Below are 66,125 nucleotides of genomic sequence, written 5' to 3'. Positions count from 1 at the left end.
AGATTTGAGACCCCAGAGAATAAAGATACCAGAAAGACACCCACAAAATCAAACCAGGACCCCCAGATGTTTGTCAAAACAGTCAAGCCCTGCTAAACCTCTCCCCCACCTTGCTTGTTCTACAACTGCAAATATAGGCCTTAATAGCTACTAAAAACAGCTGAGGCCAAATAAATAACACAGAGCTACTTGCCTAAAAATTAAAAACACTTCAACTCCCAATTGCTGATTAAATTTTTTGACAAAAAGAAATTTAAAGTAGCAGAATGGAAAGACATATTGCAACTTGAGACCTCAGGGAATACATATTATAAGAAAAGAACAAATATCTAGAATCCAGCCCCCAAACTACAGATTGTATCTTCCTATTAAAGCAAGAATTCAAAATTTCTCTAATAAACAAACTCAAAATGGTAGAAAAATTCAGAAAGGCAATTCAAACTGAGACAAGAAAATTTGGAAAACTTAATCAAAGAAATGCAGCAAAAATAAGATGATTGAGCTCAGGAACAAAATCAACAAACAGAAGCTAGAATTTGAAATAAGAACAGATTCAGGATGTGGAGAGCTCAATAAGTTAGATTAAGAATACTAGAAAAAGCTATGAAAACAGAATAGACCAAATGGTGAAATGAATAAGTGAGTTTAAGGATAGTAATATAAAATGATTCAGGTGGAAAAAGAGAAGGAAAACTTTTTTTTTAATGAAGATACACTAGACAACTATATGGCATTATTAGAAAAGGCAACTTAAGAAAAATAGATTACCCAGAAGAAAAAGAGAAGGAAAGAGAGGTTACATCCTAAATCTGAGAAGAAGCTGAATGTACAAGTCTATAAATCTAAAATATACCTGGTTGAGCTAGTACATGGGCTAGAGTCCATGAGTGCATGCAGAAGCCCTGGGTTTGATCCCTGGCACCACATGGTACCCCAAGAACCACCAAGAGTGACCACCAAATACTGAAAGTATGGCAAAATTTTTTTTAAAAAAGGAGGAAAAAAACAAACATGGATTGTCTAAATTTAAAGAGATCTACATCAAAACACACAGGAGAGAGAGAGAGAGAGAGAGAGAGAGAGAGAGAGAGAGAGAGAGAGAGAGAGAAAAGTGTCTGCCATAGAGGCAGGCAGGGACAGGGGGAAACTGGGGACACTGCTGATAAGAAATGTACACTAGTTGGGGCGCTGGAGTGATAGCACAGTGGGTAGGGCGTTTGCCTTGCACACGGCCGAGCCGGGTTCGACCCCCAGCATCCCATATGGTCCCCTGAGCACTGCCAGGAGTAATTCCTGAGTGCAGAACCAGGAGTAACCCCTGTGCATTGCCAGGTGTGACCCAAAAAGCAAAAAAAAAAAAAAATGTACACTAGTGAAGGGCCGGATGTTGGAAAATATTGTATGATGGAAATCCAAGCATGAACAACTTTGGTAAGTGTGTGTTTCACAGTGATTTCAATAAAAAAAGAACAATAATAATAACACACAGTAGTAAAACTATCAAAAGTTTTATAGTAAAAAAAGAAAGCATGATGGCTGGGGGCGGGGGGTGGGAAGTAGGTAACACTTAAATGTACTCCAATCTCACTCTCATTAGATTTCACAGCAGAAAGTGTTCAGGCCAAGAGAGAATATGCAAAATAATGAAAGAGATACACTTCCAGGAAAGAATAACATATCTGATACGAAACAGTAAAGAATAATGAAATAAAGGTCTTCATAGATACACAAAATTTGACAAAGTTGACACTAGAACTTCCTACAATGAATGCTGAAAGGAATTCTATCTACATGAAAAAATAGAAAGTCTGCCCAAAATATTTTTTAAATGAACAATGAAATAAATAGAATAAGAAAACAAAGACAAAATATTAACAGGCCCTCATATACCAATAATCATGCTAAATGTAAATGGGCTGAATTTACCGATTAAAAACCACAGAGTGGTGATGATATTAATTAAAAAGTAAAATCCTACTTATGCTGTTTATAAGAAACTCCCTTATGGAGCTGAAATGACAGTATAATGGGAAGGATGCTTGCCTTGCACTCGGCATACCTATTTGATTTCATAAATCATCTCTGTAGCCATATCAGAAGTGAGCCCTGAACTCAGAGCCAGGAATAAGCAAGCCCTAAGCATAGTAGGTATGACTCAAAAACAAAGACATCTACACACACACATGTGGGTACATATATGTGTGCATATGTATGTTTGTGTGTATATGATATATACATATGTATCAGGGAGATAGCTCAAAGAACTGAAATGCATGATGTATAGCATGCAAAGGCCCTAGGTTTCATTCCCTGCACCTCATAATCTCCAAGCATGACCCAGCCCAAGTAAATATCAACAGGATTACCTGCCAGATCAACTAAACACTACAGGGATATCCAAAATTTTTAAGTAAATATAAAATATACAAGTGGTACCTGTACATTTACTATGACTCTTGATATAATACAATAAGAAAAATGTAGCTTCATCAATATTCTTGTCTCTTTCCCAAAATGAAAGCATAAAACCCTAACCTAACATATCCTCTAGAAAATGTAACAAACCATTTGCAGAAAATAGAAAGCAGAGGTACGTGTTAACTAACACAATCAAGGGAAAGAATCAGGCAGAAGGCAGATTCAGAATGTGGGAAATCATAAAGCACAAAGGACTTGGTTTCTTCGACAAATGAAAGAGGCAGAAATCAGGTGAAAGGAGGAGGAGCACCACTGAAAATTAAGAATGACTTCAGGGGGACAGAGGAGAAAGCTCAAGTGGTAGAGAGCATCCTAGCACTGGTAAGGCCCCGAGATTGATCTTCTGGCATCACATAAGCCCCTGGAGCACCACCCATAGGAAAGCTGGGGGTTCCCAAGTACTGACAAGGGTAGCTTCCATTTAAAAAGGAATATGGACTTTAGAAACGAATTCAATGCAATGAGAAGATTTGTTTAGATCCCCTATTCAAAGATAATCAATTATAAAAAGACATTTTTGCTTTTGTTTTGGGGTCACACCGGAGGTGCTCAGGGTTTACACCTGGCTCTGCACTCAAGGATTATTACTGGCAGGCTCCGAGAACAGTAAGGGTGCTGGGTATTGAACCCAGATTGGCCATGAGCAAGGCAAGTGCCCAGCTCGCTATACTATTGCTCTGGCACAAGAAGACATTTTTAAGACAATGATAAATATTTCCATGTGAATGGAGTACTAGATGATATTAGGGAAAACTTGTCAATTCTGAAAATTACTAGCAGGAGAACTGATACAATGCTTGGGATTGAAAATACTTACACAATATCAAAGGAAATAAAATTGAGAGAACATTAGAAGGCTCCTTTTACCATTCTCTCTACCTTTGGGAATTTTAGAAATCTTCTGCAGTAAAATAATCTTTGGCTTGACTTTATTTTTGTCTTGTTTCCAAAGTTGTAAGACAAACTTGCTAACTTTATTGAACTTTATTGTATACTCATATCCCTCGTTCTCAATTTTTCTAAAGGCCTGATTAAATTTAGAAAGATCCTGCTAAAAGAAAGAAAGAACAAGTTTTTTTTTTCCACATAAAACAGAGGAAAGGTAAATCAGCAACTCAACCAGGTGTTTAGGAGCTGGAAGCAGAGCGAGAGGGTTTGTGTGAAATCTTGGGATCATCCACAACTGGCATGACAAAGACAACACTCCAAAATTCCTCACCCGGAGTGCAAACCTGCTGGCTGGCTTCCCACTCCTCCCTGCCAGCTGGCTACAAAGGTCCAAGAGCCTGTGCCCCCAGCTCCCAGGAACAGAGGGCAGGAAAAAAGAGGCAGCTATACTTGCAGATGGAGTCAACCATCTCTGAGCCAGCTGTCTTCCTCTCCTAGGGCACCACGCCGAGAGGCCCGGAGGGCTGAGGCCAGTTGCTTCAAGCCAGTCAGCCTGGGGTCACTCACTGCCAGGGCATCGGAGGCCTGGGATCCTGTCAGTCTCCAGCCAGCAGTGAACAGTCCCCGTGGACTGGACAGATTTGTTTCTTTTTGAAAAGAAAATATAAACTGGGAAAATTTGAATGTGGACTGGGTGTTAGAGATGAAGGAATAATTAATTTTCCTTGATGTGATTACGATCCAATGGTTCAATAGGAGAAAGTTTGGGATACACATAAAACTATGAAAGGAAGCATGTCGTTATCACCATAATGCATACTTCAGTGATCAAATATTTCAGCAAGAAAAAAATGGTAAAATAATATTAAATAATAATAGAAGTCCTAGACTTTTTTTAGAAGTCCTAGACTTCTTAAAGTAGAATCTACAAAGGCTTTGTAGCACACATGAAAATATCCATAATCCTGACACAACTACTTTTGTGTTTTGCATATTTCTTTTCAGTCTTTGAACAAACACCCCAAACATTCTTTTTGGAAGTGGGATTATTTGGGGCACACCCACTGCTGCTGGACACTACTGCTCAGTGGTCATTCCTGGCATCAGAGTTTACTGTGCTCATGATCTCAGTCCTTTGAGCTATCTCTCTGGCTCCGTTCCATATTTAAAGACTCAGTTGCTATCTCCTCTTCAAAAAGGCTTCCCAGGACAGAAAGACAGAACTGCAGTAGGGCACTTGCCTTGCACATTGTTGATCCGGATTCGATTCCCAGTACCCAATATGTGGTCTCCCCCCCTACCCCGTCCCCTCCAGGAGTGAGCCTTGAGCACAGAATCACAGAGCCAATAGTAAGCCCTGAGCACCACTGAGTGTGTCCTCCACAAAAATAATAATAATAATAATAATAATAATAATAATAATAAATGGCTTGTCTATCTAATTTTTCCCTATTCTCTCTTGCGGAGGTGCCTATCCTCAGTAATTATTTTTGTCATTAAGCAAATCATGTTACCACTTTTTCTTTTTTGAGGGGTAGAGTACTTCCCAGGAGATGCTTAGGAGACTCTCCCTATGATTCTCAGGCAACTGTAAATGTAGTTCAGTGTCTGAGGATACAGTGCTGCTGGGACCCTGTGGTGCTGGGGTTTACCCAGGCCATCCCTGTAGCGCTTGGAAGCCTCCAGGGCTATGCCCATTGGTGCTTAGGCCCTCCAGGGTTGTACCCTATGCTGCTCCAGCAGCCAGATGGTGTCAGGGGTCGAACCCAGGAGGTCCTTGAGCAGAGTATGTCTTACCACTCTACCATCTCTCAGGCCCAAGTAGTTTCTTTTCCTCTATCTCTTGCACCAGACTATAACCTTAATTGTAATCATCCTGTGTCTGCAGCCTGTATGGTTTCTGGCAGACAACAGTTCCTCAAAGTTCCAGCTTAGCATTCAAAAGAACGAGATATACAAATAATGTTTTATTCATTTCCAAATATTTGTTGAATACCTATATCTAAGCCAATCTGCCAGGGATATTTTTTAACAGAAGATTACATAATCCAGGCCCAACATATGCATTTGCCAAAGAACAACTGATGAGGACCATTGATCTCTGGTTTTGGAAGTTTAGAGAAAGAAAAGGTCACTCACTCTGTGCTGGGAAATTGAGAAAGGCTACAGAGAAAAGATTTTACATGCAAATTGAAAGATGAATAAGGTTCAGAAAGCAAGAGGTCATATAACAATAGTCTAAGACCAATTTTTGATCAAATTTCTAGACTATAGACCATGACAAACAATAAAATGAAAAACTAAGAAATTGATCTTCTTCCTCTTGATTCTATATATAATTGCTTGATTATATATATAAAATATCTATTATATATAATTGCTATGTGCCAGATTCAAATTTTATTCTAGGGAATAAGTTTTATTCTAAGTGAGGAACACCGTGCCTTAGCTGTCTCCCAGCAGAAAAAATCATGAAAATGCTTTGAAGTAAATTTCAAATTTCAAATCTATAGATTGTTAGATTGTGAGATACACTATTAATGAGAAAATGCCAGTAACATGTGCAGCCCCACATATTAAATTCAGCAACTATCCTAAGGTCATAGAGGTCTTCCTGCAAAATACATGTCATTCTGTTTACATCAAACACAGAAAACTCATTTACAAGTGAATGTCATTTTCATCTTTGTTCCATGTCCAAGTGCATCTCATTTGCATTCGTTTGTTTCCCTACTGGAGTGCTTGCCACTATCCTACAGCTGGTGTGGGTTGTGCTCTGTACCTGCTACTTACCATAAGTCTACACTTGAGTTACATCCAGTTACATGTCTTAATCATAATACCAAACATTGGTCTTACATAGGGTACTTTAAACAATAAATACATCATAGGTAAATCAAAACTTGATGGTAGTGTTATAGCAAAGAACTTTAAAAATTCAAACACATGTGCACACAAACACATTTTTCAAGTCAGCCTACTTTAAGGTTTGCTTGATCCTTTTGAAGTATGGTGCAATAACCAAGATCTCCCACGTAGCCTTTGCCAGATTCCAAGAAAACACAAGGATGGATGGAGGGCAGACCATTGTTCCCCTACTGAAGAATATAATCAAATGCTATTGGTGGCTCTACATTTTCCAACTGGAGAGGAGAAAGTTGAACTGTCAGCGAATCATTAATCTTTCAGAAACTAACTTAAAATTAAACTTTCAGAAATCTGGTTCAAATACTTTCTTAGCAAGTTCAATGTATTCATTGATCATCTCCCCACTACAATTAAAGCAACAATGTCTTCTGAAAAATACCTGCATCCCACATTTGAACCCGGGGAGACAGTGCAGAGTGTTTGCCTTGCACAGAGCTGACCCAGGTTTAATCCCTGACATCCCATAATATCCCCCGAGCACTGCCAGAAGTGATTCCTGAGTAGAGAGTCAGAAGTAAGTCTGATCATCACTGGGTGTGGAAAATATCACTTAGCACACTGAAGCATTTATTGAGGCATTCCTCATAGGAATAACCAAAATTTCTACATAAATATCTACAGAATACTAAGCAGCAAAAGGGGAAAAAATGAAAAATATCTTCTTTGAATAGTTATGGAAAAAAACAACAAAGTATATTTTTAAAATATCAATATGCATAAAAATAATTAAGATTTTGGGGCCGGAGTGATAGCACATCGGGTAGGGCGTTTGCCTTGCACGCGGCCGACCCGGGTTCGATCCCCGGCATCCCATATGGTCCCCCAAGCACCGCCAGGAGTAATTCCTGAGTGCAAAGCCAGGAGTAACCCCTGAGCATCGCTGGGTGTGACCCAAAAAGCAAAAAATAATAATAATAATTAAGATTTTAAATTGGAAGGAAATAAGAATATTTCCATTATTATGGCTAATATTTACAAAAGGAAATTCAAAAAATAACCAAAATAAAGTATTATATGCTATAAAACTCAAAATATTTGGCAGAAGGTGAAGGAGGTCACTTTAAGAGAAATAAAACAAAATTGGGTACAGGTTCTGAAAGCGTTGGTGAGCTTGACAATTAACCTATCTCGGATAATTACCACTAGGAGACAGAAATACATAGAAACAAGGTAAGATCAAGAATCCTGGACACAGGGGCCAGAGCAATAGTACAGAGGGAGGGTAGGGCATTTGCCTTGCACTCGGCCAACCCGGGTTTGATTCCCAGCATCCCATATGGTCCCCCGAGCACTTCCAGGAGTAATTCCTGAGTGCATGAGCCAGGAATAACCCCGGTGCATTCCTGGGTGTGACCCAAAAAGCCAAAAAAAAGCAAAATGAGGAGATTCGAGAGATAGTATAGTAGGTAAGGTGTTTGCCTGGCACCTGCCCAATCTAGGTTCAATCTCTGGCATCCCATACCCCAGGAGTCACTCCTAAGTGCAGAGCCAGTAGCAACTCCAAACATCGCCGGGTATGACCCCAAAATTTGAAAATAAATAAAAAGCAAAATTAACTTTTTCTAAATATCTGCATCCAAGCTCCAATCATTCAAGGTTATACATCATTCTTTCTTCGTTATATTCTAATCTTGTTTTTCTAGTTAGGTTCCATTCTGCTGCCTTATATCTACTTGCATTTTTTTTCTTAGCCTAGTTCCTTCCTAATAACAATATACTCAACATTTGAATTTGATTTTAACTCTGATTCAAGCTGATTTCAGGCCTGGGAATACACTGATCTTTCAACTCACCTCATTTTTTGCCCTGTAAAACATTCTGTAGAGGGGCCAAAGAGCTAGTAATCATATAAGGAGTATGCCTATCATGAGGCTCACCCAAGTTCAATCCCTGGGCCCCAGATATCCACCAAGCTCTGGCAGGAGTAATCCCTGAGTGCAGCACCAAGAGTAGGCTCTGAGCAACACTGGGTATGGCCTAAAAACAAAATAAAATAAATACATATTCAAAATAAAACATTCAGTATCTCTGGTTATAAAGAATTTAAGTAAATTTATGCACATTTTTACAACATGAAAGTGTTTTATTTTATTGTTTCAGTGCCAGGGATTGAACCTAAATCTTAAGCATGCAAAAGCATGTCTGTCCTTTACCACTGACCTAACTACCCACACCCAAGGGCAGTGTAAAGAGGATACAGAGCATGAGAATCTGTGGAACTGAAACTCCAGAACTGAATTCTGGAGATAAGCTCTCTCTCTCTCTCTCTCTCTTTCTCTCTCTCTCTCTCTCTCTCTTTCTCTCTCTCTCCCCCCTCTCTCCCCTCTCTCCTCTCTCCTCTCTCTCCCTCTCTCCTCTCTCCTCTCTCTCCCTCTCTCTCTCCCCTCACTCCCCTCTCTCCTCTCTCTCTCTCTCTCACTCGCTCTCTCTCTCTCAAAACAGGTTGTTAAATATAAAGGAGATAATAAAGATGTAATAAAAAGATGCCAAGAAAATCTCAAGCGATAGTTATTTTTCTGACTTTATGAGTAAAGTGGTAAATATCACAAGGTCCTAAAGCGCCAATCCAAGACAATAAAACTCAAATTGATTTTGAAACAAACACAAGGAACAGTATATGCAAAGACTCATGTAAATGGCAAAGTCAGCACCCGGAGACCACATTTTCACATGTTAGCTTTAAATAATTCAGAAGGTCTATCTTAACAAACCTCCTAACCTGTTCTTTTCTGCCTTCTTGGTTGCTAAGGCATTTCTCTCTCTGGCTTTCTAAAACACACAAATAAGCTTAGAAACGAGACATCCTACATTGAGACTCACTTCTCATCAGACTGATTTTTATCATACCTAAAATTGTTCTGTTGCTCACAGATGTGTTCTTCTATCATCCAAGGCACTCAAGCAAATGTAAACCTGACCTATCATTTGCACAAATAAACTGGTCAGTGTCAAATACAGATCTTATTTTTCTGCCAGTTGTCCCATACTTTTGAAAATTAAAAACTTATCTTTGACCTTCATTATGCTGTTAGTATATAAAGTCATCTGCTATTGTATCTCTCTGCACTGTACCTTCTGTCACCTAAGACATTTCCTCCTAAGGCTTTCCACACAAATTACTGGAATATATTTAGATACAATTTGACATAGAAGGACAGATTTTAAATAATTCTTTGGCTACACATCCAAACTGCAGTTCACTGTCATCCCGTTGCTCATTGATTTGTTCGAGCGGGCAGCAGTAACGTATCTCATTGAGAGACTTAGTGTTCCTGTTTTTGGCATATCCAATACGCACGGGTAGCTTGCCAGGCTCTGCGGTGCGGGCCCTGTATTCTCAGTAGCTTTCGGGCTCTCCGGGAGGGGCAGAGGAATCGAACACGGGTTGGCCGCGTGAAAGGCGAAAGCCCAACCGCTGTGCTATCGCTCCAGCCCAACTGCAGTTCAATAACACTAAAAGCAGAAAATTCAAACTATAGCAACTAAACTTAAAAATACGCCAGTCAAGGAAGCAGGATGGGGGTTTAGAAGTGGGAGAGAACCTGGGGACACTGGTGGAGGGAAATGGACACTGATGATGACTCTGGTACTGGAATATAGCATGCCTGAAACTTAATGATGAGTAACTTTGTAAACCACGGTGTCTTACTTAAAAGTTTAAAAATAAATTAAATCATATTTTTAAAAAAGAAAAATAATTGTCTACTGAAAGTAACTTCCAGGAATATTGCTGTACTCTCAAGTTAAAAAATAGGAAAGGGATTTCTGCAACCATTTCCCACAATATCAAATTAAATAAAAATATGTATGGGTAGAAAAATACTTAGGATATGTTGATATTTTTTGTTGTCTTTTTCTGTTTGATTTTTTTGATATCTGTTATTTTTAACAAGGTTTCCTTGTTCTACGTAAAAAAGTTCTCTTCTCTCTCTCTCTCTCTCTCTCTCTCTCTCTCTCTCTCTCTCTCTCTCTCTCTCTCTCTCTCAAGTTACAAGTGGTACTGGGCTCCTGGGCTTGAGCTTGCAAAGCGGAGATTTAACCTATCTGATTCAAGTCTTTATATTCTTTAATGAATGTGTGCTTTAGTTTTACTTATTCTTAAATAACTGGAACATACTGTCTACTTGAAATAAAATCAGTGTCATCGAGGGTTTTATCCACAAACATACAGTGCACCCAGTCCTCGTCCTTCTTTGATGGGCCCTTGGATAGTTTGCTTGCGAAAGGCCTGAACAAGTTGTCTGTCTTACAATGGTTACACCTAATTTGAATTAAACAACGGTCGCAGATGACAGAAGCGCTTTCATCTTTTGTAGGAAGGTCACCCACCTCTGAGCGCGCGCCACGCTCCTTCTGGAACTAAACACGTCGACCCCCGCCGTCTGTTGAGTCCTCCCCTTCTAAACTCACACCTGGGTGGCCAAGGGTCACGCAAGCGCTCCCGGTGGCGCCAGCGCCGCCGTCCGCATCCCTTTGGGGAAGCAACAGATGGCGAGGGCGCGCGGAGCTGGTGCCGCTGCTCCCCGCCCCAGCCGGGCAGTGGCCCAGAAACAAGGACGAAGACGGCGCCAAGGGGCCCCCTGAGGTTCCCTCTTGGTCTCTCTCCCTCCCTGGCCTATAATAGCTCGCGGCGAGATTCCCACACCTCTGCCCCCTGCCAGAACCCAGAAAGTTCTGCTTCCAGGAAAAGGCGCGCGAGCGCCACGCATTCTGCCCCACGCCGCCGCACTCACCCGAACCGGGACGCGCACAGACCTTCAGACCACCAAGCGCTGGACCAGCCCACCGCCAATAGCAATTCTGAATCCAGAAGATGAGCCAATGGGAGCGCTCGGGCTGAAGAAGCACAACCAATCACCTCTCCCGCTCTCTCTCCGCTCCGAAACCCTTTTTTTCCTCCCCGCAACCGCTCTACCTTAACTGCCCGGGGAACTACTGTAGTTCTAACCTGGATTCCCGCCTCCGTTCGCCTCTTTCCTCTGCCTCGGATGGAGGTCAACTCTCCCTAGAGCATGCATTGAGGAATTCCGTTTCTTCTTGTGTGCAACACTCTACTCATCTGTGCGGGGGAAACACCGTGCACGCACCGTCTGCTTAAATTAGTCACTCACCACCCTGCCCAGGCATTTCAAAACCTGGTAAAGAGAAGTCTTTTTCTTCCAGTTCACCTAGTCGTTATAAGACGTTTGAATCGGAATCTGAGTTTAAAAATACAGAGAGGGGCTGGAGAGATAGCACAGCGGGTAGGGCGTTTGCCTTGCACGCGGCCGACCCGGGTTCAAATCCCAGCATCCCATATGGTCCCCTGAGCATGGCCAGGGGTAATTCCTGAGTGCATCGCCAGGTGTGACCCAAAAAGCAAAAATAAATAAATAAATAAATAAAATAAAAAATAAATAAAAATACAGAGATGGCATAATATAGAAAGGGTCAAAAGTTTTCTCAGCAAAATAAATAATAATAATAATAAACAAAAAATAAAAATGTGTGAAAGACTTTGATACCCTGAAGTCGGGAAGAATAGGACCTTAAAAACGTAATGACGCGGTGACTGGAGCGATAGCACAGCGTTTGCCTTTCAGGAGGCCCACCCGGGTTCGGGTTCGATTCCCAGCATCCCATATGCTCCCCCGAGCACCGCCAGGAGTAATTCTTGAGTGCAGGGCGTGTGCCTTGCACGTAGCTGACCCAAGTTCAATTCTTCTTATCCCATATGGTCCCCCAGCACCGCCAGGATTAACGCGCCTAAGTCAAGAGGAGTGTGACACAAAAAAATAGAAACACCTTTAAAAAGATGAGCTAATGCTTATATTTTATGCTATTTTATGCATACTAACTGGGCATCAAAAATTATTCTAAACCGTTTACCTGCAGTAAGTAATTCAATCTTCACAACTACCATATTGCTTATTTCACAACAGAGAATCTGATGCCAGATGTCATGCTAGTGGACCAGGAGTGGTGGAAGCAAGCCTAGAACCCACGTAAATTCGACTTATTTAGATTAGCAAAACATTAAAACATCCAAATTAACTAGGCCCAAATCTATGGCTTCCCTTTCTAAGAGACATTAATCCTACTTTTTAAATCTTTTTGGTACAAAATGTTACATTAAAATCTCAGAAATACATTGAATATTGTGTAACCCATGATGGTTAGTTGTCATCAGGAAGGGGAGGTTTAAATAGTAACAGGATAGAAAAGTAGAGAAAAGAAAAGAGATTTTAAAAGTAGTCTGAGAAGCACTGATTCTACAAAATCATTTAAAATAATAAATCAGTGATGTGGCTCAGTGGTATAGTGTATTGTGAGACTCTGGTTTTAATCCTAGTACCACAAAGAAATAAAATAAATAAAGTAGTGTAACTGATTGACTAGCTGAGTTGACTTTACCATTAAAATTAAAAGATTGCAACAATTATGTATAATAGAATATGCATCCATGGACATAACACCTGAGGCATCTAAGAAAAAATACAACTGATGTGTGATTGAGTCTTTTAAATCTGTGTTCAATTTTCCTTTTCTACATTGGAATTTATTTTAATAATAATAAATATAAATTTCAAAAGAAAAAACAGAAGACTAAAAGAATTTTTCTGCTAATTTGCTTTAATTTCAATCAATTCTAAAGTGCATATGCTTGAGCTAAATTATTCTTAATTTATTTTTATAGGCTATTTTTCAGACAAAACAATCAGACTTATATAACAGTGTAAAATACTTGCTTGTATGTGTGAGGACCTGGGTTGGATCCCAGACACTATGTGGGGGGAGGGGTAATGGGAAAGGGCGCTGGTGGAGAAGTGGATATCCAGTACTGAGCAAGAAAATAAGCCATGAGTTTTATAGCTGATAAAGTTTTTTTTCCCTATGTTTCAAAATGGCAGTCTTTCTCGTTATTCTTAAGGACTTACATAATATGATTTCAGAGATATTTTTCCAACATTTCCCTATGCACTGGAATTGGTTTCAAGGAATAAATGTATTGAAAAGCAAAATTGGGCCCTAGGGGCTGAAGTGATAGCACAGCAGGTAGGGTGTTTGCCTTGCAGGAGGCAGACCACGGTTCCATTCCCAGCATCTCATATGGTCCCCTGAGCACTGCCAGGGGTAATTCCTGAGTGCAGAGCCAGGAGTGACCCCTGTGCATCACGGGGTGTGACCCAAAAAGACAAAAAAATGGGGGCCCTAGAGCACTAGCCTTGCAAGTGGCTGAACCTGGGTTCAGATCGCTCACTCCCACATGGTCCCTCAAGCACTGCCAGAAGTAATTTCTGTGCGCAGAGCCAGTTGTAAACCCTGAGTATCACCGGGTGTGTGTGGCCCCAAAAACCACAGAGAGAGAGAGGGAGAAGGAGGGAGGGGGAGAGAGAGAGAGAGAGAGAGAGAGAGAGAGAGAGAGAGAGAGGAGGGAGGGAGGGAGGGAGGGAGGGAGGGAGGGAGGGAGGGAGGGAGGGAGGGAGAGAGAGAGAGAGAGGGAGGGAGGGAGGGAGGGAGGGAGGGAGGGAGGGAGGGAGAGAGAGAGAGCAAACCCTGTTACTAAGCAAGCAGGGAAAGTTCCTGAGCTTCTGGTCCCTGGAGCCTGAAAGAACTGAGAGGGCTATTCATAAATTCATAACCCAGTAGAACCAAATCATAGTCACCCATTGTGAAAAAGAAAATGCTGTGAATAGCATAAGAATCTAGATAAGGTTATTAATAATCTGTAGTAGTATCATGGTCACCATATGCATATGTTACTTCACATGTTTCTTTCTGTTTGGGGCTATCTACTAAAAATTTAAATGTTTTCAGGTTAGCTAACACCAAAAGCCTGTTTTCCAACAGAAATTTTCTCACAAAAAAATATGTATTTCTTTCTGCCGGCCATCCTCCACAGAAAGCAGATCCCCTCCCCGACTCATACCTCCAGCTATGACCAGTGAAAATGTCCCAACCAGTCACCAAAAGATTTAGGCCCTGTTTCCAAGTGGGAGTCAGAAGGTGGAGAATACTGCAGAACTCAGGATTCAAACAGAGGATTTTTTGTTGGTGAAAGACTTTTGCAGAGGGGCTCTTAGAGTACCTCTCCTTTCCCTTGGGGCTGCTGATCCTCCATAACCCACCTGATTGAAGCAAAATTCTTGCCCAGAGAGTACATGGCAGAAGGGAACCTTGTGAAAGAGGAGAAGGGGCTTTCTATTTTTTAGCCCACCAAACTTTCTATCTTCTTTTTTAAAGTAGGATCCATATCTATAGCAGGACCATAGAAGCATGAAATTTTTGGAAGAAGAACATGGAAAAAAGAAACCTATATAGAGCAAAGAAATCAGCATCTCCAGTGAAACAGCATTCCTTAATATTTTTGAATATTAGTGCACAAATCATAAAAAGTACCGAGCAAGTTTCACTTTCCAAATTGTGTCAAAAATGGTATATAACAACGAATGATCTGTTTCATTGTTTTTTTGAGGAATGTGTGCCTACGTTTTTATTGAAGGTCATTAGCTTCTTTTTTTTTTTTTTTTTTTTTTTTTTTGCTTTTTGGGTCACACCCGGCGATGCACAGGGGTCACTCCTGGCTCATGCACTCAGAAATTACTCCTGGTGGTGCTCGGGGGACCATTTGGGATGCTGGGATTGAATCCCGGTAGGCTGCGTGCAAGGCAAACATCCTACCCGCTGTGCTATTGCTCCAGCCCCCAAGTCATTAGCTTCTTTCTAAAATCATGAAAACACTGCCTGACTGGGGGCTGGAGTGATAGCACAGCGGGTAGGGCGTTTGCCTTGCATGCGGCCAACTCGGGTTCGATTCCCAGCATCCCATATGGTCCCCCGAGCACCACCAGGAGTAATTTCTGAGTGCGTGAGCCAGGAGTGACCCCTGTGCATCGCCGGGTGTGACCTAAAAACCAAAAAAAAAAAAATTCAAGCAGAAAACACTGCCTGATTAACAATGATTTCAGAAAATACAAGCTACCTGTGGCGTATTTGATATGCCAAAAACAGTAACAAGTCTCACAATGGAGACCTTACTGGTGCCCACTCAAGTAAATCCATGAACAAAGGGGACAACAGTGCTACAGTGCTTGGTGCCTGTGAAAAACACATTGAAAATGATGTTATTCCCTTTTACAACACTGTTTGATATTTCTTTTAGAAATAACCAAAGTATCCAAGATCTCTGCGATTTATATCATTATGGAATCTCCTTGAAAAATTATTTTCAATTTAAACTATTTCTTCAAAGTAATAGTTTGAGGGCTGGAGAGAGAGGCAAGGTGCTTCCTTGCACGTGGCCAACCCAGGGTTCAATTCCCAGCTCCATATCTGGGCCCCTGAGCACTATGAGGAGGGATTCCTGAGCATAGGGGTAAGCCCTAAGCACAGCAGGGTGTGCTACCCCAGCCACCTCAGAAGGATTTGCTTTGAAATTGCTAAATGAACAAACCATCCTTTGCATCTTTATTTTTATTAATAAGATTGCACAAATTGGAACCAAGACCAAAATACTTATACACTGTACATCATTCATTATAAAACAACAAACATCACATTTGTACTCTACCAAATAGGACATTTTCTTTAAAATTATATAGTGCGTGCTCTTAGATTCATGCTTTAGATATTTTATATTTGTCATTATTCTCTTATAAATAATTGCAACCAGACCAATTTGTACACCTGCTACCATGATATATTCAGTGCGGCAAAACGCAGTCTTTGAAGACAGATTAAATGGAAACAAGGTTATGGGTGTCACATCTACCGAATTGTGACTACGGTTTTGCCTATGCAGTGAAATGCTAATGTAAAAAATACACACAAAGCATTGCTTCAAAAGGCACAATTTCCTCCACAGAAAAGAACAATTTTAAAAATACGTGGCAGTTGTGATCGATGCCCTCAAAAGGGCTCTGCGACGTTCACTTTAATGTGTGCTGTTTGGGGAAGAGGTAAAACGGGCTAATGTGCGCAGTATAGAAGCTTTTGGTGCGGGTAGAGACCCGCCTCTGGGCCGGATTTCTTTAAGACACCCCCCCCTCACCTGCTATTGAGTTCCAGCTAGAGACCTGGGAACTCGTGTTCCCAGTCTAGAGCCTGATGGAAATTCAAAAGGGGGGGGGAAGAGAAAAAATAAAACGGTCTGATCTCCTCTCACCACCAGGAGCAAATCTTTCCCCAGACCCCCCACTTCTCAGTCCTCGCTCCCTTCCCGGGAAGACTCTTTTACGAGTCTCTCTCGCTGCTGGCCCCGGCCTCAGGGTCGCTTGGGTCGTCCGTGAAGCAGACGTCCACGTCGCTGTCGTTGTCGCTTTTGGGCTCCCCGGGTTCCGGGGGGTAATCGGGCTCGGCTCCCGGGCCGTCAACGGGTTTGGCCAGCAGGTTCTGGCCGGGGTGGCGGGACTTGACGTGGCGCTCCAGGTCCCGGCGGCGCACCAGCACCTTGCCGCAGAACTCGCAGCGGTAGGGCGTGTTGCCCTCGGCGTGCAGCCGGATGTGCTTGTTGAGGTTGCTGGGGTCGCCGAAAGGCCGCAGGCACACTTTGCACTTGAGCGGCTTGTAGCCCGTGTGCGTCCGCATGTGGATCTTGAGCCCGTACTTGCGCGAATACAGCTTGCCGCAGTAGAGGCACAGGTGACCCGTCTTGGGCTTGCCCGCGCTCCCGGCCCCGCTGCCACCACCGCCAGCGCCAGCGCCACCCGCCGCCACGACGGCCGGTGGCAGCGTGCCCGCGTCCAGGCGGCCGCGGCCTTTGCCCGCTGCCATCTCGGAAAGCTGCTGTGTGTGCATCGCGATCTCACGGTCGATGCTGGCCAGGGAGCCCAGCTCGGCGGGGCCCAGAGCGGCCGCCCCTGCCGGTGCACTGAAGTAGGAGAGGGACTCGGGGTACTTGAGCAGCCCGCCGAAGTGCAGTTTGAGCGGGTAATAGGCGGCGGCGGCGGCCGGCGAGCCGTAGAGGAGCTCCCCGTTGTAGACGGTGAAGGCCGGCATGACGGCGGGCAGGTGGCTGCACTCACCGCCCGGGTAGGTTTTCAAGCCGCCCACGTCGAGGGCGGGCAACGCGCAGCGCTCCAGCGGCAGCCCCGGGACCGGTGGCAACGGAGCGTAGCGCGCCCCCGAGAGCGCGGCGGCGGCAGCGGCGGCGGCGGCCGCGGCGGGCGGGGCGCGCTCCACGTGCTTGAAGGCGGACGCCTCCTCCGGGAGGCCCGGGAGCAGAGGGAAGCCGCGCAGGGGGCCTGAGCAGGGCAGGCCCGGCGGGGGCGGGGGCGGCGGGTCCCCCGCGAGCAGGCACTTGCTGTGATGGTGGTGGTGGTGGTGGTGGTGATGCGCCGGGTGGTGGTGGTGGTGGTGGTGACCCGCGCCTCCAGCCGCCGTGTTGTCCTCGCTCCCGGGACGCCCCCCGCCCAGCAGCCTGCCTATGGCCAGGGCGGTCCCGGGCTTCCCGCCACCCTCCTCCCGGTAGGAGTCGCCGGGCGCCACCGCCGCCGCCCTGGCCAAGCCGGCGGGTTTGAAGGCCGAGCGCACGCCGGGGTAGAAGGCCAGGCCGCCGCCTCCCGCTGGGGCGCCGCCCACGATGCCCAGAAAGTGGCTGTGGCCCCGGGCCGTCCCGCTCACGTCTAGGACGCGTTCCGGCTGCTCCTTGCCCTTCTTGGACGGCCCCCACTTCCCCGGGGGCGACGCGGGGGCCGAGGGCGCGGAGGACGCCTCGCGCTTGATGCTCTCCCGCGTCCCGCAGGCCGCCTGGGCCGGTAGTGCCTGTGGGTGCGGCCGCAGAGTGGCCGCTGGCGCGGCCGGAGCGAAGTCGGGCGTGGAGGGTTTCGGGGAGAAGCGAAGGCCGTCGGCCGCCGGGCCCGCGCCGGGCCGAGCCGCGTGCTGGTTGTGGAGGAAGGCTCGGCCCCCGCCGCTGCTGAGCACGCAGTGGAAACGAAGGTGCGCCTTAAGGCTGTTGGGATAGCGAAAGGTCCGCCAACAGTACCAGCAAATGTACCGCTCCTCCCCTGGGCAAGAAAGAGGGGGAAAGCGGTCCTGTGAGAGAAAGTGCGAGAAAGCAAGCGCCAGCACACCAAAGGTGAAACCCAGGTTTTGACTATGGATGTGGAGAGAAAGGAATAAATTGAGGTTGCCTCCCCCCCTCCTCGACCCTGCACCGCCCTACCCCCAACTGACACACTGGCCCCGGACCCTCAGAAGTTCTTGGCTCTTGGCAACCATCTCCATTCTCTGGGACTACTCAGAGACCAGTAGGGGAACTACCTGGGCCTCTCCAAAAAAACTTCCCCGAGGCAATGAGCAAAGACAGCTCTCAGGCACACTGGCCCGGGAGGAGAGCAAATAGCAGCTGTTGCTTTAAATCAAGTGCTGAGACTGTGCTGTGCCTGGGCCCATCTGTTGGCGTTTGCAGAATAGGTGACGTATGTCAAGGAGTTTGGGGAAACTGAACAAAGGCCAATCTAATGGTAGTGAGCGCCTCATTACTAGGAGAGACAATATCCTGTATGTATGGGCCATATGTAATCATTTCTTTTCATAGGACAGTGTCTTTTCTGTCCACTCCCCACCCCTCCTACCCCCTCCCAGTCTTAAACACTTTGCCTGAGGTTTTCCTGGAGCGTGACCAACTGAAAGACCACATAGGGACTATGATTTGCTATTCTTCATAAGTACTTGTATCTTTAATTCCTCTTTAACCCCATTTAATTTGATGGGAGAAAAGAAAAATAAAGTACTTTGTCTTGACATCTAAAAACTGCAGGATGATGTTGAATTATGTCAATTGTTGATGATTCAGTAATTCTTGCATAACTGCACTAACCCAAGCATAGTAAAGCCCTTGGAAAAGATATATGTATATTGTTTATTTTATAACAGGAATATATATGTACTCATACATGTAAAATGTATAAGTGTATTATGTATATATATGATATAGATATGATGGTACTCAACTTTTAGTCATTACGCCATTCTGTACTAGGAACTATATATATATGGTGGGTTTTTTTCATCCTTTTTGTGTGTGACTTAATGTCATTATCACAGTTTTAAATTTTGCCAGTTTGTAAATATGATTGAGAGATACATGTATGAAATAGATTATGATCAGCTGGTGAGAGTTAATTTTCATTCAAAAGGATCATATTACATGTGTCCAGAGAAAAATAAATATTCTTGCAGGTAAGGTTTTTTGTTTTTGTTTTTTGAGGTTGTGGTTGATAACACTAAAAGGAAGGATATCTTTTAGAAAGAAGTTAGTTGAGTCATCGGGAAATATCCAAAGTCAATGACAATCTCATTAAAGTTAATGGAAAAATCTTGCATACAAACTGCTCAAACTTTTACAGAATTGCTACAGAAAAAAATAATGAAGATTTTTCTAATTTTCTCTCTTCATATACTTCTGGCTTTGCATAAGGCAAAGCATTTACTCTCTCTTCCAAATAAGCAAGAAGGGAGATGAGTTTGGAAGTTGTTGTTTTTTTTTTTTTCAGATGAAACCAAGAGAAAGTAGAAAGAACAAGGGAAGAGGATTTGCCTGTGGGGTTCACTATCCTGCTTATGAAAGACTGTGATTAAATCATATCAGTATCTTTAAATCTAGTTTGAACATCTAGGTAAGTTAAATCCCGATTTAAAGAGCTGGAACCTCTTTGTGCAGATGCTGACTTGGTATCTTAAATCGCCTAACTCTCCTAAATTCAGGACTTCTCTGTCATCACCCTTTTTAGAGAGGAATTATCTTATCAGAGGCTTCACCAGAATGACTTAGAGCAATCCTATAAACTTTTTTCCTAAAACAAAAGGCATGTTTTCATATTCTTACTATGAGATTGAAACACAATCTGAAACAGCAGCCATCTTTCATTAAGTCTTTTTCTTTTTGGAATTTTCAGCAAATATATATCTCTAATCCAGTGTATTCTTCACGCCCTCCCCTGCCAGTTTATCCTAACCTAATCTAATATTATGTCTCTAGACTGTAAAATTCAATTTATATCAAAGTATCAAATACACTTCATAAGTTACTTTTCCCTGACTCCTTTATATGATCCTAAAATTGAAGGTATTTCAAGCATCTCAGAGCTGGGGAAATCAAGTTTAAAACTATCTATACTTCCCCCCCCAAAAAAAAGAAACTCATGCTTACTTGGCGTTGGTTAATCATATGATGTTTATAAAGCTCTGTAGGCTGAAATGAAAACAGGAAGGTCACCACTAGTAATCCCTGACGTTCTTTTTTAGTGGCAGATAGGAGAGTTCTCACTATGGGTTTTTTTTTGTTTTTTCACTGGAAGTGGTTAATATAATGTGTTATGAGCCTAAATTAATTTTTATGCAAATAGATATACAAATCTGCCCTCCAAAACACAATCGAATTTACAGAAAACAGCGATACTCTGAATGCAAGTGTTGAAGGAATTAAGTGTTCTGAATAAACTTTACTTATCTTATGCATAAAGTGTTTTTCATTCCCACACTTATGTTAATTTCTGTAACCCTATTTCTAAAGAGAGGAGATTGAGTAAACTAGTCAGGAGGGGAGCACATTAAAATATTTTATAGCATTCATTATGTTGACTTTAAATAACATTGCCTTTAAGAGAAATTACAAACAAAAGCAATTGGCAATGAAAAGTTAGTCACAGAAGCTAAGTGCACTAAGAAGGAGACTCAGAATTCTAACTATTTTAGCACCCTTCATCCCTCTTTCCAACGGAAATGTTCTTCAGTGTGCTAAGGAAAGTTTGAAATGTTTTTTCTTTAGTTACTGCCCCTTCATTTACATAAATCCGCTCTTGGCTTTAGAAGGAATCAAATAAATCTGAGAAGAACTGGGATACATCCCAGACTCAATTTAAGTAGAGAAGGGGAAATGAATAAATACTATTTAAATAGAAGGACCTCAGTACCTGCCAACTAACCAGCTGTAAGTACCGTAATCCTTCTAAAATACTGTTAAAATATTTCCTATCCTTCAAGGCAGTGGAGAAGATGCCCATTGAGTTATGTTTTCTGATGTGATCACTCTGATATATTAGGACTTTATTACTAATTTGTAACTAAGAACATAAGTGGGTGTGCTGTGACCATATGAAGTTCAGAGTATTTTTGTCCTTTGCCTGTGCTAGCCAGATTATTATTCTTAGTCTTGTTATTTGGTGTTAATTTTAAAGAGATAGTATAGATGTCACTACTCTGCCTACACAGTCAAGGATATTAATTCAGTTTCATACAGTGTAAAAGAATGGCCCTTTGAGCCTAAATGCTATACTCTTCCCCACCCTCACTGGCCCACAAGACTCCCAGAGGCTGTACCTTTCTCATCGTGTGTCGGTGTTGCAATTGTGGGGATGTCAAACCACTGAGCTAAGGAATTGGAATACCACACAGTCAGCTCCTCCCCTGGCTGAACATCTCGAAGAGCTCGGTAGAAAATCTGGAATGTAAAGGAATAATACAAGGGCTGGAACCATAGTACAGTGGTAGGGCATTTGTCTTGCATGCTGCTGAACCAGGGTTCGATCCCTGGCATCCCATATGGTCCCCTGAACACTACCAGGAGTAATTTCTCAGGGCAGAGCCAGGAGTAACCCCTGAGCAGTGCCGGCTGTGACTCTTCCCCCAAAATATACCAAAAAAAAAAAGGAACAAGGGTGTTTGAGCATTGTATAACTGAGACTTTAACCTGAACGCTTTGTAACTTTCCACATGGTGACTTAATAAAAGAATTTAAAAAAAAAAGAAGGAACAAGACAGTGGTCACTTCCTGGGCAATCCGTTAAAAGGCCACTGAGAACAAAGGTGCGAGTCCTCTCTCTGATGCTGTGTGGCCCTGGAAAAACTACCAAGCCACTGTGAGTCTCACAGTTGTGCTCTTCAGAGAAAATTATAATATCTACCTTAGAAGGTTACTGGAACATGTCAATGAGAGCTCTTATCTAAAACTCTTATTGGTTGGAGTTACCTCAGTGGCACTGAGATAGATTTGAAGAGAGTCAACAGTACCTGTCCTCCGGGTAAGTCTGCAATAGCTTCCAGAGTCTGTTCCTGGGGGTTCCTGGCTGCCCGGATTAACCCTATCCACTCCAGAGGAGAGCCCCCAGACTCGTCGACCAGCTCCCCTCTCACCATGCGCACCTGCAACACAAGCAATGGTTATTCTCCCAGGTGTCTCAGTGAGTGATCCAGAAGTAAAGTTTTTCCTCCACCTCCAGCGCAACCCTGGAAACCGGTGGTATTGCTATATCCAAGCCACTGTGGCCTGTTACATGTTTTGTTGGGGTCAAGGGAGGGAGTAAGGAACAGTCCCCTCTTTACCCCCTCTTTCTCCCCACCTTGACACAGAAAGGGTGAGAGCATCCTTCTGCCCCAGCACGTGGGTACATCTGGTACCACTGTGTCCGGGACACCTTCACCCCTGGCTCTTGCATTCTGACACCAGGGTAGAGACATTCAGAAGCCAGGGAGAAACCCTCTTTCCCCACCTTCCTAGTGCTTCCCCTTTCATGCTGCATGGCGCCTAGGTGTGGAGATGCTGAAGAGCCTGGCAGTGGAAATGTTTGAACAAAGCGGCTGCAAACTGGGCAGCTATTTAAAAAGCAATTAACGAGCATTTACAAGGAAGGCGTGGTGAGCAGCAAACTCGGTATTAAACCGCAATGGAGTGATTGCGTGAGGAGCCAGCCCGGAGTCCTTCTGGATAGGCACCAATTGCTTTCTTAGAAAAATGCAATCAGGGACAAGCAAAGAGCTAAAGGACCTCTTGCTTCTCTCCAACACCAACGGACTCGTCCTGCCTTCTTTTCTTGGTCTGTGGAGCCAAGGGCAGGGCGTGGAGGGGTTTTAAACTACTTTTGATCAGAGGGGGTCGTGAGGTTGTTGGGGTGGGGGGAACAGATGAAACGGGCTGGATGTGACACCTCCAGGCTGGGATCTTGGATACTCAGAACCCAGCTGGCTGCTTGCTCTGGGACTCGGTGCTCATTGCTCCCTCAACCGGCTTCAGATCCAGCACCCGGCTCACCCTCTCAACATTCAGCCCAAGCGCACCCCATGCAGACATCCGCGAAAAGAACATAGGCAATTCTAAGAATCGTTTCCCAAGGATTGTTTGTGCCACGAGAAATGAGATCATTGTAGGATTAACTAAGCCTTAAATTGGCGTACGCAGGTGAGGGAAGGTGAGAAAAGTCCCCCGAAAAAGGTGCGAATGTCTAAGAAGTCGGGGTCCAGGAGTGGGGACGCCTCTGCAGAGAAGACACAGGAGCGCCTGAAAAAACGCGGGTTCGAGTGGTCGGAGCATGTAAGGAACCCGGCAACCTCACCCCCGACTCTCTCCCGGTTACGTCCACTCCCCTTTGGCCGGCACTACTCTCAGTTAATGCCACCTACGGAGAGTAATCGGAGTCCCTTTCCACCGGGCAAATTGGCAGGTAACGAGGCAATTATCCCTTTCCTTCGCTTGCCCACTCCACCCTCTTCCTGGGGCTGGGCAACTGGAGACAAACGGCAGGGGGCGGCGGTCCGAATGGCTGATACCTTTTTCTTGGGCCCGGGTTCCCTGCGGTCTGACAGGTACTTGCCCAGCTTGAAGGTTCCAGGCACCGGCCCGAGGCGCAGGCCGGCGGGGATGCAGCAATCGGCACTCACGCTGGTGGCGGGGGCGCGGGCGGTTCCGTGCATTTCTGCCGCCGCCGCCCAGGCGGGCGCCAGGGCCTGGGCAAGGCGCGAATGACAGAACCCGGCGGCCCTCGGAGCCTGGGAGCCGCGCCCCGACGTGCGGCCCTCCGCAGGCGGAGTGACGCGGGCGGGCATGCACCGCGCCTTTTCAATCGGGGCGGGCGCCTTTTGGCACCGCGAGCGCGAGGGCGCGGAGTTTGGTGAGAGAGTTGCGCGGCGGAGCAGCTGCAGAGTCCCACCCGAGAGGGTCACATGGAGTGGTTCCCTCAGCCCCCTGCATAATCGAGGCTTCTGAATGGCTGGCGCACAATGGTCCAGGCGACCTTCCCATTCCTAAAAATCCAATTTGTCAAGGGCGAAGAAAAGGCGCTGGTGAATCAAAGGTCCGGCGGGACCATTAATCCTCAGCATGGGGTATTGTCCTCGAGACAGTTACGATATTTTAAGTGACAAATCCACTGTATAATTTCTCCATAAATTTTACTTCCTTTTATTGTTCACCGACAAACCAGTTTTGGGAAATAAGTGACTACTTTAAGTCTACTTGGCTGATTCCTTTGAGCCTTGGGCTACTTCAAAGATTCTTAATTCTCTCCCCTTGGCTTTATTGTAAAAGAGATTAAACAAAGAGATGGGGACTGTTTGGAGGACTTGTTAACTTCTATTGATTTCTGGCGTGTGCCATACAGAAATTAGGCAGGTACTTGATGGGAAAACACCAGAAAATACCTACACTTTTTAAATAACGACCATATTACCATTTCAGAGGATTGGGTTCAGGCCAGTCTATTTAGAACTGCTTTATCCTTCCCTTCCTCTGTCCAGTTTTGCCCTGAAATAGAAAGTGTCCGGACAGTTTGGGGGAGGCCAGGTCACCTTGGGTTTCAGTGCACCGGGCCAGCATTTTCTTGGCGAATTGGAAGAAGCATCAGTTGGTGCCTTTGCCTGCAGCTAAGGGTTGAAGAGAAATTCTGTCTCCTGGGTTTTCAGGCTCATCTCTACCACTGCAAGCCCAACAGCTCAGGCCTGAATTTGGGTGAAAACAAGGAATAAAAAGTTTATGGAGACCCAATTTCTTCAAAACCAACAAACTGGATCTTTCTTCTTTCCTTCCTTTCTTCCTTGCTTTTTTCCTTCCTTCCTTCCTTCCTTCCTTCCTTCCTTCCTTCCTTCCTTCCTTCCTTCCTTCCTTCCTTCCTTCCTCTCTCTTTCTCTCTGTGCTCTTTTAAAGATTTCAGAGAAAGGGAGAGAGGACTGACAACCTGTTTTGCTTTATTTCACGAACTAAGTCAAACAAGGGTACTTTAACTAGTGCTCCATCTTCTTTTAAGGAAGCCTCCTTCCTTATGTGGGGACATCTGCCTTCCTAAGCTAGTGCATAGGAATTAATTGAGTAATCCAGTTTAACAGGTATTTGTCCTACTCTACTGGTGCCTGCCACTGCGATGCTCTCCCAGGCAGTGCTCTCCAAATCAGAAATCTGCATGGTTGGAGTCTCAGGTCTGGTGTGAGACGCAAGAATAGTATGAATGGGCTAAGTTCCCCAGCACCCTCTGCTAGGGATTCACTCTCAGAAGGTGCACAGACCAGGGACGGTTTCTGATCAGTCTCTACAGCAAAACACAAGGTGGCAGCACCTGTAACTTCACGATTTGAAGAGAAGGTCTTCAACGAATTTGTGGCACCCCTTGATGGAGATCTGAGTTTGCCATGTTCTGCAGGTCTAGATAGGGTTCCTTTATTTAGTCCCCACTCTGTCTCTGGGGACTTTCTTCTGGAAGCTAATCCGTAAAATGGGAATAATAACGCATAAACAGATCCTTACTTGCACTCCACAGATCAATGGAGTGAGTTGCAAGCGACTGCAGCCATGACGGGTGAAGTGGGATGCATTTGGAGAGCTCGAAAGCTCGTGTTGGAATGGCAGAGATGGTAACCAGGACGCACTGCTAAGTGCGTCCCTCTCAAATCAGACTTGCAAGGACACAAGACTGGTCACCCCTGAGGGTTCACCCTCAAGACTAGTGTTAACGGGGCTCCTGGAGACGAGTTAGAATCTCAGAGTCGGGCCTGGGCGGCCCCAGCTGCAGGCCCCGCCGACCCAGCAGCCGCCGAGTCCAGGACCACAATCTGCTGGAGCAGGGGCTGACGCTCGTCCTTAACCTCACTTCATTCGTCCCTCTGTGGGCCACGCAGGCTGCCGGCGACCGGGAGAACCCAGGCTTTGATCCCGGGGCCCATGAATGGCAAAAGCCGGGGGAGGGGCGACGGAGAGGAAGCCGCGCCGGAGAGTGGAGGGCAATAAATTTAAGCCATGAACATGTCCCTCTAACCTCTGGCCTGGCGACTCCGGGATGACACCCAGTTTAAATTACCAGCGCTGCGAGCGGGAACGGGCGAGCGCGGGGCCTGGGTTCGGGGCGCCTCCCGGGCCCTCCTTAATGAGTGAAAGAGCGTGAACGACACGCGAACAATTTTATCAATAGGACCATGTAAAGGCCGACTGTGAGGAAAGTTATTTATTAATATAGCCAATTGTGGCTGGTTCCCATCCCCGGGAGAAGAAAGGGACTGCGCCAGAGGCATTCACACCAGCTCGCCCCAGTTTTATTCTGTCCTGTGGCTCAGAGTTGAAGTTCCCCAAGTGAAATAAATTGTCCACAAAGGAGGAAAGGAACACATTTTCTTTTATTTTTCCTCCCCTAAAAAGCAAGGGTGAAACCAATCTAATGTGCCCAGTGGAGCAAGATGGGCCGTGAAAGGCTGGGTGTTAAAAGTAAAAGCGGGCTATGCAGCAAATGGGATGGAAAATTAAATGAAATTAAATAGCTTGAACGGCCGTATTGTCCCTTATTAAAAAGACACATTAATTACATGGTCTCAGCCTTATTCAAAGACAATGTTGAGACTCAATCAAAACATTCCACATGGCTTTTTTTTTTTTTATGAACTTAAAATGGGCGTCCAGAGGCCCGGTTAAAGCGAAATCCCTTCTGCACCGAGGTGCGTGGCGAGACCGTTTAGGGGCGGCCGAGAGGGGAGGCCTTTCTGGTTGCTCTGAGCACCACCGCGCGGGCGCGATTGGGGTCCCAGCGTAACAGGTTGCCGGTCGAGAATGAGGCTTGGAAGCCCGAGAGCAGCAGCCGGAGGGGCAGGCTGCCTGCAGCGAGCCAACTCCCACCTAGCGCGGCGGCCGCGTAGACCCGACCGCTGGAGGGGGCGGCGCCCGCGGGCGCGCGGCTGAGTCGGAGCGCGGGGACCGTGCGCGGGTACTGAGCCAGCGGCTGTCGGATCCGCGCATCGCTGCAGGGTTGCCGCCCCAGATCGGCTCCTTCCCGGGCGCACCTGCCCGTCCTCCGCTCGCGGCCACCGGGGGTGCAACTCCTGGGGCTTCAGATCCCCGAGTCGGGGTCGGGTTGGCTGAGTCTCCGCGGCCCTCGGTCCTGAGTCCCCGGGAGCGGCGGAATCGCGCATCCCCTCTCCAGCCCCGGGCGGCGAGCGGAGTCCGGTGACTCCGGGGCGGAGCGAGGCCGCGGCGGTCGCCGAGGCCTGGAGACTCGATGGGAGTCTGGGCCCGAGGTGGCCGGGGCCGCGCCCCCCGAGGGTGTCCGCTAGGGCCGGGCGGGCGGGTCAGCGCGGACCAGCTGCGCGGCCCCCGAGGCGCGGGTGGGACATTAAGGTCGAGTCTGAATGGGGCGGCGGCGGCGGGCTCTGGGAACGCCACCAGATGACACGCCGGCGACGGGGCCATTTTCTCCTTAATTGAGAGGCCGGTGGGTGCGCGGCGGCCGGGCGGTTCCAAACGTGCGGCCAGGACGCAGCCCCACGCCGCTGGTGGGTTTTGTGATGCCTTTTTTGTTGTTGTTTTTTTAAAGTCCTCCTTTGGAAGCGGCTCAATAAAAGTATTCAGAGTCCCTCTCAAGTTGCCTTTTAACCGGAGTTCCCCAACTTATTTCTTGGTTCTTTCGGTTGACATGGTGCAAAGAAAAGTCAGCGAGCGTGTTGCTGAATTGCAATGTCTGGGGGCACCTCCACATTCAACGCTCCTCTGCCGGCCGCTGCCGAATGAGCCCGCACTCAATTCGATTTTCCTTGCTGTTGGGCACATTTAGGAGCGCCTCTATTTGTGAAGTTCATTTCTAGGCAAATGTATTCAAGAGCTGATGGGAATGAATAGGACCGTGTGTCAGCCGCCCCTAATTGGGATTAAAGCACTTAGGAGCATATGCAGAGAGTGACAGAAATTCTCAGGTTGCATTGTGTTCAGACTTCCACCCGCTTGGACACTCCTCCTCCAAGGGAGATTTATAAAGCTTGCAGGGAGAAACTGAGGAAAGAAAAGCAAAACGGAAAAGAACCGGGTTAATGGCTCACGATGGGACTGCGGTTCAGCAAGTGGTGGTGACAGCTTATGAGAAAAGATGCTGGGGGATAATTGAATGCGGGCGGGGGTGTGGGCCTGAACTCTTTAATCAGAAAGGCGGAGAGTTAAAAGGCAAAATAAAGATGTTCTTGAGATTCCCAGACGGTTTCACCCCCCCTTTTCTTTCCTTCCCCCCTCCCTTTCTCTTGAAGAGCTCGGCTTTCTCTTGATCCCTGCTTCCCAAAGAACCCCAAAGAACATACTCTCTCTTTGAGCCAATAATAAGAACACTTTGGTATTTGAATGGGGGAAGGGGGGAAAAGCAAGTCAAAAGAAACAAAAGTAACTTCTTTTGTATATTAAATAGAACTTCACACTCAGATAAGTCAATGACAATATTTCCTAGTGTGTGTAGTGTGTGAAACAAACACGCACTGTGTGAGAACAGAAGATCACAAATATTTCTCAAGATTGTAAGTAAATAGTGTCTCAAAGCTGCACCCTGACACGGTTGCTGGGTATCTGAGCTAAAGGGAGTGGGGTCTTGTAAAATCTGAAAATACACCTGAAGATGAGGCTAGAATGGTTGTGGAAAGAAAGGGTGGTGACACTCTCTTTAGCACCCCACTCCCAGGAGTAGTGAAGCCAGAAATGACAGCTAAACCATGAACTAAAGAATAGCTTGTTTTTTAATGTCCAAATTACCTGGATTGTTCTGTTTGTTTCTTTATTTAAACATAGGTTCCCTGGAAAGTGGAAGACTCTAGGTATTTAAGTTTCAGGACAAAAAGGTACTGTGTCCTTTCAATAGGCGGATGTGGTTCAATAAGGATGTATTTCCAAGGAGGAGGAGGGGGTATTTTTAAATAGAAACAGAACCAGTTAAGGTACTTGTCTTGCATCTGGTGGATGTTGGTTTGATCCCCCACCAGAGTTCCAGCCCTGCTACAACATATGGTCTCCTGAGTTGAGAGCCAGAAGTAAGCTCTGAGCTCTGCCTCTGAGCACTGGTATGGTCCAAGTTCCCCAACAACTCTCCAGAGTACCCCCCACCCCATAAAATTAATTTGTTTTAAGCAAGGGAGATAGCTCAAAGTTACCACTTTGCACATGAGAGTCCCTTCTCTATCCCAACTGCTTTCTTCCCCAGCATTTGAGGCAGGAAGCAAGCTTCCAACATTGGACCAATCCTCCTGGCCCTTATTTCTGCTGGTCTCATATTGTTTTATATATCCCACAAATGAGTCAAATCATTCTATGTCTATCCCTCTTTTTCTGTTGATTTCACTCAGCATGATCCATTTAAAGCTAATTTTATAACTTCATTTTTCCTAATAGCTGCATAGTATTCCATTGTGTTGATGTACCATAGTTTCTTTAGCCAGTCATCTTTCTTGGCATTCAGGTGTTTTCAGATTCTGGCTATTGTCAATAGAGCACACATATATTAAAAAACTTTTAAGTGCCCAACACAAAACACGGATGATAGGTTAATTATCATCATAATAATATAAATAAATTTCATTATTTATTCTTTGCCAATGACAAGTATAGAACTTAAATAACTTGCTTCGTGAATGTGACTCAGTAGTAAAGCATATGCCTAAGTGGTGTGCATGAGTATGATTTTATCACTGCAGGGCAAAAAAATATTTTTAAGACAGCTACTTGCTGAATATGAATATTATAAGCTAAATAACAGACAAAGAATTCCTCACATTCTTTGAGTTCAAAGTCCAGACCATTTTTGACTTGACTACACTACACTTTGAAGCTTAATTGGCTTCACATATCAGTAATATCTATGAGGACTCAAGTTATAAGAAGTAGTTGAGAAAAGTATAATTGGATTCAAATCTTCCTTCTTATATTGGCCAGGTGAACAAGGGTTAGTAACTTCTATTCAGTTTCTTCACTTGTATCCCAAAGAGCAAAACAAACAAACAAATAGCAAAAAAAAATATCGTGCTTAGATGTTTAGAGATATATGCATCTATAGTAAATTGGTCTTTATTTTTTTGGGGGGGGCCACACCCAGCAGTGCTCAGGGCTTACTCCTGGCTCTGCACAAAGGGATTACTCATGGTAGGCTGGGGGGACACAGGGGGTGCCAGGGATCAAACCGGGGTTGGCTGTGTACTACTATCACTCCCGCACCAGCCAGGGCTTCTTTCAAATCCTAACCTGTGTGCATGTAGTTTTTCACTTTTGAGCCCTGGCGTGCCTTCTTTTATGCATGACATTTAGAATAGTAGCTCGTGTAGATTATTCACACTAGGCCGAATCTAGCAGTAGGAATAAGGGAGTGTGCGCAGAAACAGGAGTCTGCCCCGTGGGATCTAAGTGGGAATCCAGATTATGTGGTTCGGTCTGTATGTTGAGCAGATCTCAAAGCATTTATAATCGCCCACATAGAGAAGTCATTTTTTGTTTTGTTTTTGTTTGGGGGTAAATTGGTATTTAAAACTGCACTAATAAACAATGCACTGGGGTTACTCCTGGCTCTGCTCTCAGGACTTACTCCTGGCAGTGCTCAGGGGACCATATGGGATGCTGGGAATTGAACCCAAAGCCGGGTTGGCCTTGTGCAAGGCAAAGGCCCTACCCGCTGTGCTATGGCTCCAGCTCCTAAGCGGGTTATTCTAGTCCATTGATCTATATGTTTGTTTTTATGTTATGTATTGTCTTGATTTCTGAAGGTTAATAGTTAATTTTGAAACCATGCCTAAATCTTTTTACTTCCTGCTCAAAACTGCTTTGGATATTTGACATCTTTTTTGATTGGTTCCTGAGTACAGAGCCAGGAGTTCACCCTGCATACTACTTGGTGTGCCCCCAAACAAAAACACAAAATCAAAAATTAGTTTTATATAGCACTACCTATTGTATGATGTTTTAGCTATGTATATAATAACACTCAATAATTATATTCTAGCTTAAATAATGTCCTATTAATGTTTTATGACATGTAAATTAAGGGACCATGCTATAAATATATTATAACTCTGGTAAAGAATGTTTTTAATACAAATGCAATAAAAATCTTGATTAAAGAAATTACTAAATTTGTTGAGAAAAATGAAGCATTTTAATGATGATTAAAATAATTAAACTCTGGGGGCTGGAGTGATAGCACAGCGGATAGGGCGTTTGCCTTGCACGTGGCCGACCCGGGTTCGAATCCCAGCATCCCAAATGGTCCCCTGAGCACCGCCAGGGGTAATTCCTGAGTGCATGAGCCAGGAATGACCCCTGTGCATCGCCAGGTGTGACCCAAAAAGCAAAATAAATAAATAAATAAAATAATTAAACTGATGAGAAAATTAGAATTCCTTGAGAGCAATGTATAGGTAAAAATTTCAAACTGATGTTCACTTTGAATATTCAGTGAGGGAAAGTACAAATGAAATTAATAAAATTTGGTTGCCTAGGAAATTTTCATATGGAAATAATATTCTACAATGAAAATAAGTGGAGTGGCTTAATACCTCTTTGAACTATAATTTTTAAAAAATTAATATTTTGTCTTCTTAAAATTGGACTGGAGCGATAACACAGTGCGTAGGGCATTTGCCTTGCACACGGCCGACCTGGGTTCGATTCCTCGGTCCCTCTCAGAGAGTGCAGCAAGTTACCGAGAGTATCCCCTCCTGCACGGCAGAGCCTGGCAAGCTACCCATTCGGTATTCGATATGCCAAAACCTGTAAAAGGAGTCTCACGATGGAGATGTTACTGGTGCCCATTCGAGAAAATCGATGAACAACCGGACGACAGTGCTACAGTGCTTCTTCACTTAAAAAATTTACTTCACAGGGGCTGGAGCAATAGCACAGCGGGTAGGGCGTTTGCCTTGCACGTGGCCGACCCGGGTTCGATTCCCAGCATCCCATATGGTCCCCTGAGTACTGCCAGGAGTGATTCCTGAGTGCAGAGCCAGGTGTGACCCAAAAAGAAAAAAAAAAACTTTACTTCACAGATTTGTTGAAGCAATTATAAGATGTTGATATAAAGTATCCTAGCATGAAGGACACAGAATATACTCAGGAATATTAGTTTTTTAAAATCATACTTATGCTTACCATTTATTAGGTCTTATAATTAGCTCATGAATTGTTAGGTTAAAAAATGTACATGAGCGGGGCTGGAGCAATAGCACAGCAGGTAGGGCGTTTGTCTTGCACTCGGCCAACCTGGGTTTGATTCCCAGCATCCCATATGGTCCCTTGAGTACTGCCAGGAGTGATTCCTGAGTGCAGAGCCAGGAGTAACCCCTGAGCATCGCCGGGTGTGACTCAAAAAGAAACAAAAAAACCTACATGAGGGGCTGGAGCGATAGCACATTGGGTAGGGCTTTTGCCTTGCATGTGGCCAACCCGGATTCCATTCCCAGCATCCCATATGGTCCCCTGAGCACCACTAGGAGTAATTTCTGAGTTCATGAGCCAGGAGTAACCCCTGTGCAATGCCAAGTGTGACCCAAAAAGCAAAAAAAAAAAAAAGTACATGACACATTAATGGAAGAGGACTGCTCACACAAGAGGTCAATTAGGTGTCACATAAAAGAAGTTCATTTATATGTCACAGCAACAAATAATTGATGAGGGAAAGTTTGACTCTATAGACAAATTTTAGCTAATAAATGAAAGAGTTTGAGAATTCATATATTGCTGCTTTACAACTCTTAATGAAATATTGGATTCAGACAACTGCCATTTTTAGTGACTAGCCATCACAAAGATCAAGCCAGATACATCTTAATGTGCTTGAGGAGAGAGATAGAGAAGGGATCACTAAGTCAATGGTGGTTGGAGGGATCACTTGGGATGGACGATGTGTGCTGAAAGTAGATAAAGGACCAAACATGATGGCTTCTAATGTTCTGTATTGCAAACCATAATGCCCATGAATAGAGAGAAAGTTTAGGCGAAATTCTCTGCCATAGAAGCAGGGGGAGGGGCGGGACAGGGAGGAGGGAAGGGATACTGGGGACATTGGTGGTGGAAAACATATACTGGTGGAGAAATGGGTGGTCAATCATTGTATGACTGAAACTCAAACATTAAAGCTTTTTAAGTGTAGCTCACAGTGATTCAATTTAAAATATATATAAATAAAATTAAAAATATACTGCTTATAAAAATAACCTTGCCAAAATAAGCAACAGGCAAATAAAATTAAACTGAATCTTATTTCTCTGGTAATAGGAAATAGGGAATACAGTTTAACTTGATAAAAAGATCCACGCAAATTCCAAGTTGAGTAGGTGGTAGGAATAGACTGTGGAAGACCTTATTGAACAAATGATCTGCTTTATTTTAATAGACTGAAAGAAAGGTTTTGGGAAACCAAAAGATTAAAGAGACATTGGATATGATATGGGCTTTGGTTTGTTTTGGACTGGAGCGATAGCACAGCGGGTAGGGCGTTTGCCTTGCACGCGTCCGACCCAAGTTTGATTTTTCCATCCCTCTCAGAAAGCTCGGCAAGCTACCAAGAGTATCCTACCCTCATGGCAGAGCCTGGAAAGCTACCTGTGGCATATTCGATATGCCAAAAACAGTAAGAACAAATCTCACAATGGAGACGTTACTGGTGCCTGCTCAAGCAAATCGATAAGCAAAGGACGACAGTGCTACAGTGCTACAGTTGGTTTGTTTTAGGGGAAGGATCATACCAGCAGATTTCAGGGTTTAGTTCTGGCTCTGTTTTCAGAGGTCACTTCTGGCTGGACCCAGAATCAAACTGGGGTCAACACATGCAAGGCAAGTACCTAAACTCCTATACTATCTCTCTGGCCTCAATATAGTGGTTTTTTACTATATCCACAGATTCTCTGACAGTTCTCCTCTCCAAAGGTGGAGCCTTGAGATCATATTTAGTGATTTGATTATAAGAAATAAAATATGACAGAAGTAGGAGCTAGAAGAAGAGTACAGCAGGGAGGGCATTTGCTTTACACAAGGCCAATCCAGATTTGTTTTCCAGCTTCCCATATGGTCCTTTGAACACTGCCAGGAGTAACTCCTGAGTGCAAAGCCAGAAGTAACCCTTGAGCACCTCTGGGTGTAACCCAAGGACCAAAAAAAATGAAATAAAATAAAATATGACACAAGTGATAGTGTGTAATTTTGAAGACTAGACCATAAAAGGTATCACATGTTTCTCCTTGTTATTTTTAGGACTAAGTGGTATTTGTGGATATTAAAATTAATGTTGTGAAATGATTTTTATGTTTCTTTTTTAATACTAAATTTTCAGAGTTAAACGGTAAAATATTTAGAGATTAAATACTTCAAGGACTCTAAGGAATTCCAAGTGGAAGTGGGAGGGTAATGAGTTAGGTATAGATAGGACTTTTCAGTCTCAGCACTATTGATATTTTGGACTGGAGCAATAGCACAGCAGGTAGGGTGTTTGCCTTGTACACAGCCAATCTGGGTTCAATTCCTCTGTCCCTCTCAGAGAGCTCGGCAAGCTACTGAGAGTATCCCACCCACACAGCAGAGCCTGGCAAGCTACCCATGGCATACTTGATATGCCAAAAACAGTAAGAACAAATCTCACAATAGAGACATTACTGGTGCCCGCTCAAGCAAATCCATGAACAACGAGATGACAGTGCTACAGTGCTACTTATTTTTTGAAGGTGGTGCAATACCTGGAGGTGCTCAAAAGCCACTCTCGCTGATACTCAGACCATGTGATTCTGGGATTGAACTGGACTTTCACATGCCAAGCATGTGCTCCAACCCTTTGACCCATCTCCCAACCCTGGACTGAATAAGTTGTTACTGCCAGAGGCTATCCTGTATGTTATACAATATTTATCATCATCCTTCAGCTCTACATACTAAATAACTTAAAGGCTGCTCTGTCAGAAAAAACACCCAAGTTAGAAATTAGACCACAAGATATTTCCACTGAAGACACTACAGTCAATGAACTGAACATCAACACCACAAGTTGTTGTTAACCTCTACCTCTGCATTTCAAAATGTTTAATATTTCTGCTGCTACCCTCACAAAAAGAGATTTTTCACATGTTTGCTTTTTCACATCACTTGCAGATCAAAATCTTACATCAAAGCATATGTTTTTTTGGGTTTTTTTGTGTTTTTTCTTTTTTTGCTTTTTGGGTCACACCCAGCGATGCACAAGGGTTACTCCTGGCTCTAAACTCAGGAATTACCCCTGGCGGTGCTCAGGGGGCCATATGGGATGCTGCGATTCGAACCTGGGTTGGCCACGTGCAAGGCAAACGCCCTACCCGCTGTGCTATCAATCCAGCCCCAAAAGTATATGGTTTTAAGTCATGATCTAGACTTTATTACTGTGACATAGTCTTAGAAAGTGAGATTCTGACTTACAGATAGGGAATGGATGGAATCACAAGGGCAGATACGCAGTCATAATGCAGCCTTGTCATAGATAGTTGCTGATGTTTGGGGAATCGTATGCAGACCTGAGGATGAATCAGAGTTGTCAGCATGAGAGGTAAAAGTTTTACTTTCCATATTATTACTTTGGCCCAGTTGAAAGAAGTTATTATTAAAAACTGTCTGTAGCACTGTGGTCCCATTGTTCATCAATTGGCTCAAGCGGGCACCAGTGACATCTCCATTGTGAGACTGTGAGACGTTACTGGTGTTACTGTTTTTGGCATATCAAATACGCCACTGGTAACTTGCCAGGCTCTGCTGTGTGGGCGGGATACTCTCTCGATAGTTTGCTAGACTCTCCGAGAGAGACAAAGGAATCAAAGAAGAGTTATTATTAAAAAAAAAAATTCTCCTTAAATTTGTCATTTAAGAATTATGTGTACTGTTGCTAAGTGAAATGAGTCAGAAAGAGAGAGACAGACATAGAAAGATTGCACTCATCTGTGGAATATAGAATAATAGACTAGGAGTCTAACACCCAAGAATAGTAAAAATAAGTACCAGGAGGTTGACTCCATGGCTTGGAGGCTGGTCTCTCATTCTGGGCAACTCAGAGAAGGGAACACCAAGTAAAATGTGGTCGGAGGTCATGCGGGGGAGGGGTGACGCGAGCCGAATATAGACTAGAGACTGAACACAATGGCCGCTCAACACCTTTATTGCAAACCACAACACCTAATCAGAGAGAGAGAATGAAAGGGAATACCCTGCCATAATGGCAGTTTGGGGTGGGGGGAGATGGGACTGGGGAGGATGGGAGGGACGCTGGGTTTACTGGTGGTGGAGAATGGGCACTGGTGAAGGGATGGGTTCTCGAACTTTGTATGGGGAAAACATGAGCACAAAAATGTATAAATCTATAACTGTACCCTCACGGTGATTCACTAATTAAAAATAAAAAAAAATTAATTAAAAAAAAGAATTATGTGTACTGCATATTGGGGGATAGAGTTGTAGGGTCTCGCACGTACAAAGCAAGTGCTCTGTTGCTGAACTATATCCCTGATCCCCTCAGTATTTTTAAAAATATCATTTTTTGAATTCAATAAAATATTTCTGTGCACTCATTGGTATGTGAGTTGGGATTGAAATTATGAATATTGTCAGTTAACCCAAGTTTATTTGTTTATTTGGAAGAGAGGGGTCACACCTAGCGATGCTTGAGGTACTCCTGACTCTGCACTCAGGAATCACTCCTGGAGATGTTTGGGGGACCATATGAGATGCCAGGGATCAAACCCAAGTTAACCTTGTGCAAGGCAAAGGCTTTACCTGCTATACTATCACTCCAGCCCCATCAAGTTTTACATATGATTTAGCAGATACTTTTTGGAAAGGGGCCACACCTGGTGGTGCTCAGGACTTATTCCTGGCTCTCTGCACAGGGATCTCTTCTTATTGGGCTCTGAGGACCATATGGAGTGCTGAGGATCAAACCCAGGTCAGCCTTGTGCAAGGCAAACACCATCCCCGCTGTTCCATTGCTCCTAGCTTAGTAGCTACCTATTAAAAGATGTTGAAGTATTCACATAGCATTTATTTTCATTTTTTAATTATATGAACCTATTTATTTCCAATATCAAACAGCCGTATGACATATTTTAGAATTTTCAGGAGAAATTAAAAATTTAAAGTGGTGTTGAGTGCAGAAAAAAAACAACAGGTTAGCATCACTAAACATGAAGGACATGCTTCTACTGGTTTCCTAGACCAAACAAAAGGCCATAACCAGATAACACTTGGGACTAGAGCGATAGCACAGCGGGTAGGGCGTTTGTCTTGCATGTGGCCAACCCGGGTTCGAATCACAGCATCCCATATGGGCCCCTGAGCACTGCTAGGAGTAATTCCTGAGTGCAGAGCCAGGAGTAACCCCTGTGCATTGCTGGGTGTGACCCAAAAAGAAAAACAAAAACAAAAATAAACAAATAACTCTTAATTTTTACACTTGTAATGACAAAAGAAAACTTTGCTTAATTTTAGCTACTTTATTTTGTGTTGTGTGAAGGGTTGATTTGAGAGAAATATTTTTTTAAAGGGAAGGAGAGAGACAAATGTAAGTTACCAAGGGATAGGAAAGAGAAGAGAAAAGGAGACACAGAAAGAGAGAAAGAGGAAGTGGTTTGATTATTTGTATAACTGAAAATGTAAGATTACATCTGGGTAGTGTCTGGCTTTTATTTATTTATTTATCTGTTTGTTTGTTTGTTGTAGGCCATACTGAGCAATGCTCAGGGCTTACTCCTGGCTCTGCACTCAGGGATCTTTCCTGTGAGTTTAGGGGACCATATGAAGTGAAAGGAACTGAACTGGGGTTAACAGTGTGCAAGGCAAATGTTCTACCTGCTATACTATCTCTTCAGTTCAGTGCCTGATTAATACTTCATAAAGAAAATCATAATCCGGGGCTGGAGCAATAGCACAGCGAGTAGGGCATTTGCCTTGCACGTGGCCTACCTGGGCTTGATTCACAATGTCCCATAGGGTCCCCTGGGCACTGCCAGGAGTAATTCCTGAGTGCAAAGCCAGGAGTAACCCCTGTGCACTGCCGGGTGTGACCCAAAAAGCAAAAAAAAATCATAATTCAATAAAATGTTTTTTTCTGTAATAACTTAATAGACATTTTAGTGCCTACCCACCACAAAAGGGGTGGTTTAACAACAAAGTAACAATCAGAAACTGCTTACTCCTTCATTATCATATAAGAGCATGAAGGACATATCTTTTTTTAGGTTCTATAACCAAAAATATAATTAAATTGACAAATTGAAGACAATGTTCTGATTCTTGCTTTAATGTTTGGGCTTTTGTTTTCACAAAACAAAAATGGTGTTGAAAAAGATAAACCATTATAGAGTAAACCAGGACAGAACTCAGTTGTTTTTGTACATGAAAATTATCTATGAAGATGATCCCCTTTATCCTGTGCATGATTTTATTGCCTTCATGCCAAGCATGAAGTAATTTTTAAATATTAACTTCTTATTTACAATTATATAATGATGCATTGCAAAAGTTTTATTCAACAGGCTTGACACTTAGTTTTACATTTCATTTATGCACAGCTTAGGGAAATTGTTTGATATTCCTCAAAGAAAGTCTTTTTGTTTTCACAATTCTTTTCTCTCCAGTAGTTCATCTCCTGTGGTAAACTATTACCTGCTTGTTTTCAATGAATCAAACCTCAGTTGCCCATACTCTTGAGTACTGCCGTCTCACAAAGACCCTGGTTTTGGACATGGGATATAAAAAAATTTGACATCAACAGAAGCTTGACAAATAATCGCACATTTCCTGACAAACTATTAACATAAAGAAGGCTGATCTGGTCTTTTTTAAAGGTAAAAGTCGACCTGCTGGAGTGATAGAACGGTGGGTAGGGCATTTGCCTTGCACAGGGCCAACCCAGAGTTTGATTCACAGCATCCCATATGGTCTCCTGAGCAACACCAGGAGTAATTCCTGAGTGCAGAACCAGGAGTAACTCCTGTGTATTGCCGTGTGTGACCCAAAAAAGGGGAAAAAAACAAGTAAAAGTCAAAAGAGAAAGAAAAACTAGATCCAGGAACCACCAAAACATACAGTCACTTGAAGAAACTAACCAAAACTTGCAAAAGATCCATCCAAGTAAGTCCAGCCCAAATGGAGAAAATGCTAATAATGATAATAATAATACATTGTTCCATGCTACTGTTTTAAGATGGCTAGCTATTCAGCAAAAGATAATAGACTTTTTATAAGTGAACACAATTAAGTAAACAGAAGAAACTACATAGATACAAATCATCAGCTGCAGTCATATTGGTGGTATAGTGGTGAGCATACCTGCCTTCCAGATCATAGCTGCTGGAATAGAAAAGGTAACCTATTTAGACAAGAGATGGAATAAATGAGGAAAGAAAACACTATTAAGATGCTTACCCATCATTCATTATTTTCACTTTTTTCTTGCTAACAGAACCCTGACTTTATTTGCATATGAAAATGGTCAATGGCTTTAAGAAATTCTGTCTCTTGAACGAATTATGAAGATGTGATATATCTTTTGGACATCTAACCCCAGGGCAGCAAAGATCATTCAAAAGAACATATGCACACTAGTCATTGCTGCATTTAGTACAATAGCCAAGATATGGAATCAACCTAGGTGTCCAAAGACAGATGAGTGAATTATGAATATTGGTCATATACACAATGAAATACTATGCAGCTGCAAGGAATGATAAAATCATGCCATCTGCTGCAAGCAGGTTGGAGTTGGAAAATATCATATTGAGTGAAATAAGTCAGAAGTACAAACAAAAGACTTTCTCACTTATCTGTGGTATATAAACTAGACTAGGAAACATAATGTAGTAAAATGTTAATGCCTAGATCACCATTGACCCCAGACTATAGGGAGGAGAACAGACAAGGAGAGATGTCAAGAGTGGGAAAAAGAAGATAAGAAAGAGAGAGGTCAGGGGGCCATGGGTATGTATACCAGCAATGTGGGAGAGTAGTATAGCTCTATATCCAAAGCACAAACACAACAACACTGAAAACATGAGATCTAAGCTGCAACCACTAAAGTTTGTAAAGTGTGTGTCAAAGTGGGGGAGGAGGGAGTGAAAGGAGCACAGAAACACTGGTGGAAGGATTGGTGTTGAGATATTGTATGCCTAAGATGCATCTATCAATAACTTTTAAAACATGACTCTTTAATTAAATATTTTTTTAAAAATGCAAGGAGTAACAACAACAAAATTCTGTCTCTCCTAATCCCAAAATTTATTCCTTCATTAGTTAAATCAATTATGGTAGTGCCTTTCATCTTGTTTGTGATAGTTTTGAAGAAAATTCTGGCAAAAGACATGAGGACATGTTTTATGAGATCACATTAGAAAGATTTACTCTGATCGTAAAAGAAGTGTCCAAAAGAAAAAAGTTCCCACTGTTTTTGCCTTTGAAAGTTGTTGGAGGATAAAATTACTAGATCAACAGCAACTAATCATAAAGGAACAAATGTGAGGATGAAAACCAACAAGCCAAGGAAACCATAGACCTTTCATTAAGCCACTCTAAGTCATTGAATTATCCAAACTTAGAACTGCTCTACCTTCATGTAATGAAATAATATCTGAGGTGAAAATTGTGTGAAGAAAAATTAAAGAAAGTAAGTGGCAAGAGTCTGATGGAGAGAGGTACTATTTCACTTAGGATGAATAGAAAAGGTCTTTCTGACAAGATGATGTAGACTGAGAGGAAGTCAGAGGAAAGACCTTGTAAGATATGGAGATGGAAGGGCAATGGAAAGGCCCTGAGGTATAACTGAGTCTAGCAAACTTAATATATAGCAATAGAAATATATATAATGTATAACATGGAAAAGTTAATATAATAGTATATAATAAGCTATTCTTGGGATAGAGTATGTAAGAGGAACAGAGCTAAGAGACAAAGTGATTTGAAATACTCATCTAAAATAAGATTTGTTAAAGATACCACTTTATTTAATCCATTTTCCCATATTTTTCAGAATCAGCTTTGTATTTTGATAACTTCTGTTACAACTTCTTCTAGTCCTACCTGTTCCTTACAAAATTATTCATTTTTTTCATTTTTATTCCCTTCTAGAAAATGTGAAGGGAACACAGTGCCATCAAAAGATGCATTTCAGCACTACTCTGCATACCTTTAACACCTGATTTTTCGTGACAAGATTTAGTAACAGCAAGGTGATATTTTTGTTAGGGTATTGTGTTATTGCATCTCAGATTGACTAGATCTATGACTTTCTAAGATTATTATTATTATTATTATTTGCTTTTTGGGTCACACTCAGTGATGCTCAGGGGTTGCTCCTGGCTCTGCACTCAGGAATTAGTGCTGGCAGTGTTTGGGGGAGCATATGGGATGCTGGGGATCAAACCTGGACCAGCTGCAGGCAAGGCAATCTCCCTACCCGCTGTACTATCACTCTGGTCCTGAGATCTGTGACTTTAGTCTTTGCATGAGGCAATGTTAGTCCAGAGAATAAGTGCTTGAAGGGATTAGATCAACCATCTTAACAAGGCAATTGAGTAGAGAATATGCATCTTTGTTTGTCAAAACCAAACTATGAATACTTTTGTAACTCCTGATTTTTTAATAAAATAAATTTGGAAAAAAATAAAATAAAATAAGATTTGTGTGGAAACGCTGTTAGTAGTAATAAGAATATTTTGTTCTCAGTGTCATAAATTTCACCTGCTCAAGACAGATTCCAAACTAGGCAGTACTTTCAATTTGGTAATACTTTGTTTAGTAGAACTGTTGAAGGGATGAAGGAAGTTTTCACAGTAACATTTACCGTCCTAGAAAATATTTATACACAACTTCTGTGGAGGGCAGGGAAAGCTCTTAAACAAGGCTCAGGGGAATAAGAAGACACTCCCTGAGATACTGAGCCAACCAATCTAATCAGAGGGTTCAAACCTGGTGCCCCTGAAGTATAGGCAAAGGGGACAGAAAGTGCTGGACCAGAGCACTTGATAAGCATGAGCACTGATCTAGATGTTACCTCGCTGGTTCTTCTCTGTATCCAACTTCTAAACCTAGGCAGTTATGATCTCATCAAAGAATGAAGTACTGTTTGTTGAATTAAATAATTTCACAATGATTTCTGTAACCTAAACGTGAGATGTAGCTATTTTGCTTTATATGAGTATTTTTCCTCTCACAGACTCAGGGCTGAACAAAGCAGAAAAATATTTCACTCTTTTAGAGAAGATGCTTTAAACTAATTTTTCTAATGTTTCCCACCTACAGTTGCAACTTATTTGCCTTCCAGCATCATTTGGTCTTGGTTACTTCTAGCTCTGCATTCAGGAATCACTCCTGGTGGTCCTCGGCGGGACCATATGGGATGCTGAGGATCTAACGCGAGTTGGCTGCACTGTACTATCGCTCTGGCCTTAATCTCTGTCGCCTTTCTTAGATGATAAAAGCAAACAATTGACTCTACACCAGGGAGATACTAAGTATTATAGTGAACGCTAAAATCTCAGAAAAGAGGTTTCTGTATGAATGCAATTAGTCCGTGTTTTCCATCAGTTTCTTTCTAAAGAAACGACTACTCCAGGCTGAAGATTTTCAAGTGTCTCTAGGATGCTGAGAGTTCCACACACGCCGCCTTTAACATAGATACACACAGACACACACAGACACAGACACACACACAGAAAAAGGAATAAGTGGCGGGGGACCGGGGGGGGGGGGTGGTTGGGGGGGAAGGACTCCGTCACTTCTCCCTCTCGTCCCCTCGCGAAATTTTCTGACTTCGGGTGTGGCGCCCACGCAGCTGCAGAGGACGCCCAGGCAGAAGGAAGGGGAAGAGGGATGGTGTCTTCGTGGGTCGAGCCAAGGCCCGACTCTGTTGCAAACCCTAAGCTGGGTTCTGGGGAGGCGCCAAGCTCGCCCTGGGGATGCCCGTGGCGGTGACCCGAGGGTCGCGCTGCACCGCCCAGCTCAAGTGCAGAAGCGTGGTCGGGTGCCTTGCCCTGCACCCCTAGGCAGAGAAGCGCCCGTGGGAGCTCCCGAGGCTGCCCTCCAGACAGACTGCTTTACAGAGCAGGCGGAGAGGATAAGGTTCGGCTTCCTTCCTGTGGACGGCGCCCACGCCTCGCCAACACCTTCTCAGGGGCTGACTTGCGTCGCCTGGACCCAGGGACCACGATCTCACGGCAAGCCGAGTTCGGTGCGCTTAGCGACGAAAGCACCAGCTGAAGTGCTCACAGCTGCGCGCCGCCCAGAGGGTTCCCGGAGCTTGCAGCGCTGGAAGGGTGAGCGGAGCAGGAAGGGTGACCATGGGAGGGGTTATTGGGGGGAGGGACCCTCACATTTGCACTCGCATCCTGCTCGCTGCCCTCACCTTCCCTCACTCCCCAGGCTGGAGCGCCACTAGCAGGCGGGCGGCAGCAAGGACGACCGTAGGGGCCGCCCGCGCTGCAGGGAGCTGGTGAGGGGGGCGGGCTGCACGGGAGGGAGGTGGGTGCTTTGTGACTGCACCAGGACTGCCCCGTGTCTAAATCCCAAGGCAGAAAGCTTTGAAAACTGCTTTGGTTAGGGCAGTGGATGTGGCTTTGACATTTGCCTTGCACGCACCAGGCCCTAGGTTTGATCCCTTGAGATTAAATTTAAATCTTTTACGAAAGGTTTTTAACCAAAAAATCTACGTGAGAATAAGAGAAGAGTTCACCTTCCACTATAAAAGTCTGTGCGATGGTGTCTTGGTATGAGCACCTTATACTCACCCACCCATCCATGCTTTTGCATGTAACTTAGGCAACACCGCTGGCGATCCACAGCCCTTCTCCGGCCCCTCGGATTCATAGTTTAAGACTTAGTTTAAGTCCGTTTCAGGAGCACTGCAAGGTAACTGGTACAGTGAACAGTTTTCAAAAAGTCTGGAGAAATTGATGGACTTTCTAAAAAAAAAAGCATAGTCTGTTCTCACTGTATGGTTTTAGGAAAGATTTGAGACAATTATTGTCATAAATATTTCATTCTTATAGAAAAGGTTTGAATGTGTAAAACCAACTCTATCCTGTCATAGTTTAACAACTACACACGAGTAAACTTGTCATTAGTATTATGAAATTTCATATTCTAAGGTGTAAAATACAGAAAATAGTCATCCTTTGTCCCAAGAAAAATTGAGATCTGTGTATTATGACACAGCAAGAAAATAGTTAAAAACAAAGAAGCCTTTTTTATATATAATTTTTAATTGAAACACCGTGAGCTACAGTTACAAAACTTTCATATTTGAGTTTCAGTCATACAGTGATCGAACACCCATTCCTCCACCAGTGCACATTTTCCACCACCAATGTCCCCAGTATGCCTCCCTCACTCCAAATCCCATCCCTCCCCCACCTCTATGGCAGACAATTTCTGTCTTACTCTCTCTCTACTTATGGGTATTATGATTTGCAATACAGATAATGAGAGGCCATCATGCTTGATCTTTTATCTACTTTCAGCTCCCATCTCCCATCATTGACTTAGTGATCCCTTCCCTATCCCAGCTGCTTTCTCCCCCAGCACATAAGGCAAGCTTCCAACCTTGAAAGCAAGATGGAGCAATCTTCCTGACCCTTGTCTCTAATGTACCTAGGTGTTAGTCTCATATTATGTTATTTTATATTCCACAAATGAGTGCAGTCATTCTATGTCTGTTCCTCTCTTTCTGACTCATTTTACTTAGCATGACACTTTCCATGACCATTCACTTACAAGCAAATTTCGTGACATCATCTTTCCTAATGGCTGCATAATATTCCATTGTGTAGATGTGCCAAAGTTTCTTTAACCAGTCATCTGTTCTTGGGTACTTGGGTTGTTTCCAGATTTTGGCTATTGTGAACAATGCTGCAATGAACATACAGGTGCAAATGTCATCTCTACTGTGCTTTTTTGTACCCTCGGGATATATTCCCAAGAAGTGATATTGCTGGGTCAAATGGGAGCTCAACTTCTAGTTTTTTGAGAAACATTCATATAGTTTTCCCAAAAGACTGAACCAGTTGGCATTCCCACCAACAATAAAGGAGAGTCCCTTTCTCCCCACATTCACACCAACATTGGTTGCTTTTGTTCTTTTGGATGTGTGCCAGTCTCTGTGGAGTGAGATGATATCTCATTGTTGTTTTGATCTGCATCTCCCTGAAAAAAAAGCATTTTTTTTCAAGTGCCTTTTGGCCATTCAAATTTCTTCTTTGAAAAAGTTCCTGTTCAGGAGCTGGAGCGATAGCACAGCGGGTAGGGCGTTTGCCTTGCACGTGGCAGACCAGGGTTCGAATCCCAGCATCCCATATGGTCCCCCGAGCACAGCCAGGAGTAATTCCTGAGTGCATGAACCAGGAGTAATCCTTGCGCATCGCCGGGTGTGACCCAAAAAAAAAAAAGTTTCTGTTCATTTCATTGCCCCATTTTCTGAGGAACTGGATATTTTCTTCTTGTAGAGTTCAACCAGTGCCTTGTATATCTTTGATATTAACCCCTTATTAGAAGGGTATTGGGTGAATATTTTTTTCTTCTTTTTGGGTCACACCTGGTGATGCACAGGGGTTACTCCTGACCCTGCACTCAGGAATTACTCTTGGCGGTGCTCAGGGGACCATATGGGATGCTGGGAATCCAACCGGGTTGACACACCCACATGCAAGGCAAATGTCATGTGCAAGGCAAATGCCCTACCTGCTGTGCTCCAGCCCCTCCTTTCTCATTCTTTAGGCTGTCTTTGTAACCTGGTCACTGTTTCTTTTGAGGTACAGAAGCTTCTTAGTTTAAGATAGTCCTATTTGTTTAACTCTGGGAAGCCTTTTTTGGATTAGAAAAGTCTCTGGGTGGAAATGTTGAAAATTGTTTGTTAAAATATCAGCTTGAGCTCCGCCTCCCGTGCCCGCCAGCGGCAGCGGGACAGCTCGGAGCACCCCAGCCCTGCCGGGCAGGTCTCAGTCATTGGCCCACCGCGCCTGAGCCCGCGCCCCCCTCCCCCCGCTTATCCGAACAGGTTAGGGGAGTGTCCTCTCGTTAGGGGGCGTGGCCTCAAAAGTGGGCGTGGCCTCTTTCCGGAGCACATTCCATGCATTGTCCTTTGGCCACAATTGATAGAACCCATTCCTCCGAAGAACTCCCTGATCATCTTAGTTACTATATGTTAATACTCAACTAACCTAGCCTATCCTAACTTCACAAAAACTGTCAATGAACACATCAACTTGCACCGAAAAGTCCTTTGTCAAAAGAGCATAGTCCAAAATCTTCAGTTGAGGTTCCTCCCAAGCTAACGAGAGCTCCAGATAGTAAAGCCCATAACAACATGAAGAAACAGAGAAAATCCCCACCACCAGGAGAGAGCCAAGAAAATATCTCACTAACCTCAGCAGCGACCTCCCAGAAATACACTCTCCTCTCAGATAAAGAATTCAGAGAGGAAATTGTGAGGATGGTTCACGAACTCAAAGAAACTATGGAACGAACATCCAATAAATTAAGGGAGGATATGGATGCAGCGTTGGAATGCTTCACCAAGATAATCCAGGAAGAAATGAGAGCAGAAATTTCAAAGCTACGAACAGAAGTCACACAACTAAAAGAATCAGTAGATGAAATTAAAAACTCCGTAGGAGCCCTCAATAGTAGAATGACTACAGCCGAAGACAGAATCGGTGAGCTTGAAGATGAGCTGCACAAAGCATATAGGCAACAACAAATAATGGCAAAAGACCTCAAAATGGCTCTAGAGCGAGTTAGAGTCCTAGGGGACAACCTCAGGAGAAACAACATAAGAATCATGGGAGTGCCGGAACCACACGGAAACAATCCCAATGAAAAAAACACCATTAAAGACATCATTGCTAAAAAATTCCCAGAGCTAGAGAATTCGGACATCCAGATACAAGGAGTCCGAAGGGTGCCAGCTAAAAGGGACCCAAATAGAAAATCCCCAAGGCATATCATAGTCAGAATGATGGATGCCATGGATAGAGACACAATACTGCAAGCAGCAAGATCAAAGAAGGAGATCATATACAAAGGCGCACCCCTTAGATTCACAGCAGACCTATCAGAAGAAACCCTCCAAGCCCGAAGACGATGGTGGGATATAGTGAAAAAACTTCATGAAATGAATGACTCACCAAGAATACTAAAATATCAGCTTGAATTATAAGACATCCTTGGGAGATTTAAGTCTTCCTTTGCGCAGCCTTCTACCCCTGTTGGCAGTTTTGGGGTGTATCAGACAGAGATACCTGGGTTCCAAGGCTCTTTGCTTTAGTAAATGGTGGTTGGTGGGCTCCCGGGTGTCTGAGCTGGGGCTAGCAAACAAAGAGAACCTCTAGGGAAAGAGGGAGGCTCTCACACTGCTCTCCTGCGGCCCAGCTGCCAGCTGAATCTCTGCAAATGTTTGGAGCTTAAGATACCAGAGGAACCTCTGGAAAGAGAATGCAGAAAGTTACATGCTTGTCTTATGACTCAAGCTGAGGCCTGATAACCCCACCACCTAAGAGGTGTGCCTCCCCCTCCAACAAAACAAACAGAATTTTCAATCACCCTAGGGACTGGAGGGACACAGGCTTTTCTGTGGCTCAAGCTAAACCTGTGGTGTGCAGAGGAAGACCCGCAGAGGAGATTCCAAGCCTGTTCCAGTGCAGAGAATGTCCTGTAAAAGGACGCTGGGGTTCCCGGTATGTCTCATGGCCTTTGGTGGAGGGTGGGGGTCAAGCACGATGGCTCTGCACCCCAACTGTCCTGCAGACTATACTCCATCTACCTCCCATTGCTTCTACCTGCCTCAACCTTAGGCCTTCATTCTTAGCGCTGACTGAGGTCCCAGGGAAGGGTTTTGGCTCCATGCCCCTCCCTCCCCGCCAGGCACCAGCCTTGTTCTGTTCAGAACCTGGAAAGGAGGATGCATGGCTTGCTGGAGCCTGGCAGGCCTGACCGATGCTGGCACGACCTGTGGCGGAGGTGTGCTACCCATCCCCGGGGACCTGGCGTGGGGTGTTGGCTGGGGAGCAAGCAAGCACACCGTGCTGGAGACGCATCTGTCAGGAGGAATGAATCATCAGGTGGTCAGATCCAGCTCTTGCAGATCCGTGACAGGCTTTGCTGATTGATCTGCAACGCTGGAACCCGGTCGCTATGTGAGACCCACACACCACCCAACGCCACCTCGCCACCTCGAGATGGTCGGTCTCCGTGGGATAGGTGTGAAATGCAGAACTCTGGGAGCCTGCGTTTTAGATCCCAGGAGTCTGTCTTCAAAAGGAAGTGCAGGGTAGTTGTTTTCTCCCCATTCACAGTTGCTAGCATGTATCCAATACAAGGTTCTCAGTACTATATCAGTACTCAATCCCTTACCTGGCCAGAGAGCCAGGTAAGGGATTGAGCACATGCTTTGCTCGTGACCCTCTTTGGTCCCATCACTGCACCACTCTGAGCCCCACTGGGAGTGACCAGGAGCACAATGCCAGAGATTGCCCCACCTCCCAACCCCCGCCCCCATCCAGCACTGTTGTGTGTTGTCCCCTTACCAATATAATTTGAAATAAAATAATGGTTATTGAAAAAGTGATGTGCCATGTTCATTGAGCGCCCCTCTGTGCCAGGAAAAGAAACCATTCTGAACAAGGACTGGGTGTCCAACCTCAATAACCTAAATAAACGTTCATTTTCAGGTGGGTGAACAAATAAAAAAGAGAATCTGTTATGGACAACAACTGTAGAAAAGAAGATATCACTTCTAGGTCACCTGCCCAGAGGTCATTTCAAGGACAGGGCAGGAAAACCAGCAGAAAACCCCCATTCTGTGTGTCTTCTGAAAAATTTTGAAAGTGTCAATGTTATCCTCCCTGTATCCCCCTGCCCTGACCTCCTCTTGGTGACCCTTCAATTGTCATTCTCTAAGGATATATTTTCACTGTTCTTTTTCTGCGTGTTTCTAGGAAGATGTGCTATGGTCTATATACCTACAGGATTGTGTTCTTAACCTTCTTCCCCCCACCCTCACACCCATTCATATGCTGAAATCTAGTGTCTTATATTGTGGAATTAGAAGATGTGGCCTTGTGGAGGTGCTTTGGTCTGGAGGCTGGATGGAGACTTAATTCATGAATGAGTTAAGTGGCCTTATAAGAAACTCCAGGGCCAGAGCAATAGTATAGCAGATTGGTCATTGTTGGCTTTGCATGAGACTGACCCAGGTTCAATCCCCAGCGTCTCATATGGTCCATCGGAAATGACCAGGAATGATTCCTGAATATAGAGTAGATCCAGAGTAGAAACCCTGATCACAGCTGGGTGTGGCCCCCAAACAACAACAATAAAAACTCCAGAGAGATTCCTTCTGGAATTGGAAAAGACAGGCAAACAAGCTATTATGGACCAGGAAGTAATCTCTCACCAGATGGCAAATTTGCTGGAGTGCTGATTTTGAACTTTCCAGCCTCCAGAATTGTAAAAAATAAATGTTCAGTGTTATTTATCCATATAGCTCATGATGTTTTGCTATGAAGTTTGGATGGACTAAGGTGTTTAGTATATGTTGTACACCAGAGAGGAAAATCTGTTTTTAAGGTCTTAACGTGACTGCCAAGGAAGAAGACAAAGATGGAACAAGTAAGGGGGAAAGGAGCTGATAAGGGGGTGCCCACATAGCCTTCTGAGTAAAAGCAAACAAACAACAGCAACAAAAAAAAAATGGTGAAACATGTTATTTCATGTGTCTTCTCACAAAGAAATATGTAAGACTCATGAACTCATTATTATTTGGGGCTTTGGGGCACCCCCTGGGTGTTTCAGGGACTACTCAGGACTCAGTACTTGAAGGACCATGTGGTGCTAGGGATTGAACCTAAGCCTCCTGCAAACATATGTTCAACCATCTGAGCTGAATCTCCAGCCCTTCTTCATTATTTTTGATTTACTTCTAGAGTTGCCAGCTAAAGAATTAGAACCATAGAATAAGTGTATCCTGCCCATCTCCCCCTGGAGTGGTCATCCTGATACAGCGACCCTCACTTCCTTTTCAGCTGCTTTGGCTTCTGGCATTGAAAAGGTCTGCAGGAACTATGCTCTCGGCCTGGTTTTAATTTTAAAAATGACTGACTGATGACAGGGACAGATCAAAATCACCGAAATCAAAGTTTTCTTTTACTCATAATTCCCCTAGAAACAAGAATAGTGACTCACTCCCTACTCAGGGTCACCAGAGGGGCACCAGATTTTTGGTCAGGGTGTATTAACAGGCGTAAGCGACAGAAGTAGGCCAGAATCTTTATTAGGGTTTCTATGAAAAGGGAAGGGAGAGCATGGCGAACAGTTTTGAACTGGTTAGTTTGAATAATTTTAATGAGTTTAGGGTTATTGGGGTGGATGCTGTTGCACGGCAGCTGGCCCTGAGATGATCCAGACAGGGAAATATCATCTTCTAGGACAGAAATACCAGAAAGAGGAGATATGATTGGCCAAACTTCCATATCAAAGGCATATTTTCCAATTCACTAGGATCCAGAGGGAGGCAGTCTCTCCTCAATAAGAAAAGCTTTTTTTTTTGCCCTCCCCTGGCTTTTTTGGCCACACTCAGCTGCACTTAGGGCTTACTCCTGGTTCTGTGCTCAGGGATCACTCCTGACAGGAGTGCTGGGAATCAAACCTGAGTCTGTTGCATAGAAAGCAAGTGCCCTACCCACCCACTGTACTATCGCCCAGAAAGACTTTTTAAGATATCAACATATCATAGTATATACAAAAATTTAAAAATATATAACTCATACAGCTTAGCGTAAGAAAAAGGGACAGAAATTTTCCATGTTATTAGAACAGAATTCCCCTGGAAAGGTAACCTCTGGGTTGCCAGTATGCTTCCTTCTCTTTAGCTACAGAAAATGACTTTGGAGAGAAAGCTGATTTATTTAGACAAAAGGTGATTGAATCAAAAGAAAATTTAAAAAATAATTTAAGGAAGTAGGATTCAGTGAAGGGTTTCTACATTATTAACCAGAGTTATGTTGGGATATTGAGCTGGCTTTACACCCTATCAAGTTCCTTGTAATTGAAGTTTAGTTTTGTTTCTCCAAAGGAATGATTCCCTATCTAACTGCCCTCTGTAATCTTGGAAAACAGAAAACATTTCATTTGCCCCACAAATCACATTTCTCAAAGAAGTTCTCCATTCATGCTCCCTCTGTTAGGAAGTAGGCTCAGAAGGAATTATTATTATGATTTTAGAATTAACCCTCAAATATATTAAGTAACTTGTCTGGGCCCACAGTTAATAGAAGAGCTCTTGTTAGCATCTAGGTCTGATGTTAGTTTTTGGGTTTTTTTTTTTTACCAGTCTTAATAGTATGATTACATTTCAACAAGAGCACTTAAAAGTTTTAAATTAAGAGCCTAGGATATAACTCCAAGAGGTGAATTGCACACCCTGCATACCTGTGGTCCTGAGCATGTCATGTCCCCCTGTTACCACCAGGTGTGGCATAAATGGCCCCAGAGCATCACTGTGATGGACCTCATGACTCCAAGTATAACCAAACTAAGAGCCAATCTGTCAGGCCTACATCTTGACCAAGTATTGCACAGAGTGACTCCTGGGTCTCCAAGTACCAATGGGCAGTGTCCATCCAGCTCACCAATAACTAAGTGCAGAACGATCTGTGGGAATAGAATATTTATTGGTTCTTTATATGTTTAATGTTGAAACAAAACTAATTTTTCCTTCTTAGCACAATCAGTATAGTATAATGAATCAGTACAGGCACAAGCCTAGCACCACATCCTACCTCCATCATACATATGTAGATCTGAACTTCTTACATAGATTTTCATTATAATGGAACATAATAATAATATCTTTTTTGATAGACTTTTAAGAACTAAGGAAGATATGCATTTTAGCTATCATTAATTATGGCAATTTTTCAGATGGTTAAATATGATTTCACATAAACAAATGATCAAGGCTTGAGATATGACTCAAATGATGAACATCTATTCTATGTTTGAGGGTCTGTATTTAATCTCCCTGTAAAACACACACACACACACAAATTTTTGGAGCCTGGGGCTGGATAAAAGCAATGGTGTTGCAAGCACTGAGACCATGAGCTCAATTCTGAATATCACCCACATGTTAAAAGTGGATTTTAACAGCTCTGCCATATGGGACTTCAGGTACTGTAACAGAGTGTATGATTTCAAGCATATAGTCAAGTGTGTGCAAGGATTAAAAAGTGTGGGACCCCAACTAAATAAAGAGTGCAAACTCTGGACATCACTACATCACAGAAAGAGAACAGTAAAGTGAGGGCAGAGGTGAGGATTTAATCGCTTACAACTGAGTAAAGATTTGGTATTCAATAAAGTAAATGAAAAGATTAATTATATTATGTGGGACATTGGCCTCCTAACAATAACCCCAAGGCTGAGATGGTCCCCTTGGCAAAACATCTTAGGTCTTTCAGAATATATAATTAGGTTAGAGTCTTTTAGATGTAAAGGGAGAAGTGGTCGAAAACTGAATAGGAAATTGTCATGATTACACTGTACTTTAAGAGTACCTGCTGATTGGCTACATGAAATACCCCAGCCTCTGCTCTTCTACTATTGAATTTTAATGTGCGTTCTGTCTTTACTGTCTCAGTCAACTTAATGACTCACCTGCTGGGAACCAGAGTATGGGAGTGATATTGTATTGGTTAAATGGCCCGTCCGTGAGCTCAGTGACTGCCCAGGGGTTACTCCTGCTCTGCACTCAGGAATTAATCCTAATGGTGCTCAGGGGACCATGTAGGATACTGGGGATTGAACTTGGGACAGGTACATGTAAAAAAAATGCCTTACTTTCTGCATTATTGCTCTGCCCCTGAAAACAAAATTTCATGATAAGGAAAAAAATGTAATCTAGTTCATCCATGTAAGGCATTCATACTGGACATAGGTACTTTCTTTTTTTAAATTTAAATTTGTTAAATAAAAAATTAAAATTCCAGACACCTATCTTCCTTTTTTTTTTTGGCTTTTTTGGGTCACACCCACCAATGCTCAGGTGACTCTGCACTCAAGATTTACTCCTGGCAGTGCTCGGGGGACCATGGGGTATGCCCAGGATTGAACCCGGGTTGGCCGCGTGCAAGGCAAGCACCCTACCAACTGTATTATCACTCTAGCCCCTAAAATTCCAGAAGACTTTCACTAAGTCCTGTACTTCTTGATTTCTCCTTCCTAATAAATTGGGGGATGGGGAGCAGAAAGTATGGTGTGTTCTTTCTCCATTTTTCTACTCCATTTACCCATTGTTTTAATAATTTAATTTTTTTTTAGGGACTAAAGTGATATTGCCGGGGTAAGGCATTTGCCATACATACAGCCAACCTGGCACTTCATATGATCCAACAAGCCATGTCAGGAGTGATCCCTGAGCACAGAGTCAGGTGTAAGCTCTGGGAAACACCAGGAGTGGCCCCAAAACAAAACAAAACAAAACAAAAACAACTAACGTTATTTTTCAAACTCAACTCTAAAAATGATTCTAAATTCCAAATTTAAATAGTTAGTGCTATTATTCTTTTTAACATTTTTTTGCTTTTTGCTTTTTGGGTCACATCCGGCAATGCTTAGGGTTTACTCCTGGCTCTGAACTCAGGAATTACTCCTGGTGGTGCTTGGGGGACCATATGGGATGCCAGAGATCAACCCAGGTCAGCCACATACAACACAAATACCCTACTTGCTGTACTATCACTCCGGCCCCCCTTTTTAGCATTTTAAGTGTATTTGAGTAAAAAAAAATTTTGAGCTTTGCCCTTAAAAAAACTGTATTCAAAGTACAATACATGTTTCTTGATTTCAAGTCATTTTCCCACACTTATGATAACCTCTGAAAGGCAGAACAAATAAATCACTGTAGTTTAATATGATGAATGTATAAAGCTGAGTATCTCAACAATACATTAACTTATTTAGGGAGCAAGTAAAATTTCAGTAGAATTGGCAGCAGATTGGCCATTCCTTCCTACCAGGAGATTTTTTTCCCTGGGATACAGGAATATTTTGTACATATAGCCCCACTACATTTTGTCTCCGTCCTTCTCTTTTCTTTATCAGTATGACACTCTTATCTGTATCAGAAATGCCACTGAAAACTTTCAAACATCTAAGACCTCACTAACCTCATGTAACAAGACGTTCAGCAGCAGATGCTTAGAGTAGTATCACTCAGTCTGTCAGTGATGTTGTCATCATGAACCACTTTCCCCTTGTCTTTTAGTTGTCCTTTTCAGCTTGAGAGCTTTATTCTTACAATTAGAACCTGCCCATCATACCATATTATTACTAAAGCAGTTTCTTAATCTTGCTGGGAGTCTATCCTGTGCTTGCAGACAACTTAGGCACATCCTTGTTCTCTACCCAACAAATATCAAAGCACCCTCTCAACAGCTGTGACAAGAGAATATGTCTGTAGATATTATTTCCCACTTAGGTCAAAATTAATTGAAGTTATGAAGTGCTGATATACAGACACAGTAAGCAGAGCAGAGCAGGGACTTACTTTTTCCCCTTAAATGTTTTAGTTTATAATGTTGCCCAGAACTCTCAGTAGACATCTCCTCTATGCATCTGTCATAATCATTATATGTTTACATATAAAGCAACTACATATAAGACACAGGGTGAGCAGTATTATCTTTAGATTGAGCCAAGTGACAAACTGGTTCAGCTCATGCTCCAAGGAACCTGTAGATAAGCATCTATCTACTTTTCTTTTTTTCCTTTGGGGGGGGTCACACCTGGCGATGCACAGGAGTTACTCCTGGCTCTGCACTCAGGAATTACCCCTGGAGGTGCTCAGGGTACCATATAGGATGCTGAGAATCAAACCCGGCTCAGCCACATGCAAGTCAAACATCCTAACCTCTGTGCTATTGCTCCAGCCTGCTTATTTTTTGGGGGGGGATCTATCTACTTTTACAGCAAACCTTTGATATGGGAACAAATAAAATACACAGGAAAGTTGCAAAGATAGTATGAGATGTTCCTGTATGCCCTTCATACAGTTTTCCCTAATATTAAGACCTCGTATAGCTATGGTATCCACTATTTGAATTGATCTTTTTGTCTTGGGGGCACTCTAAGCAGTTCTCAGGGCCTACTGTGTTCTGTGCTCAGGAAACACTCCTGGTAGTTCTTGGGGGACCATATATGGTGTCAAGAATAAAACCAAGATTGGTTATGTGTAAGGTAAACACCATACCCCCTGTACTATCTCTGTAACCCCAGGAAAAGATATCTGCACATAATATATTAGATAAGAGGTAAATATCCAAAATATATAAAGAACTTAATAGAACTAAAAAATAATTAACAACCCAGGGTACTGAGGCAGCTTAAAGTATTAAAATAACTCCAAGTTCAATCCGTGGCACTGTATGGCACCCCCTCACCATCTGTTGTAATCCTGTTGGCCGCAGGACTACTAGGCTGAATGAATCACATCATTAGCTCAAGTACCTAACCTCTAGGCACATACAACCAGTTGGAGTATCACTGGATACCAGGAACTACTGGGAAGCACCCCCGAAAACACATGAACAACACAGCTCTAGTCTTGCACACAACCAACCTGGGTTTGATACACACCACCACATAAGTACTGTTAGGAGTGATCCCTGAGACAGTGTCAGGAATGAGCCCTGAGCACTATTAGGTGTGGCCAAAAACCAAAACAAGAAGAAGAAAATATGTGGACAGAGACACCAGGGTATGGGGGAGGATTGTGAGCACTTTGTTGGCAGGAAGTTGAGGAAACTGTGTACCTCAAGACCATTATGTTAACATTGTTTTAATCTTGTTAGCTTAAATGGAGAAAGAGAAAGAAAGGAAGGAAGGAAGGAAGGAAGGAAGGAAGGAAGAAAGAAAGAAAGAAAGAAAGAAAGAAAGAAAGAAAGAAAGAAAGAAAGAAAGAAAGAAAGAAAGAAAGAAAGAGAAAGAGGACTCAAGTAGTTGCTTTCCAAAGACATACAGATAGCAAAAAGTAACATGAAACTATATTTATCATCTCTTATTATTAAGAAAATGCAAATTAAAAACAATAATAATATATCACCTCACATTTTTGAAAATGACTATTATTCAAAATACAACGAAAGTGTTGAAAGGGGCATAGGCAGAGTGATAGTACAATGGGCAGGACATTTGCCTTGCATATGGCTGACCTGAGTCAATCCCCGGCATCCCATATGGTCCCCAGAGCATCACCAGGAGTAGTTCATGAGTACAGAGCCAGGAGTAACCCCTGAGCACTGCCAGGTATGACCCAAAAAGTCCAAATAAACACCCCCCACCAAAAATAAAGCAAAACACCAAGTGTCGGAGAGGGTGTAAAGAGAAAGGAAATTTTTATACACTGTTGGTGGGACTATAAACCTGGTGCAACATTATAGAGGACAGAATGAAAATTCCTCAAAAGATTTTTTAAAAAGTCAATTGAATCAGGTTATTCCACTTCTGGCTATTTATCCAAAAATATGAAAACACTAATTCAAAGAGAGAGGTGCACCCTTATGCTTATTCCAGCATTATTTATAATAGTTAAGGTCTGGAAAAAACCTAAGTGCTCAGTGACTGACTGGATAAAGATATGTCACTGTATACCTAAAGGAATACTTTAAAAATTATTTATAAATAGAAATAATCTGGGATGGAGAGATATTATAGGGGCTAAATCACAGTTCTTGCATGCTGACCCCAATTCAATCTCTTATTGTTACATGGTCTCTGAACACAGATATCAAGAATCCCTGGGAAGTGCTTCCAGACCTGCTGAAAAACACTTGGGAGACCCAAAATAAGTAAATAACAAGACAAAAACCTACCATTTGCAACAACATAGATGGACCTATAGGGCATTATACCTAAATGAAATAAGACAGATAAGGAAAATCTCATGATGTTACTAATTTGTGCTATACAGAAAAAACAAACAGACAAATAAAACAAAAAAAAAGTTTTTGAGCTTTAAGACCAATTTGTGGTTACCAGAAGGGAAGGGGGAAGCAGGCTGAATAGAGATAATGGGGACAAATGTATGGTAAAGGACAGAATCGAACTTTATAGTAGTCAATTTAGTGTAGTATTCACAATCATTGATTTTCCATGAGGTACAGCTGAAATTTAGTTATAATACAATATCACTTCAATAAAAAGGATTAAAAATCATATATTACTATGAACTAACTTGGTTATACTTTATTTTCTCTTACTAATATCTTTTTTCTGTTACAGAACTGTCCCCAGAACACCACATTATATTTAATCAGCAAGTCTCCTTAGTTCTGGCTGCTTCGTAACAGCTTCTCTTAGGCTTCCTTTTAATTTTATTTCATTTTTATTGCAATTATTATTATTATTAGTTTATGAGGTCACACACAACACAGTGTTCAGGCCTACCTCTGATACTATATTCAGGGATCACTCATGGCAAGTCTTGAAACCATATGGGATGCCAGAAATTGAACCCTGGTCAGACTCATGCAAAGCAAATGCCCTACCTGCTGCACTCTCTCTCTAGCCCTATTTCACTTTTTAAGTAACCACCAGTGGTTTTCAAAAGTGATTCCTAGCTTGGTGCTTGTGGATTATTCAGTGGACCATGTGGAGCAGAGGATAGACCCCAAGAAGTTGCATACAAAGCTTGCATTCAACCTTTGCACAAAACTCCCCAGCCCCCTCACCCCTTTCATTTGTTTGTTTATGACCTTGACAGTTTTGAAGAGTACTGTTCAGGTATTTTGTGGAAAAAAGCCCTCAATTTGACCTTGTCTCCTTTTATTCTTTCGCTTTCGACCACACCTAGCAATGCTCAGGGCTTACTCCTCCTGGTTCTGTACTTAGGGATCACTCCTGGCTTGGGGCTTAGGGAATCAAATGCAGTGCTAGGGATCGAACCTGGGTTGGGTCACATATACAGCGTGTGTCCTATCTGCTGTACTATTGCTCCACCTCCCACTTTTTTTTTTTCCTTTTCAACTAGAGACAGATGATGGGCCTTTTGGAGGGAGAGCAAAGATAGAGTTTTCTTCTCATTATATTCCATCATAAATGTATAGTATTGTATAGTATCAACATGGCTTATACGACTGTTAATTTTGATGACTTAATGTAATTTTTTTTACATTAAGGTCAGTATTTTTTTATTTCCATAATCTATTCTTTGGAAACCATTAAATTTAGCCCATACTTTTTGTTGTTGTTTTAAGCTGACAGGTGGGAATTTATTTGGCAGAGAAGCAACGTAGAGATAATCCCACAGACAGCCCTATTATACCTAAGATACTATGTATATAAATTTGAAAAATGAGAGGCCAGAGAGAAAGAGAGAGTACAGCAGGCAAGGCTCTTGTCTTGCATGCAGCCAACCCCAGCACCACATATGGTTCCCAGAGCCCCACCCGGAGTGACTCCTAAACGCAGAGCCAGGAGTAAGCCCTGAGCACCACTGTTTGTGTGGCTCAAAAACAAATAGTAAAAAAAGAAAGCAAATGGTCATAAGGATAACAATGACACACTGAAAGATACCAAATTACTTTCCAAATCCAATAAATCAAATTATATTCACATGGTTTTAATGTCCTTATATATCTCAAGGTTCTAAAAAAATGGACATCTATGATAAATCAGATAACCGGATTATCTAATATCATAATTTTGGGTGATATAGAATGTGGCAATATCCAAATTTTCTAACAATACATTAACTTACTCAACTGATACATCATTTAATACACAAATACTGGGGCTGGAGCAATAGCACAGTGGGTAAGGCGTTTGCCTTGCACATGGCTGACCTGGGTTTGATTCCTAGCATCCCATATGGTCCCACGACCTGGGTTCGATTCCCAGCATCCCATATGGTCCCCCGAGCACTGCCAGGAGTAATTCTTGAGTGCATGATCCAGAAGTAACCCCTGTGCATCACCGGGTATGACCCCTTCCCAAAAAAAAGAAAGAAAGAAAGAAAGAAAGAAAGAGAAAAAATACACAAATGCATTTTGTTGCCCTCTGGCAGTGCTCAGAGGGAGTAAACTAAGGGCTTACTCCTGACAATTCTCTGTGGTTATTCTGTACTATTCTTCTCAGGAGATTAAATGTGGTGCTTGGGATTGAATTGGTTCTGGCTGCATGCAAGGCAAGTGCTTTAATCCCCATACTATCTCTAAACTCATTCATCCCATACTCAATGGAAGATGTATTGAGTTCGATCTTATGGATTTTGAGACCAACTAGTGGTTACCAAAAGGAAAGGAAGCAGCAGGTGAGTAAATCAGAACAGAGGAAATAACTAAATAGCAAAGGCAGATTTGGACTTAGTGGTGAACTTAATGCAGTATGTACACTTGTTGATTTTCTGTGATGGACACCGAAAATGTATATTGTAGGATAGCATTGGTTTGTCCTTTCTGCCTTGCTGCAGGGAGCTTAGGTTTATTGGGTCACTCCCATCACAGTGCTCCCATTCCTCTGTGTTTACTTGTAACCTCTTTGTGCTCTGTTGACTTGTATATATTATTTTTCTCTTCTCCTTAAGTCCTTTACATAATTAATTCAGAGCAATGTCCTTTTTGTATAGAAACCAAAAGACAGTTAAAAAAGACATACTTTTTTAGGGGCCAGAGTGATAGCACAGTGGGTAGGGCGGTTGCTTTGCACGTGACCGACTTGGGTTCAATCCCCGGCATCCCATATGGTCCCCCCAAGCACCGATAGGAGTAATTCCTGAGTGCAGAGCCAGGAGTAACTCCTGAGCATCACTGGGTATGACCCAAAAAGAAAAAAAAAAAAGGCATACTTTTGTAGCTTGGGAGTTAATTGACTCTGAATGGTTGAATGGTATTTTCCTCCTGGACATCTGTTCTCTCAACGTAAGCCTCAGTTATCCTTACTTCCTAGTGTCCCCAAAGCAGGGTTCCAACGAGGAACTGGATGGACCCAGGGCAAGCTGTGAGCTATGTGCTATCCTGGCATCGAAATGTGCCTGGCCAAAGTGCCATAATGCTAAACTATAAGTTAAGAGCATGATCATGGATAAATGCTGTCATGCTCCAAAAAGCAATAAGTAGATTAGGACCCTGCTAGGGTTAGGAATGATTTATCTGGCCTGAGCACTATAGTCTGAGTCGTTAGCAAGGTGATCCCAGGAGAGCCACCCTACAGCCTCAATGTATCTGTTACTGTGTCCATACAAAATAAGTAATATTAAGAAATAGAATTAAGATGTTAAATAGGTTGTTAATTAAGTTATTGGACTAAGGAGAGGAGAAACACACCTTAATAAGTGGTATTTTATGATCAGAAGAAGGATTTTCACACGTTGATTTTGCTGCCAATGGGGTGTGGTGTCTACCACCAATGGTGGGGAGTTGGAGAGAGACGAGAGAGACCAGGGCAGCAAGATGGAACTCGGAGAGACTAGCAAGGGGACAGAGAGAGAAGAATGTAGGGGAAGAATTCAGGAGCAGGCGTGTGGAGAGGTGAGAGATGTGGCTGCAAAATGGAGTGCAGAGAGATGAGCGGGAGAGACAGGAGAAGACGGGAATGAGGAGGTGTGAGAGTAGAATGAGGGGCTCAGTGAGACTGGAAGAGGCATGTGGGGAAAATGGAATAAACGGCAACTGTCGGGGCCAGTTCAGTCAAAGAACTAACACGACAGACTCTGTGACCTCTGAGTGGCCTAGGCCTCTTCCAGGAACGAGGAACTGGCTCATTCCTGGTTAACAAGGGTGGAGGGTTGCAAAACTGTTAAAGCAGAAAACCTGCTCATTATCAACGATTAGGTCCCTGGAATGAGGTTTGACCTCTGGAATGTAATTATCAGGAGGTGGGCCAGATGATGCAGGCCAAGAGGAAAAAAAAAAAAAGAAATGTACTTTATAGATAGTGAAAGTAGTTGAGGAATGCCCACTGTGAAAGTAGTTTAGAAATGCCCACCTGCTAGAATGAAAATTGTTGAGTAAATGAAAGTATAAGAACTTGCTGAATTTAGTGCTTGGGGTCCTTGGTGAAACCTGCTGTGTCGGGAGAATGCTTGGACCCCAGCTAGCTGGAACAATGAACCTCACTATGTGATTTGTAATATCGGCTCTGTTCTCTGTCCTTGAGGGGTGGTCGACTCTGCACTCTAACACAACTGATCACTAACTGGTTTGGCCCTCGTTTCCTCCTTCATCCGCCCCATGGCATGGGCCGCCCCGGGTTGGGGAGTGACCTGAGCCCACAGAACCTGTGCGGTGAGGGGCTTCCCCTAGCTGCCTGGAGATTACACAGTATATAATGTTACAAAGCAATATTTTTAAAATAATAATATATATAAATGAACTGACTTCATTGGCAACTCTTTAATTAAGAATTAATTTCAAAATGTACATTAGATACCAAACCCAAGTAAAAACAAATAAAAGGTAACAGTTACTGAGTTCTCACCAGGTACTGAGCACTGTTCTAGTTTCATTTGAGATTCATTTAAACCTCTTAAGAATCCTATGACTTTCGGATATCTTGTTATTCCTGCTTTAAAAATAAGGAAGATATGAGTGGCTAGGTAGTATTTGACCAAGCTTACTTCTATCAGTGAAATGTGTGTCCATCCCCCCCATGACCCTCCAACTTCTTCATGTCAGCAAGAAAGTGGTAATCTGCAAGCAAGGAAGATAGTTCTCAACAGGAGTCAAGTCTTTTGATATCTTGATCTTGCACTTCTCAGCTTCTAGAAATTTGAGAAATGACTTGTTTAAGGCATTTGTTCTATGGTATTCATCTATAGTAGTGTATCACTGTATCACTGTATCACTATCGCCCCATTGCTCATAGATTTGCTCGAGTGGACGCCAGTAACGTCTCATTTGTCCCTGTCATGTTCAGGGTCAGAGGAATGAAGCCCATTATTGTTACTGTTTTTGGCACATCAAATATGCCATGGGTAGCTTGCCAGGCTCTGCCATGCGAGATTCTGCATCGCTCTCTTCTGGGAGCTTTGTTTTAGTCTCTGGATCTTGGCCGTTGATGAGATTACATGACTCGAGGCAGGGGGAAGAGGGGCCCCCGAAGCTTGTGGGTGTGGCTGCCAAGTTACTGGAAAATGGGAGACCTGGGTGGAGGAGGCCCAGTCCCAATCCAAGCAGGCTTGGATATCTCAGCTACAGGTCTCGTATACCTGGGTTCCTCTGTCAGTTCCTTCATGGGTGAGGATCCTCTGAGTATGTGGAGAGTGTCCTTGAGCATGGCTGTGGCTGGGTTCTGGAGGTTTTCGGCTGCTGGGGCTCTATTTGGGGCAGGATAGTAGTCTATAGAGATTATCAAAGAGTTACCTTGTAAGTGGAAATACTGTTACTTGAATCTTATTTGTCTAGATAAGAAACGGAGTTCTTAGCTAGTAGCTTTACCATAAGTGAGGGGTTTACTCATATTCAACAAATACAGGTATCCAGGAATTAAAATAAAAGGAGGACTAGAGTGATACTACAGCAGATAGAGTGTTTGTCTTGCATGTGGCCAACCTGGATTCAATCCCTGGAATCCCATATGGTCCCTGAGCACCTCCAGGAATAATTCCTCTGTGCAGAGCAAGAGTAACTCCTGAGCATCACCAGATGTGACCCCAAAACAATTTAAAAAGATGAAATGGGGGCAGGAATTATAACAAAACAGATAGAAGTTGCTTTGCATGAGGCTGACCCAGGTTTGATCCTGGCACTACATATGGTCCCCTGAGCCCATCAGGTGTGGTCTTTTAGCAGAGAGTCAGAAGGAATCCCTGAGCACTGCTGGGTGTGACCTCCAACTCCCCCAAATAAATGGAGGTTTATTATAAAGAGAATATTTTCAAAATAAAGACCATCAGTACCAAAGCATTATAACAACAATTCAATTAAAATCGAGACAATGGTTTCCATTATGCAATCGAGAAGTGTAACATTTATGAATCTGGAATGATATGTTTATAGAAGTTTAGTCATTATTGTCTTGTTGAAGCTGGATATTTAGATAAAAAGAACACTACACAGAAAACCAGAAGAATTGGATTTTAAACATTCTTGCTACTAACTAACTAAACAATATTGATAAAACTCCTAAAAGTCTATGTGGGAAATTGTTCCCCAAAAACTCCTGGGCAATAACAGCAAGGTCTTAGAATGCAAATAGGCAGCAAAATAAAATAGATAAAATGAAATAAAAAGAATAAAATAGATTATAGAAAAAGCAAAAATGCTACGAGAAAAGAATAGAAGAAAACAGTTTACAATATAACAATAAATTGTTGCCTAAATGTACAGGGCAACATAGGCAAAAATAGAGTAAGAAGCTGTCACAGATGACTTTATAAGGGGGCTTGCCGATTAGCTATGTGAAATATCCAAGTCACTATTCTTAATATACACATTGAATTTTTATAGGCTTTCTAACAATAACTCACATTTGGCAGAGCGATATTGTACTGAATAAATGGTTTGTCTGTGCACTCACTGAGGACTGCTCAGGTGACCTTAAAGCTTAGATAGTCCATGTGTTTGCTTGTCTCCTACTCTGAAGTTTCCAAGAAATGGTATATTTTTAACTTTGTTTATTTTTATTTTTCCTCTTTTATTTTTTTATTAATGAATCATCGTGAGGTACAGTTACAAACTTCAGAACTTTCATGTTTTCATTTGGTTTAAATCCCTCCACCAGTGCCCATTCTCCCCCACCAATGTTTCCAGTATCCCTCCCATTACCCCCCACCCCAACCCCCACCACGCCAACCTGCCTCTGCAGCAGGGCATTCCCTTTTGTTCTCTCTCCTGTTGGGTGTTGTAGTTTGCAACAGAGGTATTGAGTGGCCATCACGTTCAGTCTATAGTCTACTTTTGGTATGCAGCTTTCAATCTGAGTGTGTCCTCCCAAAATTCTCTTGTAGGTCTTCCCTTCTCAATCTCTGCTGCCTTTCCCCCCAGCATGTGAGGCCAGTTTCCATGCTGTGGGGCAGACATCCTAGTCGTCATCTCTACTATTCTTGGGTGTTAGTCTTCCACTCTTATTTTATATTCCACAGAGGAGTGTGATATTTCTATGTCTGTCTCTTTCTGACTCATTTCACTTAACATGATACTTTCCATGTTGATCCACTTATGTGTAAATTTCATGACTTCATCTTTTCTAACAGCTGCATAGTTTTTCGTTGTGTAGATGTACCAAAGTTTCTTTAATCAGTCATCTGTTTTTTGGCACTCTGTTTTTTTCCAGATTTTGGCTATTGTAAACAGTGCTGCAATGAACATACAAATTCAGATGTCATTTCTACTGTACCTTTTTGCCTTTCCGGGATATATTCCCAAGAGTGGTATTGCTGGGTCAAATGGGAGCTCAATTTCTAATTTTTTGAGAATCGTCCAAATTGTTTTCCAAAAGGGCTGAACCAGTCGGCATTCCCACCAGCAGTGAAGGAGAGTCCCTTTCTCCCCACATCCGCCCCAACACCGCTTGTTTTTGGTTTTTTGGATGTGGGTCAGTCTCTGTGGTGTGATATGATATCTCATTGTTTTGATCTGCATCTCTCTGATGATTAGTGACGTAGAGCATTTTCTCATGTGCCTCTCAGCCATTTAGATTTCTTCTTTGGGGAAGTTTCTGTTCATTTCATCACCCCATTTTTTGATCGGGTCGACAGTTTTCTTCTTGTGGAGTTCAACCAGTGCCTTGTATATCCTTGATATCAACCCCTTATCAGATGGGTATTGGGTAAATATTCTTTCCCATTCTGTAGGCTGTCTTTGTACTTTGGTCACTGTATCTTTTGAGGTGCAGAAGCTTCTTAGTTTAAGGTAGTCCCATTTATTTATCTCTGTTTTCACTTGCTTGGCCAGTGGCATGTCATCTTTGAAGATACTGTTGGCTACGATGTCATGGAGGGTTTTGCCGACATTGTCTTCAGTGTACCTTAGGGATTCTGGTCTGATGTTGAGGTCTTTAATCCATTTTGATCTGACTTTTGTACATGGTGATAGGTGGAGTTCTGAGTCCATTTTCTTGCATATAGCTGTCCAGTTTTGCCAGCACAATTTGTTAAACATGCTTTCCTTGCTCCATTTCACATTTCTTGCTCCCTTATCAAAGATTAGATGATCATATATTTGGGTGGGGATATCAGAATATTCAACCCTGTTCCATTGGTCTGCAGCTCTGCCTTTGTTCCAGTACCATGCTGTTTTTTTTTAATTTTTAATTAGTGAATCACCGTGAGGGTACAGTTACAGATTTATACATTTTTGTGCTCATGTTTCCCCCATACAAAGTTCGAGAACCCATCCCTTCACCAGTGCCCATTCTCCACCACCAGTAAACCCAGCATCCCTCCGACCCTCCCCAGTCTCGTCTCCCCCCACCCCAAACTTCCACTATGGCAGGGTATTCCCTTTTGTTCTCTCTCTCTAATTAGGTGTTGTGGTTTGCAATAAAGGTGTTGAGTGGCCATTGCGTTCAGTCTCTAGTCTACATTCGGCACGAGTCACCACTCCCCCGCATGACCTCCGACCACATTTTACTTGGTGTTCCCTTCTCTGAGTTGCCCAGAATGAGAGACCAGCCTCCAAGCCATGGAGTCAACCTCCTAATACTTATTTCTACTATTCTTGGGTGTTAGACTCCTAGTCTGTTATTCTATATGCCACAGATGAGTGCAATCTTTCTATGTCTGTCTCTCTCTTTCTGACTCATTTCACTTAGCATGATACTTTCCAGGCTGATCCACTTATATGCAAACTTCATGGCCTCATTTTTTCTAACAGCTGCATAGTATTCCATT

The 66,125-nt window shown here is 43.2% G+C and overlaps 1 protein-coding gene across 1 annotated transcript; it reads right to left on the bottom strand.

Moving 5' to 3' along the window:
• Positions 1-16,506: 16,506 nt before the first annotated feature.
• Positions 16,507-23,961, bottom strand: PRDM13 (PR/SET domain 13). The gene is made up of 4 exons (XM_055136717.1): positions 23,818-23,961; positions 22,285-22,416; positions 21,595-21,715; positions 16,507-18,278 (listed from the first exon to the last, which is right to left on the bottom strand). The coding sequence occupies exons 1-4, from the start codon at positions 23,959-23,961 to the stop codon at positions 16,507-16,509; spliced, it is 2,169 nt and encodes a 722-aa protein (XP_054992692.1).
• Positions 23,962-66,125: the final 42,164 nt, after the last annotated feature.

Source organism: Sorex araneus, chromosome 4 (assembly GCF_027595985.1).
Source record: "Sorex araneus isolate mSorAra2 chromosome 4, mSorAra2.pri, whole genome shotgun sequence".
Lineage (NCBI taxonomy): Eukaryota > Metazoa > Chordata > Mammalia > Eulipotyphla > Soricidae > Sorex > Sorex araneus.
Note: the sequence above shows the minus strand (reverse complement) of the source record. Positions and strands in the feature narration are given on the sequence as shown.

Coding starts and splice junctions, on each gene's coding strand:
- PRDM13 (XM_055136717.1), bottom strand. CDS start 23,961: ATGCACGGAACCGCCCGCGCCCCCGCCACCAGCGTGAGTGCCGATTGC. Junction 21,716..22,284: donor CAGACTTACCCGGAGGACAG/GTACTGTTGACT, acceptor TTTACATTCCAG/ATTTTCTACCGAGCTCTTCG. Junction 18,279..21,594: donor ACCGACACACGATGAGAAAG/GTACAGCCTCTG, acceptor TTTCTTGCCCAG/GGGAGGAGCGGTACATTTGC.